Consider the following 64,459-nt stretch of genomic DNA (forward strand, 5'->3'; position numbering starts at 1 on the left):
AACTTCCTAAAATATATACATATATACCAAGGCCATCTAAATGAAATCTTCTAAAAGTTGGAGAAGACATGTCAGAAGCCATTTAGGAAGGGTTGTGGCAAACAAGTGAATTTTCTGGAGATGGCCCACCATTTTGCATGGCTGCAATGGCTGTGCTCTGAGATGCAGGGTCCTCTGGGACTTCATCTTAAGAATGCTTCTTGCTACTTTTGCCTTTCCTGCCACTATTACATAGCCTAATGATTACTGGGCATTAGCCCACCCTGTTGGTCAGATCTCTTGCAGAATCAATGTGAAAATGTACTTTCATGAAGTAATACTGTGTAGATGAGTTGATGATTTCACAATACCTGATAATGATTTTATAGAATTTCTAGACGGACACAAGTAATCTCAAGCCCCTTATAGATTTAAAAAAATAAATAAAGCTGTAAATAGATCTCTATAAACCTTCCTGTGACACTGGCTAATTGTAACGGGGGTGGGGGGTGGTGGTGGAGCAGGCTTGGAACAAATTTATGATCAAGGAAAACATCCCTTCTAGGTTAGGAATGAGGCCACTACCTGGTAACTAAAGGACATAAACTGGGAGTGAGCAATTGATTGTAGGTGCAAGGACAGAAAATAAACGATGAACTAGATTATCTATATAAGACTTCAAAATAATAAGACACAAGGCAGATGATTTGTTTCTTGACAAAACGATGCTATTTTATGGCATAAAAATTATTACTTTAAACTTATAGTGAACTTATGGAGCTAGAAACAGATAATGAATGTTTAGTCAGGTACTAGTCTTAATGGAAAGACATGTAAACAATTCTGCTGTAACTCCTTAAACCTGAATAATCCATGGCATGAAGTATTATCTTAAACTTGTGAACTTCAGAAACCGGCCTGAGTAGGACCACAGGCCTCATCCGGCTGGATCAGCACCGGGGTAGCGGGAGCGCAGGGTTGCCTGACACCCGCCAGCTACCCACGACCCCCGCCGCAGGATTTTGGGACTGCTGGTGAGTGGAACACAGCTTCTGCTCCAATCCAATTGCGCGGGACCTGAGACTGCATTAGTTAGGGAAGCAGAAACTGGCCTGAGTAGGGCCACAGGCCTCACCCGGCCGGATCAGCGCCAGGGTAGTGGGAGCGCAGGGTTGCCTGACACCCGCCAGCTACCCACGACCCCCGCCGCAGGATTTTGGGACTGCTGGTGAGTGGAACACAGCTTCTGCTCCAGTCCAATCACGCGGGACCTGAGACTGCTCTGGTTGGGGAGAGAGAAATCCGGCCTACATAGGGCCACAACCCTCTTCCAGTCAGAAAAGCACCGGGGCAGCTGGGGCGCAGGGTCGGCTGACACTCACCAGCTACCCACAACACCCACCACAGGATCTTAAGACTTCTGGAGAGTGGAACACAGCTTCTGCTCCAATCCAATTGCACGTGGGACCAGAGACTGCATTAGTTAGGGAAGCAGAAAACCGGCCTGAGTAGGACCACAGGCCTCTTCCGGCTGGACCAGCACCGGGGTACCGTCAGCTACCCACGACCCCCGCAGCAGGATTTAGAGACTGCTGGTGAGTGGAACACAGCTTCTGCTCCAATCTTTAAATAGTGACAACGATAACAACTAACCCCAGAGATTACCAAATGGCGAAAGATAAACGTAATAATCTTACTAACAGAAACCAAGACCACTCACCATCATCAGAACCCAGCACCCCCACTTCGCCCAGTCCAGGGCACCCCAACACACCGGAAAAGCTAGACACGGATTTAAAAGCATATCTCCTGATGATGATAGAGGACTTCAAGAAGGACTTTAATAACACACTTAAAGAAATGCAGGAGAACACTGCTAAAAAGGCAGAAGACAATAAAGAGGAAGCACAAAAATCCCTTAAAGAATTGCAGGAGAACACTGCTAAAGAGTTACAAATCCTTAAAGAAAAACATGATAACATAATCAAACAGGTAGAAGTCCTTACAGAAAAACAGGAAAACACATCCAAACAGATGATGGAAATGAACAAAACCATACTAGACCTAAAAAGGGAAGTAGACACAATAAAGAAAACCCAAAATGAGGCAACACTGGAGATAGAAACCCTAGGAAAGAAATCTGGAACCATAGATACGAGCATCAGCAACAGAATACAAGAGATGGAAGAGAGAATCTCAGGTGCAGAAGATTCCATAGAGAACATCGGCACAACAATCAAGGAAAATGTAAAATGCAAAAAGATCCTAACTCAAAACATCCAAGAAATACAGGACATAATGAGAAGACCAAACCTACGGATAATAGGAGTGGATGAGAATGAAGATTTTCAACTCAAAGGACCAGCAAACATCTTCAACAAAATTATAGAAGAAAACTTCCCAAATCTAAAGAAAGAGATGCCCATGAACATACAAGAAGCCTACAGAACTCCAAATAGACTGGACCAGAAAAGAAATACCTCCCGACACATAATAATCAGAGCAACAAATGCTCTAAATAAAGATAGAATACTAAAAGCAGTAAGAGAAAAAGGCCAAGTAACATATAAAGGCAAGCCTATCAGAATTACACCAGACTTTTCACCAGAGACTATGAAAGCCAGAAGATCCTGGACAGATGTTATACAGACACTAAAAGAACACAAATTCCAGCCCAGGCTACTATACCCAGCCAAACTCTCAATTAACATAGATGGAGAAACCAAAGTATTCCACGACAAAACCAAATTCACACATTATCTCTCCAGGAATCCAGCCCTTCAAAGGATAATAACAGAAAAAAACCAATACAAGGACAGGAACCACGCCCTAGAAACAACAAGAAGGTAATCCCTCAACAAACCTAAAAGAAGACAGCCACAAGAACAAAATGCCAACTTTAACATCAAAAATAACAGGAAACAACAATTACTTTTCCTTAATATCTCTCAATATCAATGGACTCAACTCCCCGATAAAAAGACATAGACTAACAAACTGGCTACACAAACAAGACCCAACATTTTGCTGCTTACAGGAAACTCATCTCAGAGAAAAGGATAGACACTACCTCAGAATGAAAGGCTGGAAAACAATTTTCCAAGCAAATGGCATGAAGAAACAAGCTGGAGTAGCCATTCTAATATCTGATAAGATTGACTTCCAACCCAAAGTCATTAAAAAAGACAGGGAGGGACACTTCATACTCATCAAAGGTAAAATCCTCCAAGAGGAACTATCAATCCTGAATATCTATGCTCCAAATACAAAGGCAGCCACATTCATTAAAGAAACTTTAGTAAAGCTCAAAGCACACATTGCACCTCATACAATAATAGTGGGAGACTTCAACACACCACTTTTACCAATGGACAGATCATGGAAACAGAAACTAAACAGGGACACAGTGAAACTAACAGAAATTATGAATCAAATGGATCTGGCAGATATCTACAGAACATTCTATCCTAAAACAAAAGGATATACCTTCTTCTCAGCACCTCATGGTACCTTCTCCAAAATTGACCACATAATTGGTCACAAAACAGGCCTCAACAGATATAAAAATATTGAAATTGTCCCATGCATCCTATCAGATCACCATGGACTAAGGCTGATCTTCAATAACAAAATAAATAATAGAAAGCCAACCTTCACGTGGAAACTGAACAACACTCTTCTCAATGATACCTTGGTCAAGGAAGGAATAAAGAAAGAAATTAAGGACTTTTTAGAGTTCAATGAAAATGAAGCCACAACATACCCAAACTTATGGGACGCAATGAAAGCATTTTTAAGAGGAAAACTCATAGCTCTGAGTGCCTCCAAAAGGAAACTAGAGAGAGCACACATTAGCAGCTTGACAACACACCTAAAAGCACTAGAACAAAAGGAAGCAAATTCACCCAAGAGGAGTAGACGGCAGGAAATAATCAAACTCAGGGGTGAAATCAACCAAGTGGAAACAAGAAAAACTATTCAAAGAATCAACCAATCAAGGAGCTGGTTCTTTGAGAAAATCAACAAGATAGATAAACCCTTAGCCAGACTCACTAGAGGGCACAGGGAAAGCATCCTAATTAACAAAATCAGAAATGAAAAGGGAGACATAACAACAGATCCTGAAGACATCCAAAACACCATCAGATCCTTCTACCAAAGGCTATACTCAACAAAACTGGAGAACCTGGATGAAATGGAGAAGTTCCTAGACAGATACCAGGTAGCAAAGTTGAATCAAGATCAGGTTAATGATCTAAACAGCCCTATATCCCCCAAAGAAATAGAAGCAGTCATTAATAGTCTCCCAACTAAAAAAAGCCCAGGACCAGATGGGTTTAGTGCAGAGTTCTATCAGACCTTCAAAGAAGATCTAATCCCAGTTCTTCACAAACTATTCCACAAAATAGAAACAGAAGGTACTCTACCCAACTCATTCTATGAAGCCACAATTACTCTGATACCTAAACCACAAAAAGACCCAACAAAGATAGAAAACTTCAGACCAATATCCCTTATGAATATTGATGCAAAAATCCTCAATAAAGTTCTTGCTAACCGAATCCAAGAACACATCAAAACAATCATCCATCCTGACCAAGTAGGTTTCATCCCAGGGATGCAGGGATGGTTCAATATACGGAAATCCATCAACGTAATCCAGTATATAAACAAACTCAAAGACAAAAACCACATGGTCATCTCGTTAGATGCAGAAAAAGCATTTGACAAGATCCAACACCCATTCATGATAAAAGTCTTGGAAAGATCAGGAATTCAAGGCCCATACCTAAACATGATAAAAGCAATCTACAGCAAACCAGTAGCCAACATCAAAGTAAATGGTGAGAAGCTTGAAGCAATCCCTCTAAAATCAGGGACTAGACAAGGCTGTCCACTTTCTCCATACCTATTCAACATTGTACTTGAAGTCCTAGCCAGAGCAATTCGACAACAAAAGGAGATCAAAGGGATACAAATTGGAAAAGATGAAGTCAAAATATCACTCTTTGCAGATGATATGATAGTATATATAAGTGACCCTAAAAATTCCACCAGAGAACTCCTAAGCCTGATAAACAGCTTCGGTGAAGTAGCTGGATATAAAATTAACTCAAACAAATCAATGGCCTTTCTCTACACAAAGAATAAACAGGCTGAGAAAGAAATTAGGGAAACAACACCCTTCTCAATAGTCACAAATAATATTAAATATCTTGGCGTGACTCTAACTAAGGAAGTGAAAGATCTGTATAATAAAAACTTCAAGTCTCTGAAGAAAGAAATTATAGAAGATCTCAGAAGATGGAAAGATCTCCCATGCTCATGGATTGGCAGGATCAACATTGTAAAAATGGCTATCTTGCCAAAAGCAATCTACAGATTCAATGCAATCCCCATCAAAATTCCAAATCAATTCTTCAACGAATTAGAAAGTGCAATCTGCAAATTCATCTGGAATAACAAAAAACCTAGGATAGCAAAAACTCTTCTCAAGGATAAAAGAACCTCTGGTGGAATCACCATGCCGGACCTAAAGCTCTACTATAGAGCAATTGTGATAAAAACTGCATGGTACTGGTATAGTGACAGACAAATAGACCAATGGAATAGAATTGAAGACCCAGAAATGAACCCACACACCTATGGTCACTTGATCTTCGACAAGGGAGCTAAAAACATCCAGTGGAAGAAAGACAGCATTTTCAACAAATGGTGCTGGCACAACTGGTTGTTAACATGTAGAAGAATGCGAATCGATCCATTCCTATCTCCTTGTACTAAGGTCAAGTCTAAGTGGATCAAGGAACTTCACATAAAACCAGAGACACTGAAACTTATAGAGGAGAAAGTGGGGAAAAGCCTTGAAGATATGGGCACAGGGGAAAAATTCCTGAATAGAACAGTAATGGCTTGTGCTGTAAGATTGAGAATTGACAAGTGGGACCTCATGAAACTACAAAGCTTCTGCAAGGCTAAAGACACCATCAATAAGACAAAAAAACCACCAACAGATTGGGAAAGGATCTTCACCTATCCTAAATCAGATAAGGGACTAATATCCAATATATATAAAGAACTCAAGAAGGTGGACTCCAGAAAGTCAAATAACCCCATTAAAAAATGGGGCTCAGAACTGAACAAAGAATTCTCACCTGAGGAATACTGAATGGCAGAGAAGCACCTGAAAAAATGTTCAACATCCTTAATCATCAGGGAAATGCAAATCAAAACAACCCTGAGATTCCACCTCACACCAGTCAGATTGGCTAAGATCAAAAATTCAGGTGACAGCAGATGCTGGCGAGGATGTGGAGAAAGAGGAACACTCCTCCATTGTTGGTGGGATTGCAAGCTTGTACAACCACTCTGGAAATCAGTCTGGCGGTTCCTCAGAAAATTGGACATAGTACTACCGGAGGATCCAGCAATACCTCTCCTGGGCATATATCCAGAAGATGTCCCAACCGGTAAAAAGGACACATGCTCCACTATGTTCATAGCAGCCCTATTTATAATAGCCAGAAGCTGGAAAGAACCCAGATGTCCCTCAACAGAGGAATGGATACAGAAATTATGGTACATTTACACAATGGAGTACTACTCAGCTATTAAAAAGAATGAATTTATGAAATTCCTAGCCAAATGGATGGACCTGGAGGGCATCATCTTGAGTGAAATAACACAATCACAAAAGAACTCACACAATATGTATTCACTGATAAGTGGATATTAGCCCAAAACTTAGGATACCCAAGATATAAGATACAATTTGCTAAACGCATGAAACTCAAGAAGAATGAAGAGCAAAGTGTGGACACTGTGCACCTTCTTAGAATTGGGAACAAAACACCCAGGGAAGGAGTTACAGAGACAAAGTTCGTAGCTGTGATGAAAGGATGGACCATTTAGAGACTGCCGTATCCAGGGATCCATCCCATAATCAGCTTCTAAACGCTGACACCATTGCATACACTTGCAAGATTTTGCTGAAAGGACCCAAATATAGCTGTCTCTTGTGAGACGATGCCGGGGCCTAGCAAACACAGGAGTGGATGTTTACAGTCAGCTATTGGATGTATCACAGGGCTCCCAATGGAGAAGCTAGAGAAAGTACCCAAGGAGCTAAAGGGATCTGTAACCCTATTGTTGGAACAACATGATGTACTAACCAGAACCCTGGAGCTCTTGTCTCTAGCTGCATATGTATCGAAAGATGGCCTAGTCGGCCATCAATGGAAAGAGAGGCCCATTGGACTTGCAAACTTTATATGCCCCAATATAGGGGAATGCCAGGGCCAAAAGAATGGGAATGGGTGGGTAGGGAAGTGGGGGGCGCTATGGGGAACTTTTGGGATAGTATTGGAAATGTAATTGAGGAAAATATGTAATAAAAATATTAAAAAAAATAAAAAAAAATAAAAGGAAAAAAAAAACTTGTGAACTTATGGAATGTAAAAAATGCTTAGAAAAACCATGTGATCAATTATCCAGAGAAAGTATAATAATTAAGAACAACAATGAAGAGTGATGTAACCCTTCTCTGCTTGATCCAGTATGGGTGTGTCTCTGTGTAAACCTGACTTTGATTCTTTCTTTTCTTTTCTTTTTTTCTCCCTGGCTCACTAAGAGTTAAGGAATGCCATCATCTCCCCTGGCCAGTGAGGGGTCCAGGTCAAAGAGAGAAGATCCAAAGAAGTAATTAAGTTTCTTTCCCCAGTCACTATCAGCAGGAGTTAAACTGCCAGAGGCCAGTGGTTTATGGCCATAGAATAGCAGAGAGTTACTTTGTCAAAAGTAAGCAGCTTTTTGCCCTGCAATCTCTGACCTTGGCTCTTACTGATCCTGGGCTGGACTCCTGCAGAGGAAGAGTCCCAAAGAAAGCTTGCTGTACTTGGATTGGGTTACATCTAACTGAGTTGTTTCTCAAAAAGGTTCCACGGGAATTCCCAAATAGCACAGAGTGTGACCAAGACTAGTTCCTCTCCACAAACGGTCATGAAGCACACATTGCTGAAGACACCACCTACACAGCTCACCAAACATGGAGATGTTGGCCTGGTGCCTATATAGAGCCTTCATCCCTATGGTCCAGTGACTTTGGAAAGGTAGTCTGCAGGCTTCCAAAAGAGAACAATAAACACAAACCTAGCTATAAAACCTGCAAAATATGCTAGGGCAATGGTGGCACAAATTTGTGGGAGTAATCAATCAACTACTGATTTGACTTAAGGCCTACACTATACCCATCAGTATTTGGGTGACAAAGAACCTGATACTAGATAGCCCAAGGACCTAAGGTAAAACCACAAATTACTGGTCAAAAAAAAAAAAAAAAAAAAGTAATGGTAAAGGAAAGTGACCTCTAATGACATTCTGCTTATCAGAGATGCTTCCCCCTACAGCACATGGGAATAAATACAGAGACACAGACAGACATTACAGGGAAGCCTTGCAACACTCAGCTCTAAAGGAAGGACTTAGGGAGGGGAAGCATATGATCAAAGTATACTTATATTTAAACGATGTTTAAAATAAATAATAAATAATATAGAAACAAAAACACTTAAAAAAACCACTGGCACATAAATGCTTTTGTTTACAAATGACACACCTTAGTCCTATGATGTAATTAGTTGAAGCAAATCACTTATCTAGAATCCATAAGGCATAATATTAGGAGGTATAATTCTCTGACGGGCCCAGGAGATGGAACTAATAAATATCTTAGATGAGCAAGATAGCTCACTGGGTAAAGGTGCCAAGGCCAATGACCTGAATTTGATTGCCAGGAACAACATGGCAGAAAGAGAGAACCAACTCTCAGTTAGGCCTCTGATGTCCACACACACACACACACACACACACACACACACACACACAACTAAATAAAGTATAATGAAACAAAGAAGTAGTTACTGGTGAGGATAGTAATCCACAATGAATGTCACTATACATTGAATGCTTTATGAATGTTTTATCTTTTCCATCCCAGATCTTAGGTCTTGTTTTAACCCTCATAGAACAACTTATGAATAAACAAATAAATAGACCTACAGATAATGAAACTCCCAAACGACACACATATCCCTTTGTTACCTACACTATATCTAGTAAACACCTGAAAAACTGTTGCCTGGAAAACTGGCAAGGTTCTTGTTTGTAAGAGGGATGTGATTTTATAGTGTTGGCTGAGAATGACAGAACAAGGCACCTGATATAGGCTTCTTCTCTTTGCTTTCTTCCCTGCAGAACAAGAAAAGGATCAGGAGGTGTGGCCTTGCTGGAGGTGTGTCACAGTGGGTGATCTTTGATGTTAGCCTGTCTGCTTGCTGCCCTGCTCCCCACTGTGACGATGGACTAACACTCTGCAACCTTAAGCAAGCCCTCAAGTTAAATGCTTCCTTTTACCAGTTGTATTGGTCATGGTGTCTCATCACAGCAAAAGGAGAGTTAGTAAGTGTGGGAAGCCACATGTGCCGTTGCAGGGTGGCATTGGCTACTGCTGGCCACCACGCATACATAGGCAGTAAAGTTTTTTTTTTTGCCAAGATGAGGTTTTGAGAATTAACCAATCAGATGAGAGACAAGTTAACCAATCAGATGTAGACATGCAAATGAGGTGGTAAGCATAACCCATGCATAACCAATCCGGGTGTGAGACACGCCTCTCCTAGGCCTATATAAGCAGCAGCAGTTCTGGGCTTGGGGTCTCTTCGCCTCTGCAATCAAGCTCTCCCAATAAACCTGTGCAGAAGGATCCTGTTGCAGAGTCGTTCTTGCTGGCGAGTCGGGTGTGCGCAAGAACTAAGGCACAAACTCTTCCCCAACTTGGGATGCTCATACGCTAACACATTTAGGTTAAACTGCCTTGAATAATAACAACTCTTAGCACCCTTGTCCTTTCTAGTATCTTACTAACTCAAATGCACACAATGCAGAAATGACCACCACACCAAGCACCCAAGAAACCAATATTCCAAAATCCAAACAAACCCAGGTCTAGTATATGGATAGATACACACCTCTGCTATGTTATGACCTGAATGTGCATCAATGTAAATTTATTTAAAGCTACACTGTATGTGATAGATTATTATGAATTATGTATAGAAGGCACTGATATGGAATTATCTCCAAAATATTTTAAGAGAAAAGAGATATAAAAGGGCATTTTTTGACCTTTTCCTTTCTTTTTCAGTTTTTGGCCTCAAACTTATGATCCTCCTATCTCAACTCCAGTCCTTACCCCTGAGCTCTGGGATTACAGGCATCTGACATTACACTTGGATGTATATTTCTTTAAAATATACATCAACACACACACACACACGCGTGTGAATATATATGAATATATATATATACGATATATATATGAATATATATATACTTTGTATCTTTAAAACAAAAAATCGACGAATGTTTGCTATAGAATACAGGTGAGATATATTTTTAACGTTGGATTTTTGATCCTTGAATTGTTAAAAATGTGTATGCATTTACTTCCTAAAGAAATAGAAAAATTAGTGCTTTCATGATAGCTCAGTGGGTAAAAGTGCTTGTTGCCAAGCCTGACAACTGAGGTTGCTGCCCAGAACCCACATGGAAGGAAAGAATGGACTTCTGGCAATTGTCTTCTGACCTCCACCCATGAGCCATGGCTCACGCCTACCCACCAATACACAACTAGCTAAACGTTGTGGATAGCCCTGGGGCTAATTACAATTGATATTAATTCTGTTCTCCTGTGAGTGGTTGTGAACAAGGAACGAGGCAGCACTCAGGTGATTTCCTGTAAACCTATTTCCCACTATAATTTGTAAAGGAGAGCTGATGATTGGGCAGATAAAGGGAAAGTGGAGTGGAAGGGGGAGAGAGAGAAGGAGAAAATGGAAGAGGGAGAGGACACAGAGGAGGAGGAAGAAGAAAAATGGAGCAGAAGCACATGGCCTGGAGAAACCACAAGTTCTAAGGGGTTTTATAGATGTGGAAGATGGTATTGTAGGGGTAGATCTGCCCAATCTAGGCGGATAGCATGTATTCATATTAACTGAGTTGTGTTTTCATTGCCACGGCATATTTTGGTGGAGATTTACCGCAACACCTAAATACCCAATAAACAAATGTTTAAAAAAAAAAATCTTTGGAAAAATCAAGTAAGAGAAATAATCAAAAGAAAAACAATCCAGCCGGGCGGTGGTGGCGCACGCCTTTAATCCCAGCACTTGGGAGGCAGAGGCAGGTGGATTTCTGAGTTCGAGGCCAGCCTGGTCTACAAAGTGAGTTCCAGGACAGCCAGAGCTATACAGAGAAACCCTGTCTCGAAAAAAAAAAAACAACAAAAAAAAAAGAAAAACAATCCATAGAATATAAACAACTGACAAATTTGGCAAAACACATAAACACATCCCTAAGCACATAAAAAGAAATATGTAACAATAACAAAAAAATAATAATTTTGTTTTCTTAATTTGGCAAAAATCAAAGGCTTTATTACAGTCAATACTGATAAATAGTGGAAGAACAAATTGTCAGAGAATAATTTGGCAATGTTCATAAAAGAAAAAACCCAATATTTTATGATCCAGCAGTCACGCTGCCCTTCAGGAGACTGTCAGTGTCCACAGGAACCGAGCACATCGGCTCTGGAGTTGGACAACTTGGGTTCAATTCATTTCCTTACACTGACAGGTTTCTTTCTTCTAAAAATATTTATTTTTATTTTAGTGCATGGATGCTTCATCCGAATGTATATTTATTTGTGCATGCCTGGTGCCCATGGAGGCCAGAAGAGGATGTCAGATCCCCTGGGAGTTATAAGACATGGCTGCATGTGGTGCTGGACAGCAGACAGTGTCCTTATCCAAGCAGCCGTCTCTACTCTCCAGACCCAACAGATTCCTTAATTTTCTGGACTTAAGTTTCTTCATTTAGAAAATAGACATCATAGTAATATACACTTCATAGTTTTCTGGTAAGAATAATACATCCTGTAAATTTATAATAAAGAACTATTTACTTTTGGTTTTCTGAGACAGCGAGCGTTTCTTTGTGTAGCCATGGCTTTCCTGTAAGTCACTCAGTAGACCAGGCAGTCCTTGAATGCGCCACCACGCCCGGCTTATACAGAACTTTTTAACTGACAAACTTGAAGGCAAAAACAAATTTAAAATGTCTTTATTTGTTTACATAGGAAATACTGTTACCCATTAAAAAAAACAAATGTCTGTCAATTTATTAAGCTTATCTGGAAAAAATCATCTCTCTTTATTACATACTGACATGATACAGAATGCAGATGTAAAGTCAATTGAATAGACTTCATTAGATAATTACACATATTCAACCTTGGATAAATGGTTAAAAATATAGACTGATGTTAACAGTGGGCATATGGCAATTCCATGAACACCATGGGCTCAACAGACTTGCTTATAGTGTTTCCTGCCAACAAATTCACTTTCTGTGAGTCTTCAAACTCCCAGTTCCAAATCTTCAAGCTCTTGGAGAAGGGCTGTCTCTTTTTGAATTTTCTCCAACTAGAAACATTCCAAATAATAATGTTAAACAGGAAATAAATGCTTATACTTGATCAGATTCACTGGTAAACCAGATTAGAAAGCAGTTCTACCCGGTTTTTGTTAAGCACTCAGGGGCAATGCAGAACTGCCTTGCTGTCCCTTCCGGTGCAAGATTTCCTGCATCTACTTGCGCTTACATGTATAGAGAACAAGAGGACGGGAAAGGCCAGCCAGGGTGGTGCAGCAGGCAGGAGGAGACTCTTGTCTTCTACAGTGACAGCATTAGGACCCCTTGGGAACGGTGACTCAGCACCACAGTTTGGACCAGTGTGCATGCTTTCTTTCTCTTTCTGACTGAAGGATTGCCTATATTAAATAGGACAGGGTGCTAACGACTATGAACCGAAGGGAAAGCGAGGGCTTACCTGATTTTTTTCTAGCTGTTTCCCAGCGGCTGCCTGCTCTTTTAGCTGCTCTATGGCTTTCAGTTTCTGTGAAATCAAATGTGGGGAAGGAGAAAGAAGAAACAGTTACATTCTATTGCAGATTCTTATATTAACAACAACCATACTTCATTTCTCTAAAAAATGGTTTGCTAAAATGCAAGGATAAATTCCTGTTAAAAGTTAAATATAAAATTATAGCTTAAATACATGGGGCTGGGTAAAATAGGTTTATGCAAGTTTTTGTTGTTTAGTTATTATGTGTGGGTGTGTGGTAGCTAAGCTGCAGGACATACATGGAGGGCAGGGGAAAGCTCTGTGGAGTCTCTTCTCCCGTTCTTTTCATCTCTCTGGGGGTTTTCGGAGCAGACATGGGTTGTCAGGTTTGCATGTAATTTTTCACTGATGCTTGAGTGTCCAGGCGTGGACTCATAAGTATAACACAAATGCAGCATCTACTGCAGCATTCCACAGTGGCTGGGCAGTGTCTCTGCATTTTAGAGAAGCCTCACCCGCAGACCTGCCCTTCTTTTATGTGTGTGTTCCTTAAAAAAAAAAAACTGGAATAAAGTATCTGTTTATTTGATCTAAGGTATTTATTTCATTTAATAAATAAAGTTTTTCTTGGAGCTCATGAGCTGCTGAGGTAAATGTTCCAGGCTGGGCATGTGGCTCAGCAGGAGAGTACTTGCTTAGCATGCATGAGCGCTGGTTCACTCTCCAGTCTCACAGCCTTCCCTACACAGATGTGTCCCTATCATTCCTCATTACTTCAAAATTAAACACTTAAGTAGTTTCAGACATTAAAGATTGGTGAATGGAACTGTGCTGAGATCTTTTCTCAATTACAGTATTTCTATAGAAAGAAAACAACAATGAGCACTGTTATCAACTTCTTAAATCCCCGTTTTAAGCTCCTGAGCTCCACTCTTAATTCTCATGCACATATCTGCTTTTCATTCAAGCCTCACCTTCTTTAGATTCTTAATTTTTTTGTCTACTTCAGGATCACCCGAAGCAGACTGGGTGACTGTGTTCCGTGGTGCACTCTGTGGGACAGGAGTAGGAGCCGCATCACTTCTTGCTTCCTAAAGGAAACCAAATTTGCACATGTATTTATTCTCTCTAGGTACCTGAGACAGGCCAGTGGGTAAAGGTGCCTGCTCAAGCCGGACACCCAGTCCCACCCCAGGCCCCACATGGCAGAAGGCGTCCTGACTCCTGAGCACAGCCCGCAGGACCTGCTTCTCTCCTCCCACTCTGGGGTCTCTGGGGTCAAACGTGAGCCTGACCTATTAAAACATGTTTCCAGAGATGGAATACACTAGGTGCAAATGGGAACAATCATGTTCTAATTTCAAATTTTAGAAAAATATACTGTAATTTTCCCCTTTGAAATATAAATGGGGTAAAGATGCTTCTTGCCAAGTCTGACAGCTTGGAGTTGATCCCAGGGCCCAGCAGGTGGGAAGAGAGCTGACCCCTTAGGTCGCCCTCTGACGTCACTGTGGTGCACTTTCCTCCCAGGGAAACACCCCTCCAGGAGGCAGGGAGGAGGGAAATGGCCACAGATCTAGGAAAGCAGGACCTGAAGGTCCCTTCCAGCTTCATAAAATGAGTGAACTGCTGGATAAAGACTCTGACCAACCAGGCTAAAGAGAAGATTTTAGTCAGGGGAGCAGGCTTGTAGGTTTTATAATTCATCACCCACATTGGGGTGGGCTTTTCAGTATCTGAAAGGGAACTGCTTTTTGAGCCATTCTTGCTTCTTAGAGGTAAACCCCTTACCCATAGTCCTGTTATTATCCCCAATAAAAGGTTACTAGTCCGCCAAGTTGGACACTGGCACAACTGTTACTTTGGGCTGTTGTGGGGTCTGTTTCCTGGGCTGAAGAGGTGTGCAGCATCTTCCCAGGAAAACTCTTGTCAAGAATTCTACACATGTGTCTGTGTGTCACAGGTGCTTGCTCAGACAAGTTCAACGTTCAGAACCCACTTTAAAAGCCAGATAAACATGACAGAGAGGATGAGAGGAGACTGCAGCATCACACCCTGAGGCCCACGCAGGGACTGGCTAGCCTGGAAGATATAGCACAGTGGCAGAAACAGGGACTGCCTGTTTCAACAAGGCTGGAAGGCTGAAAGCTACACACATCCAGACTGCCACTACCCAAAACGATCAAGTGGTCCTGAGTGCATGGGATTACTAAGTATTCTTAAGAGGCTTCGTGTCCTCCACCATAGGCGGACACAAAAAGGAAGTCCTTCCCCAGAGAATGAGTCCACCAGCATCTTGCTCAGACTCCAGCCACAAGATCTGTGCGTGATAGGCTTTTATTGCTTAGAAACTATCAACCGAAGAAAGATATTTTGACCTAGTAAGTCTAAATAGACTAAAATATCTGCTGTGTCTTAATCTCTAAGATATGGTTATCCTGATCTCGTCAACCAGATACTCTTAATGCAGCTGGACACAATATTACCATGAACCAATGAATTGTATCACTATAATTTAGATCAATTATTGCAAGTACATAATGTTTTTTATTTAAATATTGTCTTAGTTAGGTTTTCATTCCTTTTCTTAACTTTCTTTTGGAGCCAAAGCCCCGCCTGGCCTGGAGCTCATTATATATCCTAGGCCAGGCTGAACTCAAACTCCGAACAACCCTCCAACCTCAGCCTCCCAAGTGCTGGGATGGCAGGTATGAACTGCCATACCCAGCTCTCTCGGTCTCTCTCTCTCTCTCTCTCTCTCTCTCTCTCTCTCTCTCCTCTCTCCTCTCTCCTCTCTCCTCTCTCCTCTCTCTGGTTTTTCGAGACAGGGTTTCTCTGTTTAGCCCTGGCTGTCCTGGAACTCATTCTGTAGACCAAGCTGGCCTTGAACTCAGAAATCCGCCTGTCTCTGCCTCCGAAGTGCTGGGATCAAAGGCGTGCGCCACCACCACCCAGCTGCTTTTGCCCTCTCTTAATACACATGTCCTTTAAGGAAAATAGACACCCCATCAAGAGTCTATAGCAGGGGGCTGGAGAGATGGCTCAGCATTTAAGAGCACTGACTGCTCTTCCAGAGATCCTGAGTTCAAATCCCAGCAACCACATGGTGGTTCACAACCATCTGTAATGAGATCAGATGCCCTCTTCTGGTGTGTCTGAAGACAGTTACAGTGTACTCATATACATAAAATAAATAATATCTTTAAAAAAATTAAAAAATTAAAAAAAAGAAGAGTCTATAGTAGGAGACACTGCACAATCCCATGGAAAGCTCAGGTTTCAAGGTCAGGTCCAGTTTGTCCTCAAGGGAGTGCTACTAAGATGTCATAGAGCCTTCAAGAGGTGGGCCTAAGAGAAGGTCTTCAGGCCACTGGGGGAATCCTCCTGAAGAGTACACTGAACTCTAGGTTTCTGCCATGATAATGCTACATGCCACCAGCCCACAGTAACAAAGCCAATCAATCATGTACTACACCCTCCAAAACTGATTACAAAGTGCTGAAGATGTAGGCCAGAGGCAAATCACCTGCCTGCCAGCCTTGGGTTCAGCCCCTAGCACCACAAAAAGCAAAATGGTGGTGGTGACTTCATGCTTATAAGGCACAGTGGTACACATTTATCCTCGACACCTAGGAGGATAAAGGAGGAGGATCATGAGTTCAAGGCCAGCCCTGTACTACAAGACAAGACCCTGTTACAGAACCAAACAGACAAATCCCTATGAGTCAAAATGAATGTTCTTTCTCCCTTTAAAACTTTATTTATTTTTTTTTAATTATATAAGTACACTGTAGCTATCTTCAGACACTCCAGAAGAGGGCGCCAGATCTTGTTACGGATGGTTGTGAGCCACCATGTGGTTGCTGGGATTTGAACTCTGGACCTTTGGAAGAGCAGTCGGGTGCTCTTACCCACTGAGCCATCTCACCAGCCCCCTTTAAAACTTTATTATCCCAGGTACCCGACTGATGTTAACAAATGCGAACAGTTACCCACTATATAAATACAATACTTAGTCCACAGGCAGGCACAAAAGAAAGCTACGCAGCTATTTATATCTATTTCCAACTTCAATTTATCACATCGTGATCATGTCTTTAGCAATATAATGGTTAAAAATGTCATGGGTTATAATTTTTTTGCTTGGGTTTGAGGAGATCAGCACTCCAAATACCTGTTTTGCAGCTTTTTTAGCTTCATGCTTCCTTTGATTTTTAAGGGCTGTTTTTGATAATGGCTTGTCACTTCCTGGATGTGGCTTCATATTCTGGGGAGGTTCCTCTTCATGCTACAGAAAATGTAAACAAGCACTTCTGAAGTGGAGTCCAAGGTTTGAAAAGCACACACAACAGCAAATTATTCACCTTTACCTGTATAAAGATGATTTTATCCCAATTACTCAAGAAACTGGAAAGGAACATTTCAAATCTGTCACTACAGTTAAATAAGGACCTCCTCATTAGCTGATAGGTATTCTCTTGTTACATAAGCCCAGGCAAAATTCACTTTTGCTCTGTAGAAACAATAAAATCTGTCTCTGGACTAGAGACATATGATTCTTTCTTTCTTTCTTTATTTTAATATTTTTATTAGGTATTTTCCTCATTGAGACATGTGATTTTTATGAGACCGAGTAACAACAGCTTCTCTGAGGTCTTTTTGATGTGATTTATAGCCTTAGGAAGTTGGTGTATTTGATATCATTAGAAAGCAGCTACCTCATTTGGTTTCTTCACACCCAGAATCCTGTGACAGATCTTCACTGGTAAAGTCAAGTTGAAAGGTTAACCAACATTGAAACAGAGTATCTCAATAGGATTTGAGAGGCTTTAAGAATTTTTTTAGTCAAGAAGGAAGGATGCTGTTTTGTTTTTGTGCAAGCCAAGAACAAGATAAACAATTTTATCTTTGAAAATGTTATCTACTTCCCTGAATACTTTATTACTAGTTTATTTAGCTTCTTTAAAAGGAACATTCCTAGGTCTCAGCTACAGTATAGACCTACATTTCTTTTTCTTTTTTTGGTGGGTGGGCGTTGGTTTTTGAGACAGGGTTTCTCTGTGTAGCCCTGGCTGTCCTGGAACACACTCTGTAGACCAGGCTGGCCTCGAACTCAGAAATCCACCTGCCTCTGCCTCCTGAGTGCTAGGATTAAAGGCGTGCGCCACCACGCCCGGCGCTTTAACTTTTTGTGGTGGTATTTATAATAGGAGACCTTGTCCTGGGGTCTTAGAAATATGGGTCTAGGGCCGGGCGGTGGAGGCTCACACCTTTAATCTCAGCACTCGGGAGGCAGAGGCAGGTGGATTTCTGAGTTCGAGGTCAGCCTGGTCTACAGAGTGAGTTCCAGGACAGCCAAAACTACAAAGAGAAAGCCTGTCTTGAAAAACCAAAAAAAAAAAAAAAAAAAAAAGAAAGAAAAAGTGAAAGCACTCATCAGCAATCTTCCCTGAATTCTGAACTACTGTTTAAAAGTATAGATGAATCTATCAATATTCTGGAAGGAGAGGAACTCATGGCCTGAAGACAATAAATGTGTTTTTATAAACCAACAGTGTTTGTGGTGGCTTGAATGAGAATGGCCCCCAGAGGCTTATATGTTTGAACACATCATCATCAGGAAGTGTGTCACTGGGGGTGGGCTTTGAGATTTCAAAAGCTCAAGTCAGCCTGCATGCTGCCATACTTCCTAGCATGCCATGCTTCCTGTCATAATGATGATGGTCTGCACCCCTGAAACTGTAATCCAGTCTCAATTACAGAGAGTTGCCATGTGCATCCTGTTTTTTTCTTCACAGCAAAAGAATACTGACTAGGACAGTATTTTAAAAATTAAGACAATTTCATATATGTATTCAGATCCATTTTGTCTAAAAAAATCAACAAATTTCTTAGTGTGAACTGGCCCTACGGGAACTGGAAAGCTGCTGAACATGTAGCTGCTCACCATGTCCTCCTGCCCACTATTGCCTTCTATCCCCAGGCTCAGCTAATTACCATCTGAATTCTAGACCTGAACCTATAAAGTGTCATGCTGAGTTATCTTTTCCAGAAATTAAACAACTGTGAATCCAATACAACAGATTCTTGCCATTGCTCTAAGTCACCATCATAAATACATGGTAGGACCTTATTGCTGAAGAGACTGCATATTTTGGTGTAGTAAATAAGAGCAATCAATCTCAAGCTGGACAGGAAGTTTCCTCCCTGCTGGGGAGCATTCACAGTGCCAGACAGTGCTATGAAGACTGTTGGGGGAGAAAAAGACATCATTGGTCTTAACTAGTACTGTATGCTGCATGGTATAATGCTGAGTTTCCAGGCAAGATGTGCCTACTGTTGCAACAGTTGCATGCCTGTTACACAGTAACTGCTTTCTGATTGGATTTGAGGCTTGTTCTACAGAAGAGAACTTCATGCCTCCCGGCCAAAAGTCCTGATAATGTTACTTTGCTAAATAGTCATGTTAGCAAATTGCCTTCTAAATTTTTATATTTATACTTATACTTATATTTATATTTATAGACCTGAGCTGCTTTCAGCTTCAGTCAGAAAAGCTTCCTTTTTCAATGGGCAGAAAAGTCAAGGGAAAGCTGCATTACTGGTCAAAGTGCTAAGAAAAACAGAGATGAAGCCGGGTGTGGTGGCGCACGCCTTTAATCCCAGCACTCAGGAGGCAGAGGCAGGTGGATTTCTGAGTTCGAGGCCAGCCTGGTCTACAAAGTAAGTTCCAGGACAGCCAGGGCTACAACAGAGAAACCCTGCCTCGAAAAACCAAAAAAAATCAAACCAAAACAAAACAACACAAAAAACAAAAAAAGAAAAGAAAAACAGAGATATTAGCCTTAAAAAGAAAATGATATCAACCCCACCCTATCACCAAGGCTCAGTCAATGAACACTGTAGAAGAGGAGTCAAAAAGATTCTAAGAGCTGGAGGATGGGGAGGAGGGCTGTGAAATGCTGTCTCCTGGTTACCACAGGGCAAATGCACTCAGGAACTCACAGTAGCTGGGGTTACCTGCAAGAGAGCAAGCTAGCATAATTTGGACAGATTTGATGGATAATTTCTAGGCCACAGCCCTTACTGAAGAGTTACTGACAACTGAAAGTTGCTAGGGAAGGCTTTCGAGGCTATGGCCATTGATAGAACTCCCATGTACTAACAGATGGCCTCATACCTATGCATGGACAGTCCATACTAAATGGACTTAGAGCAGTAAAGTTGGAGGGGGATATAAAGATAATTGGATGTGGAATCAGAGGGTGGATATAATCATATTTCATTGCAAATGTATAAAATTCAAGAATGAAGCCTGTGGTTTTTAAACTGTAAGCCTCTTTAAATTAACCTTTTTGTCAGCTTATATAAGCTGCTCAGCATCTTCATCTTCTGTGGGCCTTAGTGATCTCCCTGCAGTATATCCTACATATGCACAAAGCAACATAATGTACGGAGCAACACAAGCAAAGAGGAAAAAAAGGTCTGCAGAGGGCCACACAGAGAACCACTTTGCTCTGTGTTATTTCTTACTTACCAGCTTGGAATTGGTGACTGGCTTATTTCTTAAGGCTGGAGGTCTATAAGCTGTTGCAACTTTAGGCTCCTCACTAGGCACTTCACTTGGAACTGCTTGGTACTTTATCGTTTTTGCTGGAAATATTCCATCCAAAAATGGCTGCCAAGAAACCTGCCATAATTCTCCATTTGATGGCACATCATACTTATGCAAAAGTGAGCCAGTGTAATGCCAGATCTTATACCCATTATTAACACGTAACCTAGGAGCACATGTGGCTGTTAAGATATGCTCACCATCTGGGCACCAGGCAAAATATGTAGAATCAGAAGCCACTGGCTTAGAAATAAGCTTGTAGTTTTTAACATCCCACACTTCCATTTGTCCTCGAAGATTTCCAAATCCAGCCAGCACTAATATATGTCCATGAGGGCTATAGAAGGCCGCGTTTCGAGGACCAGTCCCAAAGTCAAACACAGGATCACACTTCAGGTTGAAAACTGTTGCTTTTGCAGGCATAAAACCATAAACAGCACAAAACTCAGTAGAATTGGAATTCCAAACTACATCATAAATGGGGCCATTTTTTGCTGGAAAAGAATATAAGACACAATTCAGCAGTTTAAAAGAAAGCCTACCAGCAGGCTCTAGTGGCATGAGTTCTTCACTCCCACTACACAGTTTATATTTTTACCTCTTCCAACCTATTATGTTAAAATATATGGCTTGGTTTTATTTCCATTTGCTTAATTATTGCTATTTTTTAATAATTAGAAGTAATTTCATTTGATTTCTGGTAGATTGAATTCTCCAGTCTCATTTTTCTTTGCAGTTATTAACTAGTCATTAGGGTAACTTGAAAAATTAAGAAAGCTTACAAAGTAAGTTCCAGGACAGCTTACAATTCTTGTGCCCATACATCCTTTGTTTGCTTTGTTATTTTTGGATTCTTCCCCTCCCCCGCCCTGAGGGAGCAGTTGGGACAGGGTCTCTTGTATTTCCAGCTAGCCTTGAACGTGCTATATAAGTGAAGATGATCTTGAATCTCTGATCCTCTGCCTCCATCTTCCAAATGTCGGGATTACAGTTATTCATTACTATGCTCAACCCCTGTCGGCTTAATTTTTTTCTTCTTACCTTAGTTAATAGATTCTTTTAATATAGAAATCTGTAATATTTATGCGTTACAAATTTATCATTTTTCGTAGTATTTTTACCTTGCTTAGAAAAATCTTTTCTTTTTTTTTAAAGATTATATATATATATATGTGTGTGTGTGTATATATATCTATCTATATCTATCTATTTATCTATCTTAGATATATCTATATGTATACTCTGGCACTGTCTTCAGACACACCAGAAGAGGGCATCAGATCCCATCACAGATGGTTGTGAACCACCATGTGGTTGCTGGGAACTGAACTCAGAACCTCTGGAAGAACAGTCAGTGCTCTTAACCACTGAGCCATCTCTCCAGCCCGAAAAATCTTTTTTTGTAATTTCAAGATTATAAAAAAGTTTTCATATATTTTCTGTTTTAAAGTTCCTTTGAAATTTTATATATAATTTTGAGGAACAATTGGAATTTATTTTGGTAAGAAAAAAATAACAAACTTATGTTCCAAATGACTAGCCAATTTTTTAAGAACCATAAATGGAATAGTCAGTATTTTCTTCACTGTTAGGTGCTAATTTTATCTATAAGTATATAGATCTACTTCTGAATATTTCTATTTGACAGTCCTTTTTCATAAGCCAGATCCAAATTCTCTTAACTAAACTTTTATATTTTAGTATCTCTTAGAATCAGAATTTCACATGTCCTAACAGTTTTCAAAATATTCCTGTGCTAATTTTTCATTATCAAATTTCAGAACAGTTTATCTAGTAAAAAAAACAACAAAAAAAAAGCCAAAAAGCACCCAAACAAAAAACCATAAGTGGCCTTAAAAATTCAAATTGTAGACCAACTAGAAGAGAAATTACAACATTTAAAAGTTGTCATTAGAGTTTAGAGTTGTGTGAGAAGAGTTTTAAAGTTTTTATCCCATAGGCCTTTAATAGCCCTTACAGTTGATCTGTTTCTTGGTACGTCTTTGTTTAAATGGCTGCTGTTTATACTGTGACTTCATTAATACAAAGACACAGAATTCAATGTCTTCTTTTGATCTATTGTATTTCCTTAGTATTTCAGGTCTCTATCTTATCTATCTTCAGTGGGAACATGGGCTTTGGATGGGAAGAGTATGGGACAGTTCTCTGTTACCCACGTTCCAGGCAATGTGAAAGGGTGAGGGAGCTGCTAGAATGGACAAACAGTACGTGGGGCTGGAGAACTGACTCACAGGTAAGAGCTACTTGTTGCTTTTGCAGAAAACCAGAGTTCAATTCCCAGCACCCAACTGTGGGTCACAACCAATGTAACTCCAGTTGCAGGGATCCGGTGCCCTCTTCTGGCCTTCTTGGGCAAAAGGTATGCACATGGTGTACAGATATCAATGTAGACAAAACACTCATATGCATACAATAAATAACCATAAAGAAATTTTTTTAGGTAAAATCACTATTAGTCTATAGTTTATTAGCTTTTCAAAGTAAGAGGTGAACTGGTAACATGTTGGATTTAATTGTTTCTGCAGCTGTTACTAAACTCAGCACATCTACTTGCTGTGGTAGTTACTGCTCAGAGAGCCACTACATCAAACCACGTCACTCACAGATTCTACTCCTACTAAACCACACTGACTGGAGTCTGTCAAAGTCAGGCTTACTTGTGAATGACATTAAGCTGCTCAATGAAGAGGAATTTTATCATCAACATTATAGTATTTGAGTTTATTCACTGGATTAAGAATTCTGACTGTATTACTTTTTCTTTTTTTGTTTTTCGAGACAGGGTTTCTCTGTATAGCCCTGGCTGTCCTGGAACTCACTTTGTAGACCAGGCTGGCCTCGAACTCAGAAATCCGCCTGCCTCTGCCTCCCGAGTGCTGGGATTAAAGGCGTGCGCCTCCACGCCCGGCTGACTGGATTACATTTTGTGACACTGAAACATTCTTTTTATCATTTTACTGTTTTAGCACAGGAAAACTGTTAGAGTACTCACGTAATTGTACCACAGCACTTTCCCCATTTGTCGCAATGTAGTGCAGTGTTTGCTCTCCATAGTAGGAGGCCCCCGTCTTGTCGACCTCTGTACTGGCTATTACCAGCACAGCAGTAGCTGTGACAGAAAAACAGTATTCAATGAGATTAAAATAAAGTTATCTATATTCCTTTATTTACACATATATGAATCCTAAATTAATATCTAATAGCAAAAGTGAAAAATTATTCATCATACCTTTTTTATTCCACAGCATTGTAACCTTATCAGCTTTAAAGAAGCTTTTATTGGCCAGTGCTGCCTGAGGTCCAGCAAAGTTGGGATACTGATATAGTCGAACAAATGAAGGGGCACCTTTACTTCCTGGGACATAAACTGCCACCTAAGATACACATGTATAAATCAGTGCTTAATTCTCAGAAGCAGGTAAACTGAGATGGATGTTTTTAGATATACTTTTTAAAAGTAGAAAAAACACATGTGCTATATAAATAAATAAAAGCAAGAATTACCTTATAAGGTTGGGTTCCAGGTGATAAATTAAAGTCATTAACTTTTTGCAAATGTAATTTATTTGCAATTGTGTCTAAAATGAGAAGAAATGAATTAGACATGGATAATAAATTAACAAAACTTATGAAGCTCTGAACTCATTATAAAAGACTAGGATAACTACAAACTCTTTATTGTAGTTTCATGTAATGAGGCAGAGCACTCCAGTAAAAATGCCAGACAGAATTAGGCTTGAATTTCATTCACTCATTTACTAGGTATGCAAACTTGAACAAGTAATAAGATAATACTAATTATTATACCACTTATTTTCTAGGAATTGACTTTAAGAACATAATGCCAAACACAAGGTATATGCTCCAATGAATTATCAATCTCTATGTTAAAGAAGTCATAGAGCCCATTAGATGGGAAAGATCGGCCTCAGCCTGCTAATGTAAACTGTGCTTATCATATAGAAATTCTGTATGAAAAATAATAATAAAGATAGCTGATCCTGATTAATCTATCCTAAGCAACAAGCATCTATGTTAACAAACAACAGTGTTACCCTAGTTAATGGGATAGAGAGCTATTCTCTATTCAGTTTCAGACGTCAGGAAGTATTCAAGTGTAGTAGCACAAGAAACTATCAAACTTGAGATTTCCCCCTCTGTAGAAAACTAGGAAAGTGGACAATAGTTTTTGTCACCTTGATACAAACTAGAGTCACTTGGGAAGACTTCTTGAGGAATTGCCTCCATCAAATTAGACTGTAGGCAAATCCATGGAGTCCTTTCTTGATTACTGCATGATGTGGGAGGACCCACCCACTGTGCTGGTGTCACTTGACTCTAGGTCCTATAAGCTGGGCCCTGGGGAGCAAGGCTGTAAGTAGAACTCTTCAGTTCCTGTCCCCTGGGTTCCTGCTTTGGTTTCATAATGGACTGGTAAACTGTAAGATAAAATAAACTCCTTCTCTAAAGTGGTCACAGGTACAGGAAGGTACAGGAAGCAAACTAGGACCCACCAAGAAGACAAATAAGCAAGCTAAGGCAAAAGCCAAGTGGGTAGAGTATCAGAAGCAGGAAAATGAAGTGCATACTATGGTGTCTATAATGACGAGATGCTGCACAGGAGCCTACATGTCTTCTTTGGCACATATGAGCAAAATTACCAATTCTTATTTAAGTATAATAAAATAACAAGTGTTCAATCACTAATTAGATGCTGTACAGATAAAAAAAAAAAACCCAGAATTATCCTTTCTTTATTCTTAGTAATTGTGTTACTGGTATTACCATTGGTATTTTTTTTCAGAATACAGTGTGGATAATGTGGAACACAGCAAATAAATACTTATGTGATTATGATATTCCCAAATCACTATCTATGATATACCAAAGAAAAAGGACTTTTTTTTTTTTTTTGGCTTGCAGAGGATCTGGGCTTACTTCCCAGCACCCTATGGTGACATTCAACCATTAGAAATTTTAGGTCCAGAGGATCAAGATGCCCTCTTCTGACCTTCACAGGCACCATGCATGTGTATCCATACATGTAGGCAAAGTAACCATACACATAAAATGAAATAAGTCTAAAGGTATTTTAAATCTTGCAACTTTTAAATGGAAGTTATCTGCATGAAGCTAAATACTACAGCCTCCAAAAAGAAAGAAAGGAGGGGGGGGGGAGGGGAGGAGAAGAGAAGAGAAGAGAGGATGGGAAAGTCTAGTTACCATGATTACTATAGTGCCATGAAGCCTTAGAGTCAAGACTATAGTCTGCAAATATTGTTTTCCATGAAAGGGACTCAGCTGGCTTAGAATATTAGCTGACTCTAGACGAATGTCAGGAAATATGTGAGATAATCCTAAAATATCTTATTATATAACAAAAACTCCACATTCAATTAGCAATTTATACAAGACTGGTAACATGTTTTTTTGTTTTGTTTTGTTTTATGCCTCTTGTTTTTTATTACATGCAAAATAATCTTATTTTCATTTGCTATAAATTTTTTTTTATTTTTAATATTTTTATTACATATTTTCCTCAATTACATTTCCAATGCTATCCCAAAAGTCCCCCATAGCGCCCCCCACTTCCCTACCCACCCATTCCCATTCTTTTGGCCCTGGCATTCCCCTATATTGGGGCATATAAAGTTTGCAAGTCCAATGGGCCTCTCTTTCCATTGATGGCCGACTAGGCCATCTTTCGATACATATGCAGCTAGAGACAAGAGCTCCGGGGTTCTGGTTAGTACATCATGTTGTTCCAACAATAGGGTTGCAGATCCCTTTAGCTCCTTGGGTACTTTCTCTAGCTTCTCCATTGGGAGCCCTGTGATACATCCAATAGCTGACTGTGAACATCCACTCCTGTGTTTGCTAGGCCCCGGCATCGTCTCACAAGAGACAGCTATATTTGGGTCCTTTCAGCAAAATCTTGCTAGTGTATGCAATGGTGTCAGCGTTTAGAAGCTGATTATGGGATGGATCCCTGGATACGGCAGTCTCTAAATGGTCCATCCTTTCATCACAGCTACGAACTTTGTCTCTGTAACTCCTTCCCTGGGTGTTTTGTTCCCAATTCTAAGAAGGTGCACAGTGTCCACACTTTGGTCTTCATTCTTCTTGAGTTTCATGCGTTTAGCAAATTGTATCTTATATCTTGGGTATCCTAAGACTGGTAACATGTTAAATTCTATGATAAGAAATAAAAACAAACTTCAAACTACAGAAAAATACAAAACAAAAATGAGTGTTTGAAATAATCTACTGCTGGCCAGGTGGGGTATAAATCTTTAATCCAGTGCTCAAGAGGCAGAAACAGGCAGATCTCCAAGTTCAAGACCAGCCTGGCAAACAATGCCAGTTCTAGAATAGCCAGGGCTACAGAGAGAAATGCTGTCTCAAAAGACAAGCAAACCAACAAATAAACATAGACCTCCCCGCCCTCCCCCCAAAAAAATAAGAAAAAAGAAACAATCTACTATAAGGGATAAAAAAGAGACTGAGAAGGAACCTAGAGACTAAAAGAAATTTGAGAGATATCAAATTGCAATATATGACAATTTCAGATCTTGAGTTTTAAAACTTAATAGAACTTTTGAAGGGTTAGAGGTCTGAATAATAATCATATTATTTATGACAATTGTGTGGCTAAGTATTAAATTGTATGGTTAAGCATGGCCCACCCTAACTTTCAGTGATATATATTGAAATATTTGTTTGGTTTTAGCTTAGAGAAATGATAATTGAATAGATGTTAGAAGACTAGCCATGGTTAACAATTATTGAAACAGAAATTCTATACAAAAAACACTTTAGGGCAGGTGTGTTAGTTAACACGTGCCTTTAATATCCGCATTTAGGAGGTAGAGGTAGGGAGATCACTGTGAGTTCCAGGTTAGCCTGGTTTATACATCTACTTCCAGGCTAGCCAGGGCTACAGATAAGTCGTCCTGGAATTTACAATGTAGACCAAGCTGGCCTCCTATTTAAGAGATCCATGCCTCTGCTTCCCAAATGTTGGGATTAAAGGCATGGGCTACCATAACTGCTATGGCACACGCATTTAATCCTAGGATTTGGGAGGCAGAGGTAGAAGGATCTCTTTGAGTTTTAAGTCAGGCAGAGCTGTATAGTTTCACACTTTCTTAAAAATTTATCAATTAAATAATTTAAAAATAAACAAATTTTAAAATTATATTTCAGAATTTCAACAGCAAGAACAAAAGAATTATAACATTTTAATAGCTATTGTCTATTACCTAATAATACAGATAACATAAAAAGAAAATATTTATGCTCTAGAATATCAGTGCCATTCAAATTTACAAAGATTTGTGCAAATAAATATAAACAACAATTATAATACATCAATTATATTTAGGATGATCCTATGATGTCACTTATATTCTTAGGAAAACTATATTCTTAGCACTAAAGACAAAACAAACAAAAAACTTTTAAAACTGTATTTTAAAGTAGATAATAAGATTATATAGAAAGTTTTTTCCATACTAAAATTGTTGTTCTCAAAGAAGTGAACTTCGTTGTTAACATTCCGGGCACAAATAATTTCATCATCTGACCAAGAAGGACACCTATGTCAAAAGAAAAAAAAAAAAGGAAAACAATAGAACCATGTTAAAGCTTATGATGTTGTTTAAGATCAAATATTTACATTATGTCTGCTACCAACAGTGTGAACAGAGTCTTATTAAATTGTTGTATCGAGACATCCGGCACCCTCCCAGTCGGAGGACAGTGACCTGCCCTGCAGGGAGCGCCATCTTGGCTCCGGGACTCCGCCAAGCTTAGTCTCTACAGGTCAGAGTGGGGACCACGGGGGCAGACGGCTTCTGGGACAGGCAGGAGCCACAGAGCCGCTGAGGCAGCACCCTTTTGGGGCCGCAGACTTCCGGCACCCTCCCAGCTGGAGGACAGAGACCTGCCCTGCAGAGAGTGCCATCTTGGCTCCGGGACTCCGCCGAACTTAGTCTACAGGTTAGAGTGAGGACCACAGAGGCAGACAGCTTCTGGGACAGGCGGGAGCCACAGAGCCGCTGAGGCAGCACCCTTTTGGGGCCGCAGACATCCGGCACCCTCCCAGTCGGAGGACAGTGACCTGCCCTGCAGGGAGCGCCATCTTGGCTCCGGGACTCCGCCGAGCTTAGTCTGTACAGGTCAGAGTGAGGACCACGGGGGCAGACGGCTTCTGGGACAGGCGGGAGCCACAGAGCTGCTGAGGCAGCACCCTTTAGGGGCCGCAGACATCCGGCACCCTCCCAGTCGGAGAACAGTGACCTGCCCTAGGATAGCAAAAACTCTTCTCAAGGATAAAAGAACCTCTGGTGGAATCACCATGCCGGACCTAAAGCTCTACTACAGAGCAATTGTGATAAAAACTGCATGGTACTGGTATAGTGACAGACAAATAGACCAATGGAATAGAATTGAAGACCCAGAAATGAACCCACACACCTACGGTCACTTGATCTTCGACAAGGGAGCTAAAAACATCCAGTGGAAGAAAGACAGCATTTTCAACAAATGGTGCTGGCACAACTGGTTGTTAACATGTAGAAGAATGCGAATCGATCCATTCCTATCTCCTTGTACTAAGGTCAAGTCTAAGTGGATCAAGGAACTTCACATAAAACCAGAGACACTGAAACTTATAGAGGAGAAAGTGGGGAAAAGCCTTGAAGATATGGGCACAGGGGAAAAATTCCTGAATAGAACAGTAATGGCTTGTGCTGTAAGATCGAGAATTGACAAGTGGGACCTCATGAAACTACAAAGCTTCTGCAAGGCTAAAGACACCATCAATAAGACAAAAAAACCACCAACAGATTGGGAAAGGATCTTCACCTATCCTAAATCAGATAAGGGACTAATATCCAATATATATAAAGAACTCAAGAAGGTGGACTCCAGAAAGTCAAATAACCCCATTAAAAAATGGGGCTCAGAACTGAACAAAGAATTCTCGCCTGAGGAATACCTAATGGCAGAGAAACACCTGAAAAAATGTTCAACATCCTTAATCATCAGGGAAATGCAAATCAAAACAACCCTGAGATTCCACCTCACACCAGTCAGAATGGCTAAGATCAAAAATTCAGGTGACAGCAGTTGCTGGCGAGGATGTGGAGAAAGAGGAACACTCCTCCATTGTTGGTGGGATTGCAAGCTTGTACAACCACTCTGGAAATCAGTCTGGCGGTTCCTCAGAAAATTGGACATAGTACTACCGGAGGATCCAGCAATACCTCTCCTGGGCATATATCCAGAAGATGTCCCAATCGGTAAAAAGGACACATGTTCCACTATGTTCATAGCAGCCCTATTTATAATAGCCAGAAGCTGGAAAGAACCCAGATGTCCCTCAACAGAGGAATGGATACAGAAATTATGGTACATTTACACAATGGAGTACTACTCAGCTATTAAAAATAATGAATTTATGAAATTCCTAGCCAAATGGATGGACCTGGAGGGCATCATCTTGAGTGAAGTAACACAATCACAAAAGAACTCACACAATATGTATTCACTGATAAGTGAATATTAGCCCAAAACTTAGGATACCCAAGATTTAAGATACAATTTGCTAAACGCATGAAACTCAAGAAGAATGAAGACCAAAGTGTGGACACTGTGCACCTTCTCAGAATTGGGAACAAAACACCCAGGGAAGGAGTTACAGAGACAAAGTTCGTAGCGGTGATGAAAGGATGGACCATTTAGAGACTGCCGTACCCAGGGATCCATCCCATAATCAACTTCTAAACGCTGACACCATTGCATACACTAGCAAGATTTTGCGGAAAGGACCCAAATATAGCTGTCTCTTGTGAGACGATTCTGGGGCCTAGCAAACACAGGAGTGGATGTTCACAGTCAGCTATTGGATGTATCACAGGGCTCCCAATGGAGAAGCTAGAGTAAGTACCCAAGGAGCTAAAGGGATCTGCAACCCTATTGTTGGAACAACATGATGTACTAACTAGAACCCCGGAGCTCTTGTCTCTAGCTGCATATGTATCGAAAGATGGCCTAGTCAGCCATCAATGGAAAGAGAGGCCCATTGGACTTGCAAACTTTATATGCCCCAATATAGGGGAATGCCAGGGCCAAAAGAATGGGAATGGGTGGATAGGGAAGTGGGGGGGCGCTATGGGGGACTTTTGGGATAGCATTGGAAACGTAATTGAGGAAAATATGTAATAAAAATATTTAAAAAAAAAAAAAACCCTTCTACTTACTTTAATAATCTTTGCCTGGTATTATTTTATGCTTTTCATTTAGCTTATGAAAATAAAAAAATATTTTCACAAAAAAAAAAAAAATTGTTGTATCTTAAAAAAAATACTATTCCTTCCTTTTTAAAGACTAAAAGGGATAACATTTTAACTATAATATATTCTTATATACTTAAAAACCCTTAAAGTTCTCTATTTTGGTCTAACTTATTTCCCAAATCAATACCAGAGAAACAAATATATATGATGACATCAGCAACACCCATCACTTTATAGGCTGTAGAGAGCTCAGAGGTTAAGAGCACTTGTTCTTGCAGAAAACCAGGATTGCAGAGGAGCTGAAGTCTTTTGTTGACCTCCAAGGTTAGTAGGCATACAAACACTGTAAATACATACATGCAGGCAAAACATTCATAAAATCTAAAATGTCTTTAAAATTGCACTTTAAAGCATTTATTTACCAATTTTGCATTTTTTTCTGGATGAACGATTTCAAACACGCTCCAGTTTTCATGTCATAAAGTTGTAGGTTAGGTGTCCCAGCAGTGCCATCTTTAGAAGCTGCAACAAAAATATTTTATAGTGATTGTCTTCTAAAATTTGTTAAGATTTGACTCTTACAAAAGTCTTGAATAGGATTAATAATATTAAATAAAAAAATTGCCTTCAATCAACTTTCTTTCCTGTCTTTGTAAAGGAGTTAGTCACTCATTGCTAAAAACATGTTTGAATGAAAGCCCCACATCTCTAAAATGATAAGTTATGATGTTTTAAGACTTGAGAGATTTATTAATTCTGACATATATTACTGTCACAGGGATCAAGTCATGAAGGTTTGTACCTATAGATCATAAAAATAAAGTTATTTATGATTCTCCACGTTTTTTTTTTTTTGGTTTTTCGAGACAGGGTTTCTCTGTATAGCCCTGGCTGTCCTGGAACTCACTTTGTAGACCAGGCTGGCCTCGAACTCAGAAATCCACCTGCCTCTGCCTCCCAAGTGCTGGGATTAAAGGCGTGCGCCGCCACCACCACTCGGCAAACACAAGTCTTTTTAATGAATGATCTTTTGAAAAAAAATGTTGTTTATTTAAGAGGTCTCACTATTTTGCTCTGGCTGTCTTGGTCCTATGTAGACCTGGCTGGCCTTTTTACTTAAGAGATCCACCTGCCTCATTAGTCATGTTTATATTCTGTATATCCATACTATGTCCATATGTTTCTACCTACAGTGCTTTCAAGTATCCTTTATTTTGCATAATGGAGTAGAAACATAGATATGGCAATGGCAGCAATTAGGATAACAAAAGCTGTAAGGAGCTTTCTTAAAGTAAGAAGGTTAACGTCCTTAATTACTTAATGTAAGCAAAGGCTGCACACTTATTAAGATTGGCAATGAGAATGATTGATTGTATATTCAGGAAAGTATGAACAAAATTTTGTGCTGATTTTTCTGTGATATCTCAAGCAGTAAAAGTTATAGTCACAGTAAAGTAAGTACTTACTTAGTTAAAATGAAAAAGTGGGGGTGGCGGATGTAGCTCAGTTGGTAGAGTGTTTGCCTAGCATGCATGAAGCCCTGGGTTTAGACTGCAGCACCACGTGGATGGGGCATGGTGGTATACACCTGAGATCCCAGCAGAGATGCAGAGAGGAAGATCAGAAGTTCAAGGCCATCCATGATGGCTTAAGGGACGTGGCTCACTTGCAGTCTAAGTCATACACTAAGATCATATTCCCTGCAGATGGCTGGGTGTGTGTATGTGTGTATGTGTGGGAGGTTTCTGCTTGACCTTAAATTACCATTTTCCAAAGTTATAAACCTAGTTTTTCTCCCTCCAAATATAATTGCTCCTGCTAGAATGTTTTTATGAAGGGAAAATACTTACTAGTGTAAGGCTGCCACGTTGCCAGGACAGTGTTATTTGGTGAGAATTCCAGGCAAACTGCTTTTGGGAGGTCGAAGGAGTGCAGTAGTCCCTTGTTAGCGACACTGATTATATTTACTCTGGTTTCAAAAGAAAATACTTCAGCAAAATTACCATTTCATAACAGCCAGCTCTAACCAAAACATTTCAAATACAGAACACTCCCAATTGTTCACTTTTCATAACCACTTTTCAGGAAGTTTCAAGAAATACCAAGGCAATACTTTAACTTTAAAGAAAATGTAAAATTTACCCCAAAAGTATTGAGAAATAGTACAGAATTAGCAGAAAGATCCACAAGTGATAGGACTTCCAATGGAGCCAGCACATGGCTAGGCTGCAGGAAAGCTAAGGGTCATCAAATCAAAGGGAGAAAGAATGAAGAATGGAGAAGCCCGCTTTCTAAATGTGAACGCATGGTTGTATTCGTTGGGGGAGTCTGTAAGCAAGTCTATTAAAATCTCAAAAGCGGTCTAACATATAGGCCTGTTAAGAATTATGGTGGTGTAATAATGACAAAATGGCAGGAGTCACAGAATAAAAGTAGTTCCCCATTGCTCCAAATTGTCTGCTTCCTAGATAACCCAGGCACAGGCCAAAACACTTCCTGCAAATCTACGTGAATCTTCACAAGCATCATTATGTTGATTTTATAAACAAATTCACTTAGACTTAAAACCAGGTCTGATGGCTCTTCTGGCCTCCAAGGGAGTACACACATGGGACACAGATGCATGTGGGGGCAAAACATCCATAACACACATATATATATGTAAATAAAGATATAATTGAAAAGAAACTGAGCTGGGTAAACTGGCACACGCCTTTAATCACAGCACTCAGAGCAGAGGCAGGTGGATCTCTGTGAGTACCAGGCCAGCTTGGTCTACATAGTGAGTCTGAGGATAGCCAGGGCTATGTAGAGAGACTCCGTCTCAGTAACAAAACAAAACAGAACACCCTTAACATTGTGGCTAAGATTATACTGTTTATATATAATGGAAATATTTTATAGTTTGAGTTAATAACTTAAAAAGTGAATCAACTAATTTAACAGTCTTTAATGGTTAATCACATTTGATCTGACTTTTAGAAGATTTTATAATATATTACCACTATAAAAAACTGTTCAATTCATATTTCCAGGCTAATGCATATAGTTTTTTCTCCTTTGAAAAGTCTAACAGTATAACCATAATGTAGTTGAAAACAAAAGAAAAATAAGGAACAAATGGTTGAACATTTTTTTGTTATGTGAAATATTGTAGTGACTTTGTGAAAAATTCAAAAGAACTGGTTTTAAGAAAAATATGACTATTTAAATATTTTCTTATAAGATCAATTTTGTAATCTGATACCTTATATAGTATAAATTATACTAATCATTCTTTTGAATAATTTCTATGCTTCTATATACAAGAAAACTAATACTAAAACTTTAGTTACTGATTTAACAGCAAAAATACAAAATATCTGAGTCCAAAGTTAACAAGTGAAAAAATAATTATTTTCTAAATGGTAGTAGTAAATTTAAGAATCCTAACCAGTAATTTAGAACACTATTTTAAATAACTTTTGCTTTCCTCAGTAATAATTTTTCTCACAGTAATTTTTAATTCTAAGTCACTATATAATTCAATTTATGGCATATATAAAAAAAATCTCGAAGATGTTCAAAGTACTCTCACTACATGTGACAATAAAAGACAGGCTTTACCATGATAACAGAATACATGTATCTCTAATCATGCCAGCTATGGTTATATTCATGCTGCACAGAAAATTTTCGACAAATGGACACTAACTTTTCTCCATTGCTCCAGGCAAACAATGTCCCATCCTTACTAAAAGTGTACACTTTGCAATTTCTTCCAGATTCTCTGAAAAAAGAAAAATTAAAAAGTATTAGTAATATTTCTTAAAAATCTGATTAAAATGTCTACAATCAATTAATTCAATGAATGCACAAATTTTAGAAAATATTCCAAAATGTTTTTGTCTATTTAAATATTTTACCTTTTAAAAATTAATGTCAGCAACCATTGTAAAGCATGCAAGAAACTGGTTTCATGCAAGCAGAACAGCCTGCAGGACTGTGTCCTGAAGTACTGGGTGCGGTGCTTCTGCAATCCCAGCACGCGGGAGGCAGAGGCAGGCAGATCTGAGTTCGAGGCCAGCCTGGTCTACAGAGTGAGTTCCAGGACAGCCAGGCTACACAGAGAAACCCTGTCTTGAAAATTAAAAAAAAAAAAAAAAATTAAAGCCCCTATAGACTCATGGATTTGAACATTTAGTCATCAGAGAGTGTCCCTACTTGAGAAGGACTAGGGGGTGTAGCTTTATTAGAGGAATTGTGTCACTGGAGTTGGGTTTTGAGGTTTCAAAAGCCCAAGAAAGGTCCAGTGTCCCTCGCTTCCTGTTGCCCGTGGATCCAGATGTAAATGGTCAGCTCCTTCCCCAGCACCAAGTCTGCCTGCATGCCACCATGCTAAACATGGACTAAACCTATGAAACTGTAAGCAAGCCCTCATTAAATGCTGTCTTTTATGAGCGTTGTAGTGGTCATGGTGCCTCTTCATAGCAACAGAACACTAAGTCTCCAAAGAAGCCAAACAATAAAACTGAATGCATAATGAAACAGTGGTGGAAAGAATGCCAACAAAGACTAAAAGGCCCCTGCATCTGAAAGACTGCACTCTCCCATCAATTTCTCTATGTGGAGACTTAATATATACAAACAATACACAGGCCTCAGGAAGTCAGTGGCTTCTGTATGTCATCTGTGAAATATGACCCGTGTCAACATTCTAGCAAGGAATGAAAACACTAAGTACTGTAACTCTACTGGAAAGTGGATGTAGCCACTGGGAATCCATCCATGACAAGGAAGACCTAGCCCGACATAAATGTGTGTGAGTAAACATGAGTCTACTGGTGTGGTGACATTAAATAAGAACTTTGTGGCAGATTTCAACTGCTAAGTAACAGTAAATACACCAAGAACTGACCAACACAGCCTTTTAAAACACGACATCATTGATTTACCTTAAGATATTTTTTGCTTCTGTTTTCACAAAATGGTAGCTTATACTCACTTTACAGACAATGAAACTTACAAAATATTTTTCCCACAAAAATAACTATGAAAAATGTCTCTTGTCCTATCACAGTACAACGTATTCTCCAACCTTAAGAGAGAAAATTTCTATTATCTTTATTGATGCCAACCTACTCTTATCTATCATCCTCATTTTTGACTCCATAATTTACCCTCATTGTTATAAACATATTTGTTTATTGAGACAAAGTTTTTCTGTGTAACAGTCCTAGCTGTCCTCAAACTCACAAGAGATCCTCTTGCCTTTGCCTCCCAACCAAGTGCTGAGGTTAAAAACTAATTCTTTTTCTGTTGTTGTTGAGATTTTATTTTTACTTTTCTTGAGGCCTGCCTCCCTAGCATAGCTGTAGCCATGCTATTTCATACTGTTGGTGTAATATGCTTGCCAGTCATTGATGCAAAAACTATCTTGATTGAGAGCAAAGTCATGCTGACCATATACTCTGTTATGTTCTGTATATTATGAGGTCTTTTAATTTAAGAAGTTCTGTGGGCCGGGCGTGGTGGCGCACGCCTTTAATCCCAGCACTTGGGAGGCAGAGGCAGGCGGATTTCTGAGTTCGAGGCCAGCCTGGGCTACAGAGTGAGTTCCAGGACAGCCACGACTACACAGAGAAACCCTGTCTCGAAAAACCAAAAAAAAAAAAAAAAAAAAAAAAAAGAAGTTCTGTAACCAGGCTGGAGAGATAGCTCAGTGGTTAAGAGCACTGACTGCTCTTCTGAAGGTTCTGAGTTCAAATCCCAGCAACCACATGGTGGCTCACAAACATCCGTAATGAGATCTGATGCCCTCAGTAGTGTAGTGTCTGAAGACAGCTACAGCGTAGTTACATATAATAAATAAATCTTAAAAAAAAAAAAAAAAAGAAGTTCCACAACCTTAAGCTTCACTTAGGACCTATCAATGTAATTGACCAATCAAAAGGCCAATATAAACTGTTATATCTAAAATGGTTTGAGTCAGGGCTGACCACCAGGCAGGCACTTCCAGCACCTGCAATGTGTTTTTTGTGGTTTTAGCCTTTATAAGTTGGCCCTCCGAAATGTCCAGCACACGGCTTGAAGCAGAGTCTGAAGCTGTTGCCCTGGTGGATAAATCGTTGAGTGTGTGTTCAAACCATCCCTGTTGAGCTCCAACAACTTTATGTTTAAAAGTGTTTTGCATGAAATCTATGCAATACACGTACACAGTGCCTGGGGAAGCCAGAAGAGGTCATCAGATCTCTTAGGACTAGAGTCTCAGTAGGTCGTAAGCTGCTGTATGAATGCTATGAACTGAACCATGGTCCTCTGGGAGAGCAGCCAGTTGTCTTAACTACTGTGCCATCTCTTCCTCTCTCACTCCTATTTTTAATCCTGGCAAATGAGAAAATTTTGCTATTTCCATACAAATATATAGTTTAACAACAGATAATTATAAATTATACAGATATAATTTGCTTATTTTTGAGACAGGGTCTCACTATGTAACCCTGGCTGTCCTGGAACTCACTATGTAGACCAGGTTGGCTTTTAACTCACAAAGATCTCCCTGCTTCTGCCTCTTGAGTGCTTGGATTAAAGGTGTGGGACTACCTAGTCAATACAATTTTTAAATAAAAACAAACAAAAACTTTATGTAAATACAAAATATAGGCATTCATCGCCAACCTCAAATGTTAAAATCAACAAAACATCAGAGGCTAGAAAAGTGGCTCAGCAGTTAAGAGCACTGGCTGTTCTTCCAGGTTCGATTCTCACTACTACTCAGCTAAAGAGACCAGGCTACCTCACCTTCTAATATCACCACTTGTTCTCAGACTCTAGAAGGGTGAAGGTCACACTTGAGCATGTTGTTTCTATAGTTGCTACTCAAAGTGTGGGAAGGCAGTGGCTTTGAACACTAAAACATGCCATCTAGTTACAGATGTCTTAGGATTCCAACAACTATAGGCTAGGTAAGTACTTCACTGAACTAAATCCCCACCTTGTTCAGACAGCTGGTACTAGTCTAAACACAAAATTTCTTTCTGATTACAAAATTTTATTTCTGCAGTTACTAACAAATCCTAAAAGAACCTGTATTCATCAACTATATGGCTACTATAAAATGTGGGGTTTTTAAGCCAAGTATGGTGGTGTGCACCTTTAGTGCCAGCACTCAGAAGGCAGAGGCAGACAGATCTCTGAGTTTGAGGAAAGCCTGGTCTACAAAGCAGGTTCTAGGACACTGAGGGCTTAAAAAAGAAATCCTGTCAGAGGGATGAGAGGGTGTACAAAGAAAAAAGAAAAAAAAGTATAAGGTTTTTGTATTATAGAATCATAAGGCATAAAGGTGGAGACATTTTTATGCAGTATTTATTTATTTATTTATTTAGTTAGTTTTTTCAAGACAGGGTTTCTCTGTGTAGCCCTGGCTGTCCTGGAACTCACTCTGTAGACCAGGCTGACTTCGAACTCAGAAATCTGCCTGTCCCTGCCTCCCAAGTGCTGGGATTAAAGGCGTGCACCACTGCTTCCCGGCTTTTGAAGTATTTATATTTAATATTGTTATTCTCTAGTATAATTTTTTTAAAAGATTTATTTATTTAAACAAGTACACTGTAGCTGTCTTCAGTCACACCAGAAGAGGGCATCGGATTCCATTACAGATGATTGTGAGCCACCATCTGGTTGCTGAGATTTGAACTCAGGACCTCTGGAAGCACAGTCAGTGCTCTTAACCACTGAGCCATCTCTCCAGCCCCTCCAGTATAATTCTTTTTTTTTTTTAATTTTTAATATTTTTTATTACATATTTTCCTCAATTACATTTCCAATGCTATCCCAAAAGTCCTCCATAGCGCCCCCCACTTCCCTACCCACCCATTCCCATTCTTTTGGCCCTGGCATTCCCCTATATTGGGGCATATAAAGTTTGCAAGTCCAATGGGCCTCTCTTTCCAGTGATGGCTGACTAGGCCATCTTTCGATACATATGCAGCTAGAGACAAGAGCTCCGGGGTACTGGTTAGTTCATCATGTTGTTCCAACTATAGGGTTGCAGATCCCTTTAGCTCCTTGGGTACTTTCTCTAGCTTCTCCATTGGGAGCCCTGTGATATCCAGTATAATTCTTAATGTTCAAATTGTTCTTTTTTAGGTTGGCATTAAACTCTTTCTAGTTGACTGCTGTGACTCTTTCACAAGGTCCATAATTCTTTCCGCCTTTTAACTGGACAAAACTAGGAATTAAATGTTTTACTTAAGATTTCTTTGTTTGTTTATAGTGTGTGTTGTATGTGCAAGTGTGTTCATTCAAGCGATGTGTGAATTGTTGCCACTGAAGGCCAGAGGAGGGTGTTGGATCTCCTGGAGTCACATTTATAGGAGGTTGGAACCACTTTTTGTGGGTGCTAGGAAGTGAACTTGGGTCCTCTGAAAGAGTGAGTGGCCTAACTACCTCTCTAGTCCCACAAATAATTTTGTAAGAAGCACTAATGAGCTCATATGCAAGGTTTTTTTACTCATGCTAAAAATAATTTAGATCCTAATAAAAGTAATACAATTATTCTAATTGTTCATTTTGACTGTCAACTTGACTGGCTTGAAGCAAAACACACTTGGGGTTGTGTATATGAGATCATGTCATAAGAGCTCTCATTTAATGAATGGCTTAATCCACTGATAGGGTCAAAATGTGAATGGAAGGTGGCCAAACTGTGGAAGATGAGCTCCTGTTGAGGGCAGTCACTCCTGGACATGTTCCTGGGGTTACAGCTTGCCCTGGTCCTTTCCCGTAGCTGCTCTGTTCTGCTTCCTGGCTTCTAGAACATGAAGAACCCCTTCTGCGACCTGTCACTATTATTTTCTGCACAAGCCTAAGGGACCAGTCAACCACTAATTGGAACCCAAATAAACTCCATTCCTTTGTTTACTTAGATATTTTGGTAATAGTAACATAATGGTTATTGCTCTTTATTTCAACAGCCTCAAGCAAAAATAACTTTAGTGAACAATAACACTGCTGAATATATTACATATTCAACAATTTTGTAGATCTTTGTAAGATTTCAAAAACCCAACATAAGCTAAATTTACTCTTTCATTTAGCCATTTTAATTATTCTATTCTTATCCAATTTTATTATTTAAAAAATTATATGGGCCAACATCAAAACTGTATGTCTACCAAAGTTCATTCACAGATGTCTTGAGTTGTATATTTTGTCACCTATTATCAGTTATCATTTTTATTCAGTTTTGCTTTCATTTTCCTTGGTTTCTTTCTGGAAAAAACATACATGTATTCAGATACACAGCATGCATATATATTTTACTCTCCTTCCTTTTTATGCCACTATCATCTTCTGGCAGCATAGTAATTACTAATAGTGACTTTAATTATCATATTTGCAAATTTTTCTCATTCTAGAAGAGGAAACTTTTCCAAACTCAATTACATTACGCCATTAATTAGTCCTTTCTTCCCTGCTTCTCCGTTTTTTAGATGAGATGATCTGTTGTATGTGTGCATGTGCATATGCAGCACATGCCTGTGGAAGCCAGAAGAGGGTTTCACCCACAGGAGCTAGAATTATAGGCAGCTGTGAGCCACTTGATGTAGGTGCTGGGAACCTAACTTGGAGCCGCTGGAAGAGCAGTGTATGGCCTTTAACTACTGAGCCGTCTCTCCAAACCATAAGTCATTGATTTTGAAATACAAAGATTATTTTTCTTGACGAAGAAATACATATTCTTTCCATCTTGTTAAGAAAACATCCTACTGGAGAGATGGTTCAGCGGTTAAGAGCACTGATTGCTCTTTCAGAGGTCCTGAGTTCAATTCCAGCCTTCATATGGTGGCTCACAACCATCTGTAATGGGATCCAACGCCCCCTTCGGGTGTGTCCAATGACAGCTATAGTGTACTCATATACCTAAAATAAATAAATAAATCATTAAAAAAAAATCCCAAGAAACTAGTTCATCTATAATTTTTCTTTCTTGGTTAATGGGCTGGGAACAAGGCTTCACAATTAATAGCATTCACTGCTCTTCCAGAAAACCCAGCTTCAGTTTTAGCATCCACTCACCAGTTCTTACCAGTTCTGCCTGTAACTGCAATTCTAGAGAATACAACAACCTCCTCTGGTGTTGGTTAGACACATACATGAGTAAAACACCCATACACACACAATAAAAACTGAAATATTTTAAGAAACACACCATTAACAAAAATCTTTTGGTGTGCATTGTATTTGACACAAGCTATACCTTGGAAGCACTGCGCTTTCTGTGAAGTGTGGTGGTCCATTCACCATGTACAGTCCTTCTGATCCTCTGACTAAAGAAACAAAGAAAAACAGGTTGGTTACTCTGCTAAGAAATACCTAGCTTTATTACTGAAAAAGCTTTATTACTCAAAAGCCAAAGGCTATCAAAGTATAGAGAACTCATGAAACATTTTCTTATACTACAGAATGTTAACATTTCAAGTCTACTTTGCCTTCCCACATAAAAATCACTATAACTGGATAGAAATAAATATGCGACTTAAAAACAATATCACCGTCAAAATAAAAGTACCTGCATCACGGCTAGAAACTTAGCTGAATACAGTTAAGCTTAGAGAACAGTTACAAGTTCAAACAATCCCAGGGAAAGATAAAAAAGAGCATCACAAGATAGAAAGAAAGTTATGTGGGTTGGAGAAGCTGGAAAAGAAACCGGGCTTCAGACCTAGAAGACTATGGAGGTGGAAGTAAGATAATGTTGGTCTTGAGTATCTTAAGAATAAAACCTCAAGAGTCCCTGCTGACTTCTAAAACCAGATTTGCATTTTGAAAAGATCAATCTGGTTTAATGGGGACAATGAACTGGATGTGGGGAAAGTCTGCACCGCCCTCACAGAAAAGCGTACACATTCAGTTCAGAGTGAAGCCACAGGGATGAAAAGCAGAAATGAGGATGTAAGATGTACAAAAATGTAACAGGACTTAGTGAAGAATTGCTACTTTAAGCCAAGAGAAGAAACTGTAACCAATGTCCATGGCTCCCACTACATTTGCATTTCTGCTAGGTAAAGGATTCCCTCCTCTTAGCTACTAGGAAAGCAATAACATGAATAGCTGGGGTAGGGCTTGGCTCCAATCCTAATTCTTTATCTTTCCAAGAACTTAAGAGACAACTATTAGAAAAACACACACCAGCCAGGCAGTGGTAGCGCATGCCTTTAATCCCAGCACTTGGGAGGCAGAGGCAGGCAGATATCTGAGTTTGAGGCCAGCCTGGTCTACAAGACAGCCAGGGCTACACAGAGAAACCCTGTCTCGAAAAAAAACAAACAAAACAAACAAACAAACAAAAAGAAGGAAAGAAAGAAAGAAAAACATATACCCTGACTAAGAATTAACCAGCTCAATTTCAGGGATCAGGCAGGCCCAAAAAATATCAAGTTAGAATGAAAATCTACATCTTTACGGAGTTGCCAGTTTAACAACAGAAAACAAGTAAGCAAGCACATAAAGACTCTAAGTTTGTCAGACAATAGAATGGAGCCTAGCAAGCTGCTCTGTACATTTCACGACAGAGACTCTGTACACAATGGCTTACAGACTATTTGATGTGTGCCTTCACTATATGCTAAGTGTTAGGGATTAAAAAGACTTACTACTGTCTTCAGGATGATTTCTAGTTGGGTGTGGTAGCACTCACCTATCATTCCAATACTGAGGTGACTGATGCAGGGACACAGAGTTTGAGGCCAGTTTGATCTACTGCTATAATTTAAATCAAATGCTGAAAATATTTAAAAAGCTATAATGATACTTGTAAAATGTTCTGTGACAAAATATGTCCTAGATTTTAAAACTGAAGTTTTGTAATTTTTTTTTTTTTTTTGAGACAAGGCCTCATGATGTAGGTAGCCCCAGCAGGACTAGAACTCTCTATGTAGTCCACACTGTCCTGGAACTCAGAGATCTCCCTCCTAAGAGCTACCAGGCTCAGGGTAAACAATGTAGATACATTATAAACTCGTTGTTATCGTTTTACCCTTTCCCTTTGTGTGTATATAATCAACCTTATATACCTTAAGGGATGTATACCTACCATGGAGTTACCTCTACAGCCCTCAAGTTTTATTACTTTTTACAGCATTAAAATTCGGCTACCACACAGGTAAAACAGTAGTAGCGTTTCTCAGCACCAATCAATCCAACTGCTGCAATGTATATAAGATACATTACAATTTAGAATAGGCCGCATTGTCTTAATGCTAGAACTAATTAAAAAAAAAAATCAAAATCTCATTAGGAGCTTTTGCTGGCCTGGAAATTTCTTAAGTAGACCAGATTGACCTTGAACTCACAGAAATCTGATTACCTCTGCCCTCAAGTGCTGGTATTAGAGGCTATCATACATGTTACATGTTTAACAAATACTAGAGGGATAAGCCACAAATAAAATTTTCAAATGAGGGAGTTTATTGAGATCATACCTTAGTTATACATTGTACTGGCTAGTTTTGTGTGAACTTGACACTGCTGGAGTTATCACAGAGAAAGGAGCTTCAGTTGAGGAAATGCCTCCATGAGATCCAGCTGTAAGGCATTTTCTCAATTAGTGATCAAGGGGGAAAGGCCCCTTGTGGGTGGGACCATCTTTGGGCTGGCAGTCTTAGGTTCTATAAGAGAGCAGGCTGAGCAAGCCAGGGGAAGCAAGCCAGTAAAGAACATCCCTCCATGGCCTCTGCATCAGCTCCTGCTTCTTGACCTGCTTGAGTTCCAGTCCTGACTTCCTTGGTGATGAACAGCAGTATGGAAGTGTAAGCCGAATAAACCCTTTCTTCCCCAACTGCTTCTTGGTCATGATGGTTGTGCAGAAATAGAAACCCTGACTAAGACATACATTATGTAGAAATTTAGCCAGTGTTAAGGCCATGCCTAACAAAGGTAGAGCAGAATCTAACACACTAAGACCTTTCTCAGAATTTATATACCAATCTAGAATAGAATGGCAAAATGTCAGGACAGTCCTAATAAGACCGCCGCTACGTAACTATAAAACGTGAATGTGATCAAACTGTTACTCTCACTGCTAACCCAAATCCATGGTCGTCCACTGACGGACAAAGAACAGGGAAGCTTGTCCTTACCTCACCTCACCTACCTGTATTCTAGCAGCTTTCCCCAGCTCTAGTGACACTTTTAATTGGCAGCACAGATCCTCTGTCTTGTTCATTTCTGCCAACATTATGGGAACTCAGAATGTTCTAGACACCAAAAGGGGTTTCTTACAATTTGTATTTAAGATCTATATTTCATACTAGGGCAGAAAGTAAACTCCAAAATAACACTGGTAAGAAAAAACAGCAACAAGAGGAAAAATAAGACCCATATCAACCACACTCTCTAAAGGAAAGAGCCTGAGATTTCTGTTGGGAATGCTGGCCAAACAAAGAAAAGCTCTTTTCTTTAGAGTCACTAAGCTGGTTGAATATCTGCCTGAGGATAAATCTGTCTCCTTTAATAAAAGAAAAGCAAGAACCAGGAAATACAGAAATAGATTTGGGGGCGGGAGGGGAGGGAGTGTCATGTAAGTACTTAAATTTATCAGCACTAAAGCTTTTTAAAACAAGTGTTTAAAAACTCAAGTTTCACGTGTTTTGGTCTTTTCTCATTTCCGACTTAGAGTCATAACAATAAACAATTATTCACAGGTCTATAGATCTAGTAAGTATACATTAAATAAGATTTAAGGATTTAAGAATTTAACAACTTAAAACAAAGAATGTTTAAAAGAGTAAACAGAATATTTTATTGGTAGAAAATAGACCATGGAATGGAAATACCTGGGTATAATCCTGACCCTGCAAATATGTAATGTAAATTTGGCCAAGTAATCTTTGGGCATCTGAGAATACTATGATACTATGAGAGAGTGTCAGAACAAAGGTGCTAATCTAGAATCCTGTGAGAAAAATTGTTACTTTGTTAATTTGATTATATACAATCTATTCTTCATGAGTTAATTCTCCTATATTTAGTGTCTACTATTGTCTTAGTCAGGGTTTCTATTCCTGCACAAACATCATGACCAAGAAGCAAGTTGGGGAGGAAAGGGTTTATTCGGCTTACACTTCCATGCTGCTGTTCATCACCAAAGGAAGTCAGGACTGGAACTCAAACAGGTCAGGAGCTGATGCAGAGGCCATGGAGGGATGTTCTTTACTGGCTTGCCTCCCTGGCTTGCTCAGCCTACTCTCTTATAGAACCCAAGACTACCAGCCCAGGGATGGTCCCACCCACAAGGGGCTTTTCCCCCTCGATCACCAATTGAGAAAATGCCTTACAGTTGGATCTCATGGAGGCATTTCCTCAACTGAAGCTCCTTTCTCTGTGATAACTCCAGCTGTGTCAACTTGACACAAAAATAGCCAGTACAACTATTTAGTAGGTTCTGCATTAGGCACTGGAAAGGCAAGGATGGATAAGACTTTACCCCAAACATCATAATTTAACAATCTAGCAGGGAAGGAAATAGGTGAACAAATAGAGCATTTCCTTTGTGATACGTGAAAAAAGAGTGAAAAATAGCTCAGAAAGTGACCGTGTCCGTGCAGAAAGTGTGGTAAATTGGAAGTAGCTTGCCAAGTCAACAGAAAGAAGAGGATAATTCTGAAGAAGAACTTAAAGGGCTTTAACAACTCAGTACTGATGGAACACAAAATAAGCCGCGATGCCAATGCAATAAGGTCAGTGTCACTAAGATTATAGTGATCCATATGCTGGGGTAAACAGGATGGACTTCACACTGTCTTAAAAGGCAGAACATTCAATCCCTTTTTAATGTACTAATTCTTAGGTCGAATTAAAATATTCATTTAGTATTAAAACTTTTAAGTAACAAAGTTAGAGAAGCAATTTATTGAATTACATAATTATGCCATTTAAATAGTGTCAGGGGGCTGGAGGATGGCTCAGCATTGAGTACTTGCTTCTCTTAAGAAGAAATAAATAGAGTTCTCAGCACTCACCTAAGGTGAGGCCCAGAACTCTAACTCCAGCTCCAGGGAAGCCCACACCCTCTTCTGGACCTCTTAAGGCCTGCACTCCTGTGTACACCCTCAAATACAGATGCATAAATAAATAAATAAATAAATAATAAATCTAAACAAAGGAAAACAATCTATCTGGCATAGTGTTTAGAAGATTGCAACTAGCACCTTATAACTATCTGGCGAATAAATTATGATAGTCTATCTTAACAGGATAAGCATGGCTCTTAAAATGTATATTCCTAGACTGGCAGAAGTATGAAAGGTTTGCCGTGTCTCAGGAGGACATAACTTCCAATTCTCAAAAATAAGACCTTCGTCCTAATGATGTTATCTTTCTTCTTACATTGTTATCAACGATTTTTTTCTTTCCCACTTCTTTTCTATTTGAATCTTTTGTTTATTCAAACTTACATACCCAAGCCATAACATAGTATAGCACCCTTTCCCAGTGTTGTCCAAGTTTGCTGTTGTTGTTTAAGCACCACAATATGTGTCAGCTTTAAATTCCTAGAGTCTTCTCATGTTCTACTTCTTAAATGCTGTCTCACAGCTGTTTCAACTGAAAACATTAGACGATCATTATCCTGCTCACTGTCGCCACCTTAAGCCACATCTTCAGCATGAAATCTAACCTACGCTAGCAATGTCTTGCTCCCTATCAACTCCCACAAACCTCATAAAAATAAGGAAGCATATAATTTTTAATAATACTTAAGTTCAGATGAATTCGGTGTGGAGAGTCTCGTTTCTTCTATTAAGAAGGGTCCAAGCAACACCCAGCATTGCAGACCACAGGTCACACATCAAACTAATACTTTCTGTTACCTGTCTATTCCTATGGAAGATGAAGAACGATGGATGGATAACTGGGAGGAGGGACTACTGGGGACGGAGACTTCACCTTCCATTGGGATGCTGTTACCAAATAAACCAAAAGACAGTTTGGTCTTCCAGGAGGAAAGGCAAGACGGACTTCCAAGGCTTGCTAAGGAATTCTCCAGCGCGAAGACACAGAAAGAAATCACTGTAAAGGAAGAGTCTCTCGCTCTTTTGGAACTCACCTGTCAACAGCGGTGTGGACGGCGCCATCTTGTCCCGGAAAGAGAAACCCACGCGCTGGGGTGAGAGTTCAAGAAAGGCCGAACCCGGCCTCTACACGTCTCCCCAAGCGCAAAGACTGCGAGTCGGTGTTTCCGGCGCCGCCAGCCTCGGGGCCAATCCACGTCTGGTTCCCGAGCGCGCACGCGCAGCTCTGGCTCCTCGTTTTCCGGAGCGGGGAAGAGCCTGGCTGCGGCGGCGGCCAGCGCTCGCCCTCCCTCTCCGGAGCGGGCGGAGTCCACACTTCCGCGGGGCGGGGTCTGCCCAGTGCTGACGTTGGCAGCCGAACCCGAACTAGTTCGAGGTTGCCGGTTGCACTGTCCGGTGGTTGGACTCTTGCCTCTCCGCCCTGCGGCCCGCTCTCCCCGGCGCGCCGCCCCATCGGCTGCTCAGACCGCCGCGATCGGCGGCTGCCAGTGTTCCAGCGCTCGGCGTCCCGGCCCAGTGGCTGTAGGCGGCGTAGGCACCGCGAGCAGAGCCGAGCCTCCCTCCCGGTGGCCCGGGAGCGGCGAGCGAGCGAGTCCGAGAGGTTCTTGGGGCAGGTGGCGCCGCGAAGATGGTCGCCAAGCAGAGGATCCGTATGGCCAACGAGAAGCACAGCAAGAACATAACTCAGCGCGGCAACGTCGCTAAGACCTCGGTAAGGGAAAGTGGGCACCCCGCTCCATGTCGTGGCCGGGAGCCGAGGCCCGCGCCCCGCACCGGGCCGTGGCCGCGGCGAGTTCTCCCCAGACCCGCCTGACTCCGGACTCCCGCTGCGGTGGAATCTGGGGTGGGAGGAGAGATCTGTGAGTCGTCCGGCCGGCCACCTGGCCTGGGGTGCAGGCCATGGGAGCCCGGGATCCGAGAGTGCTTTCTCTGCATTTGAAACCGGGTTTTTTCTTTTTGCAGAGAAATGCCCCCGAAGAAAAGGCGTCGGTAGGACCCTGGTTATTGGCCCTCTTCATTTTTGTTGTCTGTGGCTCTGGTAAGTGTTTGGGGGCTCTCGCGGTTTGGAATGACGTGGATGAGTGGCGAGTCCTACCTACCCGCGTGGTTCTCAACCCACCTGCTGAGAGAATTGTTTCTAGTGAACTGGATAACTTCTACCACAGAGGGTGGTGCTCCAGAAATTTCTCTTACCTTGATTTATGCTCATTGAAGATTAAAAAAAAAAGAGAGAGAGAGAAATTAGAACTTCCTAATGATCCCTTAGAAGAAATTAAGCACCAAATAACTCTGATTTGCATTGTAACTTTATTATCAATAGTGTTGCAAAAAACTTAGCGAACATCGTGAACATCTGGATACTAGAACAGGACTGAACGATACCAGTATCTAAGGTCTCTATGTCAAAAACTAAGTTTATAAAGTAAGGCTAGTACAAAGAATTGATTTTCTCTAGAGGAGACATACCTGCTGGGATATTTAATGTATGAGACAAGTGTTTTCAGGTAAAATTAGTTATTAAGATAGCCTGCTTTTAAGGTGATAGACTCTTGCCCCTGCGGATGGATGTATTACAGACTGTCCTTCTGCTCTGCGTGCTGCTTTAATAGGCAAGCTGCTGTTATTGAGACAGATGCTTTTATTTGCTGCATTCTACAGTTCCTGAGATTTTCATTTAACATTTCACTTTGCCTTTTTTCTAAACTTAACAACCGGATGCATTCTTGATATATGGCCAAGAGCCAACCAGTTTATGTAACACAAAAAGATTATTGAATTTCAGCTGTGTGAGAATGAAGAAATGTGCATATGTTAGGAAACCAGGCCTTTAAGGATATGTTAGAAATAAACGGAAATAAATCTATGGTAGGAAAAATGTGTTTGTTTTGGTGCTTTCAAGTTATTGCTAAAATAATTTCACATCTGGAAGATCTCTTGTACATCTTATAGGTAAAAGTCAAGGAGCGGCAATTAAATAATTTGAGTTGGATGTGAAGCTCAGCTGCAGAGTATTTCCCCGGGTCCTGCACCACGAGATAATAATCACTTCAAGGCATTAAATTGTTTAATTATGATAAACCTGCTTCACTTTTTTATTAGAGTAAAGTTAGCATTTGTAACTGACTGTACGATCACTCTGGAGTCTGCAGCTGCTGTAAATAGATGACTTTTAGTTGAGAGGCCTGTTTTCTTCAACTTGTTTTAATATTTGCTCTTTCTCTTCACAGCAATTTTCCAGATTATTCAAAGTATCAGGATGGGCATGTGAAGTGACTGACCTTGAGATCTTTCCATTCTCCTGTGAATTTTAACTTGAACTCATTCCTGATGTTCGATGCCCTGGTTAAAAACAATTGAGTAAATCGGCCTGCCTCAGAATGACTTTCATATCAGCCTTCATGTGTCATTCCAAGGTGTCTTCAAGAGTCATTCCAGGTTTGCTAGTCCATGCCACAGTGCCTTGCAAAAGCACCACATGAATAAAGCAATAAAATTTGATTATTAAGTTCCAGTAGTAGACCATACTTATTCAGTACAGAATGAGTTTTATGTGGTTATTAAAACTTATGACTAATTAGATTAAATCTGTGTAGACAGGGTATAGATTTTGTTAACCCTAATGTGTAAATGCAATTAGCTTAACTTAAATTTTGGAATCTTACGGTTTTCTATAGCTAGGCCCTTTTTACTCTTGAATTGGAAAGCACACTCCATTATAGGGACATGTAACTGCCCTATAATAAGGTGCTTTTAAATGGTCACCTACACGGCTTAGTTTTACCACAATCATTGTCACCTAAAACTTTTAAAAAGCTTCTAGGGCATATTGTAAGTAAAGATGCTCACAGCTGCATCTGTTTTTAATGATAACATTTCTGTTACACAGCCTTGAATTTTGCATGAGGAAGTATAGTCACCTAGGGTCCCATTCGAGCCTGGATTGAGCATTTTGTACCTTAATCAAAGTGATTGCAGTTCCACTAAAAGCTATCATGGTGAAATGAAATTAGAGATGGTTTGCTGATGTCATACTGATCAGAATTATCAAAGGGTTTACTGTGTAGAAGAAAGTTACCGGGAAAGACTACAAGAAGTAAATGCCTTGTTGAAACATGTGGAGTCCCGTGTGCCATATGATATCTTAGCATGTTAATTGCACTTTTAATACCAAAAAGGCACATCAACTAAAAAGTTTTGATTGAAATGCCCTTAGGGTTCTAGGTCTATCAATCTAAATGAGCATTTGGAATTAAATGAATTTACTGATAAGGATCAGTCTAGTCTTCCTTTGTCTGACTGAGTGGGTTGTGATTGATCACATTTCCTTTTTACTAATAGTAAGGGTGAGAATATTGAGGCAGGTTTGAGGTTTTCTGGTACTATTGAAAACTACAATTAGTCCTATTTATGCACTTAGCCAGAACTTGGTGCAGACACCAAGCAATATCTGTTTATGAATTGAGAGAAGCCTGCTTATGTTTGCTTTGTTATTTGCCTCAGGAGATCTCTTTTGAAATATGCTGTTTTCAAAGGAACAGAAGGGAAACTTGCCCCTGTTCTGAGAGCAGTGTAAACCTCACAGGGCTTTGGATCCCCTCGGACACAGAGGAGAAGGAAGGGAAGGAGTGGTTAGGGATGCACAGGAATCTTACTGTATCTGACCAGGAAAGAAAGCTGGCTGTGGGTCTGTAGGGTCACGACTGTTGTCTGCCTCTTTTCACCCTGTAAGTGAATCCCTGAACTTGGTTCCCTCTGAAGCCAGTCTTGGTTAACTAATTCTATTTTACTATAACTTTAAAAGTGAAAGATATTCTCTAAATTTATAGCAGGTGCCTTATTTCCTTTGAATCAAATCATTCCATACCAGAATTTCCCTTGGTTTACTATAGATAATTGGCTTTAAGATATTCTTGTTTTTAAACATACAGTGTTTTAATCATTTTGTTAAATTGCTGTAGCCATCAATCATTTCACATTTGTAAAATTACATTCCCTTTGTATCATGTAATTTACCTATTCAGTGCATTTTATATTCAGGTTGGATTATGCATATTTGGGTCAATGAAAGTTGTGTCTGTTTGATTCATGGTTTAAAAATAAAGTTCCCTGGATATTTGATGCTGTTGTAAAAGAAAATGATTTTGCAGAGTTTTTATTTGAATACTTTTCATAGTTTACAGAAAATTATTTTAAAGGAATGCCTGTACTTAGCCTGGCAGTGGTTGCAAATGCCTTTAATCCCAGCACTTGGGAGATAGAGGCAGGCAGATCTCTGAGCTCTAGATAAACCTGGTCTACAGAGCGAATTCTCTGAGAGCCAGGACTACCACACAGAGAAACCCTATCTTGAAAAACGGGAAGAAGAAGAAAAAAAAGAAAAGTCTGTATTCAAGGGTCTTAGGTTTCTGTTGCTGCAGCTAAACACCATGACTAAAAAGCAAGTTTGAGAAGAAAAGATTTATTTCCATATCACTCACTGTTCATCATCAAAGGAAGTGAAGACAGGAACTCAAGCAGAACAGGAACCTAGAGGCAAGAGCTGGTGTAGTGTCCATGGAGGGGTGCAGCTTATTGGTTGGTTGCTCCTCATGGCTTACTCAGCCTGCTTTCCTGTAGAACCCAGGACTGGCAGCCCAGTGATGGTACCTCCTAAAATGGGTTGGACCCTCCCCCATTAATCACTAATTAAGAAAAGGCTTTATAGCAGGACCTTATGGAGGCATTTTCTCGACTGAGATTCTCTCCTTTCAGGTAACTCCAGTTTGGTGGCAAGTTAACAGACACGTTAAGTCAAAAGAAATAATACCTAGCCGGGTGTGGTGGTGCACGCCTTTAATCCCAGTACTCGGGAGGCATAGGCAGGCGGATTTCTGAGTTCGAGGCCAGCCTGGTCTACAAAGAAGTGAGTTCCAGGACAGCCAGGGCTATACAGAGAAACCCTGTCTCGAAAAACCCAAAAAAAGAAAAAGAAAAAGAAATGATACCGAGAGGTACACATTAGGTCTGTAATTGGACAGTAGCTAGAAAAATATGTAAAAAGCAAGAAAATTCAACACTAACCCACTTGGCATATAGTTGTTACTACCCAAGTTTGGCTCAAGGAAAAAGCACATTTCTTTTATCCTACTTTCCTATTCAGATGTTATTCTGTAATGCTGAGCACAACAAGGAAATGAATTTGCCCAAATGGTCAGTGATTTAGCTCTGACAGAACAAAGAGTTATCATTTCAATGCATGTGTGATAGGTTGGATACAATGTTGCTGGCAATCAGGTTTCTAAAGTAGCACAAGGCTTTCATTGTAGCAGGATACATTGTCTTGGGCTTTGGCTTGTTCAATTGTGGGGCCACTTGGGCTCCTCCCTAGGCTACTGGTGGGATGTTGGACACACTGGACTATCACACAGAACTTACATTTCAGCACTAATTACTAGGCCTATCCATAAAACATGTATACACTTACAACATCATGACATTCTCTGTTTAGAAATTAAGTTTCAGATTGATGTGATAAAATACTCTTGACAAAAGCAATGTAGGAGAGGAAGTGACGGCAGGGTTCCTCTCTGCTCCTAGTTCCATATTATAGTCCAGCATAGCAGGGAAGTCACAGCCGCAGGGACTCGAGGAAATTGTTTATAGCACATCTGTAATAAGGAACAGAACAGTGAATACACATGTGCCAGTACTTAAGAGGGAAAAAACCCTGACCTTTTGTGATTCAAACCGGTGCATGTCACAGAAACAAAGAGCAGAACTGTGGGAAGTTTACAAACAAAATCTGTGTTTATCCAGTGATTACTAAGTAACATGCAGGTAGAGCTGTGAATAGAGTCCTATAGGCAATTACCAAAGGCATACCATACCCATAACTGCTACAGTAATTCAAAGGACATGGAAATGATGGAATGAGAACAGCTTTGCTGAGGAACAGAAACAAAGCCAAGGGTTGGCTGACTGTACTCTGTAGAAGTCACAGACCGATCCCAAAACTTACATGCATTTCACATATGCTTTTAGAAAAGACTTTAATTTTTCTCAAGCTGCTAATTCAAAGAAGAGAGAAAAAATTGTTCACTGATGCAGTTTCTTTGAAAGTGAATAATTCAGTTGACGTTTACACCGGTTTTTCACGTAATAGAAAAATACAACATTGCATAAGTAATGCTATCAGCACAACATATTCCAGGGAACCTAAAAACTGCTACAACTTCATTGTATTTTATTAAATTATTTTAATCTGTGATGTTGAGAAATTGTTCCAAAATAAAGTTGTTTTTTTTTTGTTTTTTGTTTTTTGTTTTTTGTTTTTTTTTTTTTTTTTTTTGGTTTTTCGAGACAGGGTTTCTCTGTGTAGCCCTGGCTGTCCTGGAACTCACTTTGTAGACCAGGCTAGCCTCGAACTCAGAAATCCGCCTGCCACTGCCTCCCAAGTGCTGGGATTAAAGGTGTGCGCCACCACGCCCGGCTTCAAAATAAAGTTATTTTAAAAACAACTATTAGGAACTGGTGGTGTGTGTGATCTATAATCCCAGCTCTGAGGAGGCTGATGCAGGAAACTTGGCTAGAGTTCAAGGCCAGCATGGCCTGCAAAGTGAGACTCGGGAAGAACAAAGAATGTGTCCTTTTGACTTTAGAGGCTGATCACCATGATTTTCCTGAGGTAAAATTTGAAGATACACTAAAGTTTAGGGGCTCCTCATTTCTTGTTGCAATGAAAGAAATCTTCAGCCTTGGTTCTCTGAGGGCACTTTGCGTGGCTCAGCCTGCCCTTTACAGCTTCCCTCCTAGATTTGCTGTAGTCCACATTTTTCAGATACCCTGTAATTTTGGTCCCTTCCCACAGTGCATACACACACACACACACACACACACACACACACACACACACACACTACCTGTCTTACCTGATCAGTCTTCACTTCAACCCTGTACTGGACCTGTTAGAACTTAGTAGTTTTGTGTCTTACTTTATTAGACTAAGCATGGGCTCAAAGACCAGGGCTCTTTTGTCTCCTCCTGCCACCATTTCTGTGTCCACCAAAATGCCTCACTCAACATATTAGCTGAGTGCTTCATCAGCAAGAACCTTATCTGTCTGCTGGCCGTGGTGGTGCATGCTTGCAACCTCGACTATATTTGGACCTTGTACCCTCCCCCCCTCACACACACACACACACTCCAAATAAACAAAATGTATACCATAATCCCAGCTACTCTGCTACAGTGAGAGTTCAGGTCTACTCTGGGCAATTGAGCACTAACATTATTTAAAAAAAAAAAAAATTAAGTTGAGAAAAAAGCATATCTCAGTGTTCATGCCTAGCATGCATGGAGCCTTGAACCTAATCCCTAGAACCATCAAAGTAAAAGTTAAAAAGCCTACCATAGCAAAACTTGTGTGTTCCTGTAAAATCCTGTAACACTAGAGTAGCAGTCACCCCACAACTTAAAACCCTGGTGATCTTTAGACCTGTGCTCACCACCAAAATGCAGTCTCTTGGAACAAACTCCCCCAGGATAGGCTTATAGGCTTGACATTTGGAGATACATCAACAGTGTGATATTTATCCTTTAGTAAAGGTCACATTTAAAAAACCCAAAGAACATTTCATCCAAAGAAAGGCATACCTCAACTGGTATACCTCACCGTACCAGTTAGTCTGGTTATAAGAGTGAGACACCACGTTTGCCATTTCCAGCCTGTGTCTGGGGTCTTCAAATTGCTCTCTGTTCCACTTCTGTCTTTCTTGTACAGGGGGACACAAGGATTCCCATGTGTCCTTCTTTGTGTAAGACCCCTGCAAGCCCTACGGCTGTATCCCATACCTGTTCTAGCCCTTGGAATAGATAGTTCCTCTTCACAAAGTGTTCCTTACAACCACACCATAGTGACTTTAGTCACTATGACCTCATACATTGAGCAAAAGACTCTGTGTCCTTTTGGAAAATGCCCGGTAAACAGAGTCCCTGGCTCTGCACACTTAGCCCCAGGCATCCAAGAGTGCTGGAGACTCCAGGTACAGCAAGTTGGGTTTTTTGTCAATAGGAACACAGCTATAAGTCCCAGAGCACAAACACTTCAGGATCTGAGTTGGGGATGATAACTGACCAAGGCTGATCATAAAGGGATAGATAGCAAAGCATTCTCACTCCAGCCCTGGCCACAAGAGCACAATTTTCCAGTTAATCCCAGAGGATCATTATGTGGAGAGAAGGAAGCTACCACAGAGGATGAAACTCACTTCCAAAGCTTTAAGTCAGTCATTCTTGTTTGAGAACAGTATTAAGATGTTTTCTGATGCAAGAACTTTTTTCTTCTGCTAAGCATGACATGAAACTTCACCTTCATTGCCAAGTGCTCACAGTTAAAGCCATGCCCAACCTAGTCTAGTTTCCTGTTACCCAGAACAGTAGCCTGTGATTATTGATATCCTAGAAGCCTAATTGAAAAGGGTGTCCTACCCTGGCTAGGACCTCTGAGTCTGAGCCTAAGTTTTCCCAGGATCTTCCACAGACTCTGTCTGCAAACTGACATTGGAAAATGTTGAAAAAGACTAGGCTTCCTTTTAAAAAATAATTTATATGGGGCAGTGGTGGTGCATGCCTTTAATCCCAGCACTTGGGAGGCAGAGGCAGGTGGATTTCTGAGTTCGAGGCCAGCCTGGTCTACAGAGTAAGTTCCAGGACAGCCAGGACTACACAGAGAAACCCTGTCTCGAAAAACAAAAACAAAAAATAATAATAATAATTTATATATATGGGTGTGTTTGTTTGCTTGAATGTATGGGCACCACCTGTTGTGTGCAGTGCTCGTGGGGGTGACAAAAGGCTGTCAGATCCCCCTGAAGGTGGAGTGACAGACAGCTGTGAGCTTTTAGCTACTGGGTTAGGAACCAAACCCAGATCCTCTGGAAGAGCAGCCAGTGCTTTTAACCACTGTGCCATTTCTCCAGCCTCCCAAAAGCCTGGCTGTCTAATCCTAGATCTGACACTAAGTGGCCGGCTGGTCTGAACTCTTACAACCGCCTCTCTTTGCCTGCCTGAGGGACAGGAACTCCCTCTGCCTCAGCAGCAGTTACAAAATCACACCGTGAAAGCACTTTGCATAGTTAAAAATATTCAATGCAAATAAGATATCACTGACGATGATGTGAACTTCAAAAACAAAGACATCTGATAGGGTTCGGGACTTTCCTCACTGAGGTCAGAAGAAACAGTGGCTTCATAGGAACTCACCCTTCAATTGCTGCCTATGCATAGATTATTTTTTCCAATGTAATTTTACCTTTCCAGAATGTTGCCTTTTGATTTTTTTGATTTTTTAAATTTTTTTGTTTTTTTTCTTTTTCGAGACAGGGTTTCTCTGTGTAGCTCTGGCTGTCCTGGAACTCACTCTGTAGACCAGGCTAGCCTCGAACTCAGAAATCCACCTGCCTCTGACTCCCAAGTGCTGGGATTAAAGGCACACACCACCACTGCCCGGCGACATTTCCTTTTGAATAACTACTGAAAACTTGCATGATTACGATTCATATTCAGCTATTTAGCCCACACATGGAATACATTTTGTCTGCACTTGATCCTCAAAGATCTGCTGCACTGGGGGAAAAAAAAAGAGGAAGAAACTGGCAAGGGGGAGAATTGGTTTCAACGTTTGTTTATACAAAGGCCCTTATGACACCTCTGTTGCTGTAGAGCAGACTTGCCCTCTGCATGTGAAAAAGAGACTCTGCAGATGTGCAGACTCTTGAAAGAAAAGCAAAATTGCTTAGAAGGAAGGAACTAGGATTTGATACCACAACCACTGTAAAAATAACCGTAGGTTTACAGAAACGGTGCAGATGGGATAGAAAGTTCTCATGCCCCTTTTATTCAGCTGCCTTTAACATTGACATCAATACGATGGTACGTTTGTCAAGTTCAGAACTTAGCAATAGTTTGGCGTGGCTGTAAATGCTTGTATCCCAGCACTGTTCCAGGAAGGCTGAAACAGAAGTGTCAGCTCTGAAGCCACTCTGAGTTACAAAGAGTTAACAACTTGGCATCTCAAACAAAACAAACAAAGTTAGCTGGGGAACAATACTTTAACTTGGACATCACTTGGATCTTACAGGTGTTGGTGTTCTGGTCTTTGCTTCAGAACACAAAGTTACCAAGTTGCAATTTAGCTTTCACTCTTTTTTTTTTTTTTGAAATCCAACAAATTGCTCCTGATACTGCTGTCTCATTTGCTGGCAGCCAGTTTGTTATGTGATCTATTTTATGTGCTCTGCCCGTTGTTCTGTGCTTTAAAATATTAATCTAAGTAATAAGACTTGTGGTTACTTCTAAACTCATAAAAGGCTTAAGACTAATTTTAACCTGTGTAAATGTGGCTGGACATGATGGCACATGCCTTTAATCCCGGCAGTTGGGAGGTAGAGGAAGACAAATCTCTGTGAGTTCAAAGTTAGCCTGGTCTACTTAGAATTTCAGGTCAGCAAAGGCCCTGTCTTGTGTATAAATGTGAAATGTGCATGAATGAATATGTATGTATGTATGTATGTATGTATGTATGTATGTATATATGTTTTTTTTCTTTAAATCACGAATACAACTTCTCTTTGACTATACATTTGAATTAACTTATTTCAGTGATCACTCTACATTCTCTGTGTTTTGAAGTCTTAGTTTTTATTCAAAAGAAGAGGAGTTTTAGGAATTTAGAAAAAAAACAAAAATTGGATTAAAAGTGGCATAAAGATATACATTTAAACATACTTTTCATAAAATATGGATTAAAGGGAATGATTTTGGATGTCAAAGGATTTTATATGGGGTACTTACAATTAAGGGTTCCTGGGAAACACAATCACATGATTTCTCTAATTAAAAACAATTCTGAGACTGGAAAGATGTAGGACCAGAGTTCAGTTCCCAGCACATATGTCAGGTGGTTTAAGATCATTTGTAACTCACACACCTGTACATCTGTGGCATTCACACATGTCAGTGTATGATACACATGCACACACATGCACAAACACATACATACACACGTACATACGTAAAAATATTTTTTTTAAAAAAATTCTTACAGAATGTGTTTCTAATGTCCTCTTTCTTTTCCAGGTCCTTCAAAACAACCATTTGAGTCCTTTTTAAAATCCCAAGAGTAAGCGGGGCATGGCGGCGCACACCTTTAATCCCAGTACTTGGGAGGCAGAGGCAGAGGCAGGCAGATTTCTGAGTTCAAGGCCAGCTTGGTCTACAAAGTGAGTTCCAGGACAGCCAGAGCTATACAGAGAAACCCTGTCTCAAAACAAACAAACAAACAAACAAACAAAAAATACCAAGAGTAGAGAGATTTATCTGAAAATTTAGGATGAACAAATGCCTTATAATTTAACAATGTGTGGCTAGGTGACCCTGACTTTTTATATTATGCAATGTATGTGTTTAGAACTCAACTCTTTTTTAATAGCTTGGGAACTTTCATTATTAAATGTTACTATTTATCATAATAGTAAGGTTGATGGGAAGGGGCCTAAGAGACTGTGGCCAAGACTCCTTGCCTTGCTCAGTCATTGCCAGAGAAGCCTCCTCCTGCAGCAGATGGGGAGAGAGAGAGAGAGAGAGAGAGAGAGAGAGAGAGAGAGAGAGAGAGAGAGAGAGAGAACGCTAGCTCAGAACACTCAGCCCTAAATGGGATATTTCCATAAAATCCCTCTCAGGGCTCAGAAAATCCTGAGGAAGAGGAGGCAGAAAAGAGTGGAGGAGTCAGAGGGGGTGGAAGACACCAAGGAAACAGGACAGACACACATACGAACTCATAGAGTCTGAGCCAGCACAAGGCCGGCATGGATCTGTACCAGATGGGGTCCTGGAGCTGAAAGGAGAAGTGGACACATGTCCCCATTCCTAGCCCAGAAGCAATCTTCAATTGATAACCACTTGCAAATGAAAATTAAGTTCTCCTCAAGGGAGTCTCACGGGAGAAACAACTCTAAAGGGTAGGCAGATGCCCAACAGAAAATAAACTCAGTGGCTTCTATGGAGGCTTGTTGTCTTATAATGTCACATCAGGGCTCCTTTTCTATTATTTTTTAAAGTTATACACACACATAGATATCTCTGTGATATATATAATATGATATATATATATATATATATATATATATATATCCTTTTTCACCCTTCAAATTCTTTGCATATATTATGGCTTCTAGGACATATATTATATTATATTATATTATATTATATTATATTATATATTAGTGTTTTTATGGGATTCCCGGATGTAACAAGTAGGGTTTGGCGTCATTATTTGTTTCTTGTGCCCTTTCATAGGCTTTTTTTCTTTTTTTCTTCTGCTTGTTTGTTTTGTTTTAAAGTTTATATTATTTTATATTATTAACCCTTAGAAGCCTGCTTGTTTTCTAATGAAAGGTAGAAAGAGGGTGGATCCAGATGTGGGGGAGGTGGGGAGGAAGTGAGAGGAGTAGGGGGAAGGAAAATTATAATCAGGATATATTATATGTGAAAAAAATCAAGTTTCAATAAAAAGAAAAAAGGAAAAGTGGTTAAGAGAAAACATCTTAGAGATGAATTTTATATGATAAAACTTAAAGATGGTATATAACATGGCTAAAAGTTATTTACATTTTTAAGGTTAAAAACTCAATACAACATTATCAAGCCTATTTAACGCAAGCCTTCTTCTCTGCTCCACCCCCACCGATGTAGGGGTTCCCTGTGTAGCCCTGGCTGTCCAAGAACTCCCTCTGTAGACCAGGCTGGTCTTGAACTCAGAGGTCTGCCTGCCTCTACCTCCTGAGTGCTGGGATTAAAGGTGTGCACCCCCACCAGCCAATGTAGTTTTCTTAAAATGTGCATTTGCTTTACAACAAACACTGTCTTAAACATTATGCTTACTCAAGATTCTACTCGTGATTTTCCATTAGACAAAGACTCCACCTGCTGGATAGCTACCACGGTCATAGTAGAAGGTATTTAATTTAAAGGGTTATTTCTGGGCCTTGAGAGATAACTCAGTGGTTAAAACCCAGGTCAAAGAGGACCTGGGTTTCATTCCTCGCACCAACATGGTAGCTCACAACTGTCTGTAACTACAGTTCCGGGGACTATGATGCCATGTTCTGAAGTCTATGGGCACCCGGCATGCATATGGTGCACAAACATGCACACTAGCAAAACACTCATATGCATAAGATAAATAAACCTAAATGAAGGTCTTTAAAGTTACCTGTCCCTGAGACATTATAGTTTGGTACTCTATTTTAAACCATCTCTTCCAATTCAAATCAGAGCACCTGTTTCTTCTCTCTGCTACACACTTCCACAGGCTTGATTTTAATGTGAGAGAGGCTATTTCTATGATGTAACCAAGAATGTCTGCCTTAGTGGCTTTGGCAATCATTTCTGTCCCAACAGTATGTTGTCTTGACTACTTTGGCACATGGCACACACACACACACTTTTAATTTTTAAAAAGAATATTCATTACCCAAGATATAAGATACAATTTGCTAAACGCATGAAACTCAAGAAGAATGAAGACCAAAGTGTGGACACTGTGCACCTTCTTAGAATTGGGAACAAAACACCCAGGGAAGGAGTTACAGAGACAAAGTTCGTAGCTGTGATGAAAGGATGGACCATTTAGAGACTGCTGTATCCAGGGATCCGTCCCATAATCAGCTTCTAAACGCTGACACCATTGCATACACTAGCAAGATTTTGCTGAAAGGACCCAAATATAGCTGTCTCTTGTGAGACGATGCCGGGGCCTAGCAAACACAGGAGTGGATGTTCACAGTCAGCTATTGGATGTATCACAGGGCTCCCAATGGAGAAGCTAGAGAAAGTACCCAAGGAGCTAAAGGGATCTGCAACCCTATTGTTGGAACAACATGATGTACTAACCAGAACCCTGGAGCTCTTGTCTCTAGCTGCATATGTATCGAAAGATGGCCTAGTCGGCCATCAATGGAAAGAGAGGCCCATTGGACTTGCAAACTTTATATGCCCCAATATAGGGGAATGCCAGGGCCAAAAGAATGGGAATGGGTGGGTAGGGAAGTGGGGGGCGCTATGGGGGACTTTTGGGATAGTATTGGAAATGTAATTGAGGAAAATATGTAATAAAAATATAAAAAAAAAAAAAAAGACTGCTGAGAGTGGATAGCTACACTGCAGCTCAATTTTCTCCCCACACTCTCCTACAAGTACAGATTCTTAATATGATATGTAGCAAACTTTGTATCTAAGTCTGCTCCCAAAACCCAAGCTTCAAAAATTTACCCCTGCTTTCTTCTCTCTGTCCCCCTCCCCTCCCCCTACTATGAACAACTTAAGTTTTTGAGAAGCTAAATGGGATTGTTGTATTTTTTGTTTGACTAGATAAACCTGTGAAAGGCATCTTGGAGGGTTTTTTTTTCTTCATACAATAAAATTCAGGCTTTCAAAAAAAAAAAAAAGAATATTCATTACAGCTCTACTACTACCTAGCTTTGCTCTATAATGCCTTCCCCAGTCTTCTTTAACCCCCATAAATATTAAACGTGTTCCTTAAGAGAGCTGGTGTTCCTGGGCACTCCTTCCTTAAATGGCACCTATGCCATCTTAGCTCTTCTGTTTACCCTTGGCTCCCTCTTATCAACAAATTCTGAAATTCTTCATGGACCTCCTGACATGCCTGTGGTTACTCCTTTAATAGCTGTTTTGGTTGCAATAGCTGTAGTACCTCTCTAATGTGCCTTCTGACTCAATACATCCAGAAGACTGTTCAACATGTTATACAGACTCTAATGGGCAACGGCCTCCTGATCCAGGAATCTGGACACCGGCCTGTGACTCAGAGACCAACACCTGACAAGGCACTACAAGATGAAAGACCTCGTCTGATTCCTGTTTCCCATAACCAAGAAGAAAAAGACAGAGCCTGGAATTCCAAGCCTGTCACTCCATGGGGCTCCTCATATACAACCTCCCTCCTTTTATAAAATCAGTCCTCGGGCTGGTGAGATGGCTCAGCGGTTAAGAGCACCAACTGCTCTTCCAAAGGTTCTGAGTTCAAATCCCAGCAACCACATGGTGGCTCACAACCATCCGTAACAAAAATCCGATGCCCTCTTCTGGAGTGTCTGAAGACAGCTACAGTGTACACACATATAATAAATAAATTTAAAAAAATAAAAATCAGTCCTCTCTTCTATACGAACAAAAAGGCTGGAATGTTAAATTACAGCTGCTTTTCTTCTCCCACTTAAGTATCAGACTACACCCTCCTGAAGTCTGTTACTTAGGACAAAGAATTGACCGACAGACACCTCATGAGACTTAGGCCCTGTCCTGGATGGTTTCTGTTATCTTGAAACTAGCTAGAGTCATCTGAGAAGAAGAAAATCTAATTGGGAGAATGCCTTGGTAAGATTGGCCTGGAAGGCAAATCTTTGGGTTATTATCACTGTGGGTGGTGCTATCCTGGGCAGGTGGTCCTGGGATGTATAAGAGAAAGAAAGGGAGGGAGGAAGCTAAGTAAGCCAGTAAGGAGCACTCCTCTATCTCCACCTCCAGGTTCCTACCTTGACTTTCTGCCCTGACTTCCCTCAATGACAGAGTCTGATCTGAGAGTTGTGAGATAAAACAAACCATTTCCATCCCAAGTTTACCGTAGCAGGAGAAACCCAGCTAAGATGACCTTGATGGGAAAAGGGAGCCCAGCTTCCCTACCCTGTTGCCCAGGATCAAGGCAACTCTGAACTCTGGTTCCACCTAGTGTCTACCTCCAGGCACATAGGCTAGTCCACAGAACCTGCCCACTGTCCTCCTTTGGAAGCCTGTAAGAATCTGAAGTCCCTTTGTTCTGGAAATTGGAGGTTCTTTCCTCAGGCCTCCTATGGTGCTGTATGTGGCAGCCATGTCTTCTAACAGCAGCAAATCTCCCTGGGATTTTGGAGGAAGCCCAAGATCTAAAGGGAAGGTGCTCTCTCTTTAAGGCCTTTCATGCTGGCTGCAGTGTGGGTTTTCCCCCTCTTCAAAACCTGATCATGGCCCCAGTGCTTGGTAAACTCCAGTCAGCTACTTTTCATGAACTTGTTGGTTTTCTATTCCATTTTATAATGTAACATTGTTTATAATGTAATGTAACATTATTATAATAACTGGGTACTGTACATCGAGTTCTAAAATATGTTTTCTCAGGTTTTGACAATTTACTGTAACTCCTGCTATAAGAAAATACAACTTAATTTTCTGGTAAATCGTGCACATACACAAAGACACAGACAAATCTCATAATAAAAATTAAAATGTATATTTTCCTATGCAGCACTATGTTTTGGTACTGAGGAGACACATACAGCCTGGCACTGAGCATACCGTAGATCCAACCCCTGGCCCATGCCCTGTACTTTTCATGAATGCCTCAGGTGTCTGTCAAGCCTCCTCCAAGGGATGCTGAAATTCTTTTGATTTATTCTGTAATTTGCAGTATGTGGGTTGTACTATACTCTCCTTCTTTACAGAAATGGATGTCTTAGAAATTAAGTGCATAATAATAAGTGTTGGAGTGGCAGTTAAGGACACTTTTCGGTTGTTGCAGAGAACTGAAGTCCTATTCCCAGAACCCACATGGCATGGCAACTCACAACTGCCTGAAACTCCGGGTTCAGGGATCCAGTACCTTCTTCTGGTCTCCATAAACAGTTCCACATGTGAAGCATATATTACCAACACACACACACACACACACACACACACCCTTTTTTTTTAATTAAATGAGCAAGAGTTCATCAAAATACATTTAACATTTTAAAGGTTTATTGATAATATGTGTGTGAGGGTTTTGCCTGAATGTGTATACACATGTATGTATACACATATGTACCATGGGTGTGCCTGGTGCCCTCGGAGGGAGTTGGGTCACCTGAAACCAGAGCTACAAATGGTTGTGAGCCACTATGTGGGGTCTGAGGACAGAACCTGGTTCCTTTGCAAGCATGGCAAGTGCTCTTAACCACAGACCCATCTCTGCACCCCCATATATTATTTTATCAGATGCTAACATTTGCCTACTCATAGTTGGCTAGTAAGTCTCTGTGTTGGGTCGGTGCACTGCTATTGTTACTAGCAAGGCCGAGTGACTTTTCAGATGCCTTGAAGCTTGGGTTTCTGTCAGGCTTTTGTCAATATTGACCTGACCTTGGGCAATATAAATCACATTTAAGATTACAGGTGTCGGCGTGTCCTTAGTTTCTTCATGTTTCTCTTTTCTAAATGTAATTGAAAATCTTGATTCATAGCACCTTTAGTGAAATTACTAAATACATTACATAAATTACTAAATAGTGGTTGCATAACAACAATACCAATTTGTTACTATTAATATAATTACTGAAAAGTTAGTATCTAAGTCTTTTTACATTTTTTGTCACCTCTGAGAAGTACTTTTCAGGAACATAAAGTCAAATCCTTACCTTTAAATCATTCCAAATTTGAGATGGCTCAGCACTTAAGAGTAAAT

The 64,459-nt window shown here is 40.3% G+C and overlaps 2 protein-coding genes across 2 annotated transcripts; one reads left to right on the forward strand and one right to left on the reverse strand.

Annotated features, from left to right (window-relative positions):
- Positions 1 to 12,139: 12,139 nt before the first annotated feature.
- Positions 12,140 to 47,085, reverse strand: Eif2a (eukaryotic translation initiation factor 2A). Its single transcript, XM_021157233.3, has 14 exons — positions 46,965 to 47,085; positions 41,118 to 41,187; positions 34,572 to 34,646; positions 32,728 to 32,846; positions 31,300 to 31,399; positions 28,092 to 28,174; positions 24,081 to 24,154; positions 23,806 to 23,950; positions 23,569 to 23,685; positions 20,478 to 21,049; positions 17,115 to 17,228; positions 13,915 to 14,031; positions 12,926 to 12,991; positions 12,140 to 12,518 (listed from the first exon to the last, which is right to left on the reverse strand). Exons 1-14 carry the CDS (start codon positions 46,990 to 46,992, stop codon positions 12,453 to 12,455), a joined length of 1,746 nt encoding a protein of 581 aa, XP_021012892.1. The 5' UTR covers positions 46,993 to 47,085; the 3' UTR covers positions 12,140 to 12,452.
- Positions 47,086 to 47,203: 118 nt separating this feature from the next.
- On the forward strand, positions 47,204 to 49,441 carry Serp1 (stress associated endoplasmic reticulum protein 1). Its single transcript, XM_021157235.2, has 3 exons — positions 47,204 to 47,641; positions 47,893 to 47,968; positions 49,158 to 49,441. Exons 1-3 carry the CDS (start codon positions 47,558 to 47,560, stop codon positions 49,196 to 49,198), a joined length of 201 nt encoding a protein of 66 aa, XP_021012894.1. The 5' UTR covers positions 47,204 to 47,557; the 3' UTR covers positions 49,199 to 49,441.
- Positions 49,442 to 64,459: the final 15,018 nt, after the last annotated feature.

This window comes from Mus caroli, unplaced genomic scaffold, assembly GCF_978045245.1.
Source record: "Mus caroli unplaced genomic scaffold, Mus_caroli_1 scaffold_3, whole genome shotgun sequence".
Lineage (NCBI taxonomy): Eukaryota > Metazoa > Chordata > Mammalia > Rodentia > Muridae > Mus > Mus caroli.

What these genes read in the sequence shown, in the direction of transcription:
- Eif2a (XM_021157233.3), bottom strand. Translation starts at nt 46,992, where the DNA reads ATGGCGCCGTCCACACCGCTGTTGACAG. An exon ending in AAGTGCTGTGGTACAATTAC is followed by an intron (nt 21,050 to 23,568) that starts GTGAGTACTCTA and finishes ATTCTTTTCCAG; the next exon opens with CAAAAAATGGCCCCATTTAT. An exon ending in CTAAAAAAGCTGCAAAACAG is followed by an intron (nt 14,032 to 17,114) that starts GTATTTGGAGTG and finishes GGTTTCCTTTAG; the next exon opens with GAAGCAAGAAGTGATGCGGC.
- Serp1 (XM_021157235.2), top strand. Translation starts at nt 47,558, where the DNA reads ATGGTCGCCAAGCAGAGGATCCGTATGGCCAACGAGAAGCACAGCAAG. An exon ending in GCAACGTCGCTAAGACCTCG is followed by an intron (nt 47,642 to 47,892) that starts GTAAGGGAAAGT and finishes TTCTTTTTGCAG; the next exon opens with AGAAATGCCCCCGAAGAAAA. An exon ending in TTTTGTTGTCTGTGGCTCTG is followed by an intron (nt 47,969 to 49,157) that starts GTAAGTGTTTGG and finishes TTCTCTTCACAG; the next exon opens with CAATTTTCCAGATTATTCAA.